This window comes from Salvia miltiorrhiza, chromosome 6, assembly GCF_028751815.1.
Source record: "Salvia miltiorrhiza cultivar Shanhuang (shh) chromosome 6, IMPLAD_Smil_shh, whole genome shotgun sequence".
Taxonomy (NCBI): domain Eukaryota; kingdom Viridiplantae; phylum Streptophyta; class Magnoliopsida; order Lamiales; family Lamiaceae; genus Salvia; species Salvia miltiorrhiza.
In genome coordinates this window covers 27,897,674-27,969,762 of record NC_080392.1, presented here as the reverse complement: position 1 = coordinate 27,969,762, position 72,089 = coordinate 27,897,674, and the positions used below count along the sequence as shown (strand labels likewise).

Below are 72,089 nucleotides of genomic sequence, written 5' to 3'. Positions count from 1 at the left end.
GATGTTTTCCTTCGTTATTAATGAAAAGTACGATCCTTCTCTATTTATTTATTTCCCTTTTCTACTCCCGCTTCTTATCTCCCTCCCTTAGTCATGGTTTCCGGTTTAATTATCCTTAATTAAGTCCGGTCGTGACAGAGTGGTATCAGAGCAGTTCATTTGCTCTGAACCCTAGAGTTAGCCATTTTTCTAGTATGATCACTAGTATATATGAGTCAGTCAGCCAAAGCTCATCACTTCATCACATCGTCATGCTCAGCAAGAAAGAAGGTGGTAATGATTTTAAAACATTGAGAAGTTCACGTTTTATATGAATGTACTGATGCTTACATTCAAGTTTTATGCTTTATTGATTGATTAGATATCTCAATGAACTTAGATGCGTTAAGAATGCATGATCACTGTTACGAGAAGAACAATAGAAGCTAGAAACTCAGTTATATTTCACTATAGCCATGGTGAAGAGCTAAGAAAGAGGAAGAGAATCCAATGAAAGCAGTGCAAGCGGAGTGCCACGCACGAATCACTGAAGCAGGCATAGTTCTTCATTCAGGTTGTTCACGAGTGACAGAACACCGAATCGACTATTGCCTTATTTGATGATAGATCACGTGAGTCATTGCTCGTAGCGACGAGTGTGACTTATGTAGTCAGCTAGCTATCGCATAATGAGCTAAGACTCATTACTAACTCTCGATTATCACCATTTATGGCATGAAGAGAACCTTCATGATTTATGTTTGAACTTCAGAGTCGGACTCATATGCAGTTATAACACTTTGTGTAGGATGTTATAGCATCGCGATTAGAACTGCCAGCTTACAGTTTCAGATATTCAGAACCTTTATGATTACAATTACCTATTATATTCCACGTGAGCATGATTTAGAATCCCTATTGATTACGATCACCTGCTACAAATCGAAAGGAGGATAGGTGCCATGGGTAACTAGAAGTTACCAACCATTATGATTGACTAGAAAAATCTATACAAGTGCGTAAGACGGGAGGAGTTCCTGAAGATGGTTTGGAGTTTAACAAGAGCTAGAAATATCGACAATGGTTCGATGTTAAAGTTAAGAGATTGAGATTATGATGAGAGACTAAGCAGGTTAAGTATGCATACCTTAGTCGATCAGAGACATTCCCCAGTTAGAACATTTTAGACCAAACATTCAGTTTAGTAGCCAGAATGCAAGCATTGACTAAGGTCATTCCATGACTTAGAATTACACATGGGGACACATACCCTATAAAGGTACTCAGATGAGCAAAAGCTATTTCCTTATTGAATGCGTGATGATTCAGAAGGTCTTTTGCAATAACACGGAAGAGTGCTTCAATATGGTTGCATTTCAAGAGCTATGTGAAGGAACACTAAGTACTAGAAGTACTACAGTAAGATCATATAGAGGAACATTGTTAAGTAAGGTCGAGCCTACCTTATTTCACCTATAGAAGATGTTTAACGATTGCATTAAACTAGGAGGCAGACTCCAAGTTTGAGAAGCTCTAGAATATTCTCAAGGACATGTTCTAGATGTTAAGAAGAAAGTGGTGATTTTAGACCAAATATACCTTTTGCAGCCAATGAACAAGAGTTACCAAGTTCGGAAAAGTATTTCCGAGTGATTGAGAAGTAGTTGTGTCGGACCTGGCCAGTCCACATGGCCAAAATCTCAGTGGTCGTCATATATGGGTCTTTAAACCTATATATTTTAAACCTTCATCTGAAAAGCCAAACGGGTTCAAACTATTAGGTCATTTCGTTTCGACCTTTCAGTCAATTCATTTCTACCCTATGGTTATTCATTTTCAATTGTTTGGCAAATTATTGAAACACTATGCCTAATTGCCATTTGTGATTTGAATAATTGCGATCTACTAGCTATTGGTAGATTTTCTGTGACCCAAGGACAAACAGATACTCATCAGATTAAATCAGTCAAGCACGTAATGCATACAGGCATTCTCTTGTGCATTTAGTAGCACGTTATTTGTGTATTTCAAAAACGATGATCATTTCGATGCTTTTGTATGCCCCTATGTTGGCTTAGTTATTTTGACAAGTATTAGTACGAAAACGCTGGTTCATAGGGCATTTCGGAACTGAGCTCTTTCATGATGACCTTGCTAGATAGCTAGTTCATCGTGTATAATGCTTGAATAGATCACCAGATCTATATTCAATTGTTGATGAAATAGTCCTCATTGATACTAATTTCCCATGTCTATGTAGCGACCCTATCAGTCTTTTGCGGCAAGTCACTTCCGCTATGTTATTTATATACTTTCATGAGGAAGAGTAAGAGCAAGATTTGAGAATCAAGAAAACAATTTACAGAATCGATGATATGCATCTGTGTATTACATTGGTGACTATATGTCGACTCATCGGAATGCCAACAAAGCAAAGGCGTCCGAGAGAAGTTGGATAGAACGATAAGAACGATAGTATGCCTTGTGATGTTGCATTAACAACTTGTGTTTTGACCTAATAGAATGCCGCTAAAACGAGGACAACCAAGAGGAGGGGGCAGGATTCCCCGAAATGAAGAAAGAGGCCCAGAAACAGGGCCAGAACCAGAAATAGTTCAACCATCTGTTCAGCCAGAACGGCGGATTGAGGAATTATTCTTACGACATAACCCACCTACCTTCAACGGGACAGGAGACCCGGTAGAAGCTGAAACTTGGGTTCGCGCTATTGAGCACATTTTCAACTTCCTGCGTTGCACCGACCAAGAGCGCCTGACTTGTATGTCCTTTCAGTTGACTGGGTCAGCTGATTTCTGGTGGGAAGCACGGATGAAAACGATGACAGCAGAGCAGTTAGAAAACCTGACTTGGGAACAATTCAAAGCCGGTATATATGACAAGTATATACCCAAGAGCTACCGCAAGAAGAAGGAAGCTGAATTTTACAATCTAAAGCAAGGAAAGATGTCGGTAACTCAATACGACAGGATGTTCTGCGATATGTCTAGATATGCGCCGGAACAAGTTGACACATATGAAAAGATGGCTGAAAAGTTTTGTGCCGGTCTGAGGCACGAAATTAGGATGGCTTTGGCAAGCCACGGAGGATTGTCTTACACTGAGTCGCTCAGCCGAGCGTTAGACATTGAGGCAGCCATGCCAGGAGAAAGACCTGCAACTGTACCTGCGTCAGCACCTCCACATGATCAAAGTTAGAATCAGAATTTCAAAGGAAAGAGGAGATGGGACAACAGTAACCCGAACCAAGGCGAGAAGAGGCCATGGCAGGGACGGGTCTTCCAGTCACAGGGCTATGGAAGCCAGGGCGCACCGAAACAGATGGGAAATAACCAACAGAGGGCCCCACATTACCCCAAATGTAACAAAAGTCATGTGGGAATCTGTAAGGCCGGCAGTGATAGTTGCTATATCTGCAACCAGAAGGGGCACTATGCAAACCGGTGCCCGAATAAGCAACATGGAACGGGTTCAAGACCAAACCCACCTATCCAGGCTCCGCATCTGCGAGCAATCCAAGCTTTGCCCCAACCATACCCAAGGCAGCAACCACAGTAACAGCAGCGACAACAGAAACAACATGAAAAGCCTCGTCATGCTAGAGCCTATGCTATGAGGCAGAAGCAGCCCGAGAACAACCAGGGAAACTTGGCAGGTATGGGCATGCTACTCAATACTCCTGTTGTAGTTCTATTTGATACGGGCGCATCGCATACTTTCATTTCAAGTACATGTGTCGACACATTAAAACTTAAAATGGAAAGAGCTGAACATGAGTTGAGTATATCATCACCTATAGGAGGGATGACGATAGTCAAACATGTGTGCTTGAACTTAGAATTGAACATAGGATCACTCAAGATGGTGGTGCACAACTCGTATGTTATACCGATGGGAGATGTGGACATAATCCTAGGAATGGACTGGCTAGCCGAGAACTATGCCACCATCATTTGTAACGAAAGACGGATATCGTTTCGACCCCCAGGAAGGGAGCCATCACATTTCCACGGAATTAGTATGGGAAGAAGAAAGATGATCATCTCCGCCCTGCAAGCAACGAAAATGATGAAGAAAGGATACTCAGCTTACCTCGTATACTTGCACGGAGAACTGGGTACTGAAAAGAGTATAGAAGATGTAGCAATTGTACGGGACTTTTCAGATGTATTTCCAGAGATTCTGCCAGGGCCACCACCGGACAGACCAATTGAGTTTACCATTGATTTGGAGCCCGGGGCAGCTCCCATTTCGAAGGCACCATACTGAATGGCTCCTAAAGAGTTGGAAGAACTCAAGATACAACTGCAAGAACTTTTGGAACTTGGATTCATTAGGCCAAGTGTATCACCTTGGGGTGCACCCGTACTTTTTGTGAAGAAAAAGGACGGCACATTGCGAATGTGCATAGACTATAGAGAACTGAACAAAGTGACACTCAAGAACAAATATCCTTTACCAAGGATAGATGACCTCTTCGATCAGCTCAAGGGAGCCAGCGTGTTCTCGAAGATTGATTTGCGATCTGGTTATCATCAGCTGAAGATTCGACCATAAGACGTACCTAAGACGACGTTTAGAACTAGGTATGGCCACTACGAATTTGTAGTTGTGCCATTCGGGCTAACCAACGCGCCAGCCGTATTCATGGACCTCATGAATCGAGTGTTCCATCCGTACTTAGACAAATTTGTCTTGGTATTCATAGATGACATCCTGATCTACTCGAAGAACGAGAAAGACCATGAGGAACATCTGAGAATTGTCCTAGAAACGTTGAGGACGGAGCGCCTTTATGCCAAATTCAGCAAGTGCGAGTTTTGGCTCAGCGAAGTCACTTTTTTTTAGGACATATTGTGTCATCAGAAGGGATTAAAGTAGACCCTGAGAAAGTGCAAGCGGTGCGCGAATGGAGATCGCCTACTAACCCTAATGAGATAAGAAGTTTATTAGGATTGGCAGGTTACTATCGGAGGTTTATGGAAGGATTTTCCAAAATTGCAAGGCCAATGACGCAACTACTCAGGAAGGGAATAAAATTTTCTTGGACAGAGGAGTGCGAAAAGAGCTTCCAAGAACTCAAGGAAAAGTTGACTACGGCACCAGTGTTAGCCGTCCCAACAGCTGATAAGGAATACGTGATTTACACAGACGCGTCCAAAAATGGACTTGGCTGCGTGCTGATGCAAGAAGGAAGAGTGATAGCATATGCGTCACGACAGCTTAGGCCACATGAACTGAATTACCCGACTCATGATCTGGAGTTAGCTGCAGTGGTGCAGGCACTAAAGATTTGGAGACACCACCTATATGGAGTTAGGTGCGAGATATACACAGACCACAAAAGCCTGAAATATTTTTTCGAGCAAAAGGACCTTAATATGAGACAAAGGAGATGGCTCGAACTAGTGAAAGATTATGACTGTGGTATTAACTACCACCCAGGCAAGGCCAACGTAGTGGCTGATGCATTGAGTCGTAAAACTCAATCTAAATTGGGAACTCTCATCACTCGAGAGACGGTGCTCATAAGGGAATTTAGCAAAATGAGCATAGAAGTGATTAAACCACCAGGGACGATAGCAAGCGTTGTGGCAACGGTACCTAACTTGAGGAAGACGATCGTAGAAGCACAAAGAAAAGATGGGAAGATGGAAAAAACTACGGGAAGCAGTAAGGAAAGGAGGCGTCAAGAATTATCAAGAAGCATCAGATAATGCTATCCTCTTTGAGGGAAGGATATGCATCCCCCATGATGATGAGCTTAAGGATAAAATCATGAGTGAGGCTCACGATACCCTTATACTGCCCACCCAGGCAGTACTAAGATGTATCAAGATCTAAAGAAGCATTTTTGGTGGGAAGGCATGAAAAGAGACATAGCATCCTTTGTAGAGAGATGCCTAGCTTGCCAACAAGTGAAGGCCCTACACCAAAGGCCATATGGAAAGCTACAACCATTGGAGATCCCAGAATGGAAGTGGGAGCACATAGCAATGGATTTTGTGACCAGTTTGCCCAAAACAAAGAGAGGAAACACTGCCATTTGGGTAATAGTGGATCGACTTACAAAATGTGCTCATTTTATACCAATACCGATCACACACGGGTCAGACAAGCTAGCTCAGTTGTATGTTCGAGAGATTGTACGCTTACACGGTGTACCCGTTTCAATTACTTCAGACCGAGACTCAAAATTTACTTCTAGATTTTGGATGAGCTTACAAAAGGAGTTAGGCACGAGGCTAAATTTCAGCACCGCCTTCCACCCGCAGACAGATGGGCAGTCTGAAAGGACAATTCAGACCCTCGAAGATATGTTGAGAACAGTGGTGTTAGACAGAGGTGGAAGTTGGGAAGTAGTGCTGCCGTTGATTGAATTTGCCTATAATAACAGTTACCAGTCAACTATCGATATGGCACCATATGAGGCATTATATGGAAGAAAATGTAGATCACCGCTTTATTGGGATGAAGTGGGTGAGAGAAAAGTTTTAGGACCAGACATGGTCAATGAGATGGTTGAGATAGTCCGCCAGATCAGAGGGCGAATAAAAGAGGCACAAGATAGACAGAAATCTTACGCTGATGCACGTCGAACTGAGTTATGTTTTGAAATAGGAGACAAGGTCTTCCTAAAGGTATCTCCTACCAAGGGGATAACTAGGTTTGGTGTCAAGGGAAAACTTAGGCCCCGATTCGTAGGACCTTATGAGATTTTGGAGAGAATAGGCCCAGTAGCCTATAGGTTGGCGTTACCGCCAAGCTTTGGAAACGTTCACAATGTTTTCCACGTATCACAACTCAGGAAATACGTTTTCGATCCAAAGCACATAATCCACCAAGAAGAGATGATCCTTTGTCCAGACTTGAGCTATGAAGAAAGACCAGAGGCCATTCTAGATCGAAAAGTACAACAACTCAGGAATAAGGCAATCACATCAGTGAAAGTCTTATGGAGACACCACGGACAAGAGGAAGCCACGTGGGAGCTTGAAGACAAAATGAAGGAGAAATACCCCGAACTGTTTTAGAAGAAATATGCAAATTTTGGGACGAAATTTTTGTTAAGAGGGGTAGTATGTAGTGACCCGCTCTTTTATATATTTTAAATCTAGTAATGAGTGTTTATTTTTGTTCATCAGTGAATGAAAACGGTTTTTATCCTAATATGAATTCAGCTTATGATCCTGAATTTATATTGTTAAAGCAGTTAATGATATTATTTCAGAGTTATAACTGACTTAGCAAAGTCACGTTATTTATTTAAGCAAGATGAAATTAGATTTTATCTTTATTCAAGTCGTGATTTATTTCTGACTCGTGAGTTAATTAAATCTGCGGATTTAATTTAAATATTAGAACAACAAACGAATTAAATCTACGGATTTAATTTAGATTCATTTTATAATTTATCGATTTAAGCGAGAAATCACATGTCGAAATACGAGATTTATTTAAATAAACAGTATCAAGCATATACGAGCACACGATCCATCTTACAGTTACAGAATCACCGAGACAGAGAAAATACATCAATAATTCTCCTCTACATTTTTTTTTCCTTTCTTTTTCTTCTCTTTTTCTTTCCATTAATTTTGTTCCCCACTCCATTTTACCACTAAATCTACTTTTTGACTTTCACCACCATTTTCCCCACCACTTTCACCACCAACTCAATTATGCAACAACACATATTGTTCCAGCCATCAAGTCTTTTCTTCCCTCACCAAAACGTGTAGAAGAAGTTGAGAAAGGGAGAGAGAGTTTCCTCCAACTCCAAATTGTAACTTGAAGAGGTATATACTAAGCTTCTTTATTTTGAATTCAGTTGCATATCATCCAAACGGTTCCCAAAAATTCTCAAATTAATTTTGTATCATCTTTCATACATTTTCTATATTTTGATAAAATTTCAGAATATTTAGAGCTCGCATGATTTATTTATGAATTTGTAAACATCACTGCCCATCTGGAATACATTTTTGGTAAACAATCTTTGGGAGATCATAAGTAAAGTTTCAATCGGTGAAAACCTTTGAAACTTGAATATGTCACTCTAGACTCCCGTATCTTTCTTTTGACATCGGCCTCACCATTTTTGAGTAAGGGAAACAACCGGTATAAATTCTTGAAATCTAGTTCTTATTCCATGTACCATCCAGTAGATTTTACAAACCTACGACTTTGAGGTGGAAAAGGCCGACTTAAATATTTGATTCTCAAGCCTATCTTTCTACTGAATATTCACTGACATGTTGGGAACTTACTTGTTCAGTTTTAGAATTTTTGGTGAAGCTTAAAGTGGTTTTTCCGATTTATGTTCTGAATCTGCCAAACTTGAACTCTTTTTGTGCACTGAACTTTAGATAGTCATATCTTCTAAACCATGAAGGTTCTTAGAGTAAATCCAACTGGAGAGTGTTATGATCTCTCCCTAGTTTCCAGATTGACCTTTGGGATTCCCAGTGGAGTTTTGTAAAGGGAGATATGAATTTTTAAAGAAAGCCCACTGACTTGGTTGTAATCTGGAAATATGAAATTTACAGATTTTTGCTTGTTAAATACCCATCTTTGAGAGGGCATATCTTGCTCGTTTGAATTGTTTTTCATTCGATTCAAATTGGAGAATGATCCTTGAAATGTCTAGTTTCCAGAATGTCTTTTGGAGCCTCATTTGGAGATCCGAGGTAGATTTGGTGTCTGTTGTAAAACAACCCTTAAGAGCTCAAGTTGTTGAATTATTTTCTATGTATCAAAGTTTTTTAAAGGATGTTTCGTGAAAGATTTAGTATATGTGCGTAACAAGTTTGGGACTATTTATTTTAAATGAGGTCCGTTCTTTATTTAAATTAGGATGGACTTTTAATGAATATTTTTGGGATTAAACTATTATTTCTTGATTTATATAAATTATTTTTAAGGACTTATAAATATGAATTTCGTAGGCCTACTGACCTACTGTGATCGACGGTTTGTCGATGTCTAACAGCTTTGAAAATTTTATAGCAAGTCCCTACATGAGTCTTGAGTACCCTGGTAAAATTGCAAGCCATTCCAACTTCGTATGATACTTCGTTAAAATGCAAAACCTAAACTGCACATTACTACTGAGAATTTCAGAGAACAGAGAAAAGAGTCATTTATTTCAGTAGCTTCCTGGGTGATCTAGCTTTCCAAATTTTTATGGTATTAACCTTATTGTGTTATTTAGATATCCACCAAAGTTGAGCCCAGTTTGACAACGTTTACTATTTTTCAAAAATACAAGTTTTCGGTTGTTCAAAACTGCCGAACATGGTAGATCGTGGTAAAAACGTCATATCTCTCAAACCACTTTGAGTTTTCGACTCTATTTTTTTTTATATGAAACTAGACTCGAAGATCTTTCTTTCGGTATGAGTCTCGAGTCCAGGAGATGTCGGAGTCAGAACAGATTAAATTTTGAAGTTGAGTCAGTGTAAAAGCAGAGCATGTTTTGATGATGTTTGATTGTGATTCTTATGTGCCTTATGTTGAGCCTTTTTATTTTATTTTATTTTTTTTAATTTTATAACATTACTTGTTCTTATTTATTAAGCCCGATTAATTATGAGATTATAAAGCGAATAAGTTGAAGTATTTATTTTCTATTGACTACGAGGAACGGGGTTTATTTAATTGACGGATTAGAACACCCGATGAGAACGGATTGATTATGATAATCTATCCGACCTCATGTGACGAGCCTTATTTAAATTATTTTATTTCGACAATTAGGATTTATAATAGAATTTCCCAGATTATTATCTCAGAATAATAATTATCGGAATATGAGTCATGCATAGTTAAATTACGCATTCTCATTAATTGAGGATTTTATTCGAGCAGTATCTTATTTATATTCTCATAATAAAGGTCAAACACGAGATTAATAATCAGTCAAGGAGCTACTGTACCACAGAAAATTTCTATCAGGTGGGCATTACTTTCATATATATCAAATGAGTTTAAATGTTACGTTCAAGCAAGTTATTTCATGACTAAATTAATTGAAGTTATTTCAAATATTGTCTTGCCATAAAATGTTTAAATTTCAGTATGATATCTATCTGATGTGACTTTAATCATGTAATCGAATTCGGGTCTTGAGCAGTTGATAGCTATCATGCCAGGGCTAGTGTACACCAGTGACCGTGAGTCATCTAGCGGGTTGGCCGGTCAAGTGACCGTGAGAGGTGGCCACCTCTCCGGCACAAAGTTCCAGATATGATAGATTACAAGAGAACTTAGTCTGCAGACGAACTTTAAGAATCACAAATGAATTTAGTAAGCTTGGGCCTTTAGCGAAAAACTCCCTTGCTGTACTGTTTATGATGGCATGACAATTTACAATTTTACGAAGCATGTTATATTTCATAGTAGGCATATGTGCCCACTGAGTACTTTTGTACTCAGCCCTGCATGTATTTTTAAATGTGCAGGTTGAGCTGTAGCCGATGGTGATGAAGTAACGAGCAGGAACTTCTTTTGTCTTAACATTATATATATATATTTTGAAAAACTCTTGGGTACATGTCTTCATACATGTAATCAGAAACCTTATTACTTCCGCTGCGTACTCAAAGAAGTCTTATGTTATTTTGGCTAAGTCGGAAATATCCGAACTTACTAGTTCAATCGAATCATTGCAACTAAACCTTCGTTATATATATTAGATGTTTTCCTTCGTTATTAATGAAAAGTACGATCCTTCTCTATTTATTTATTTCCCTTTTCTACTCCCGCTTCTTATCTCCCTCCCTTAGTCATGGTTTCCGGTTTAATTATCCTTAATTAAGTCCGGTCGTGACATTATATCCATATTCCAATCTAGACGAGGCGTGTGATGAGATCTTAGATTATATTGCAGAGCTGGAGGCCGTAGAGAGACATCCCATCGATCATGTGCCTTACATGGATATTCACAAACCTGTTGATGGGGGAAGCAAGTCGGTGGAAAAAGAAAAAGAAAAAGAATTCTCTGCGCCAGAGAAATCATCCAGGCCAGAGAAATCATCCAGGCCAGCGGAATCATCCAGGCCAGCGGAATCAGCCAGGCCAGCGGAGTCATCCAGAGCTGCAGCCGCACCCAAACTTGAGCTGAAACCGCTTCCTGATCACTTGAAGTATCAATTTTTGGGTGAAAATGAAACTTTTCCTGTTATTGTATCTGCCTATTTATCTCCGTTGGAGTTGGAGAAGTTGATACGAGTTTTAAGGAAATACAAGTCTGCTATAGGATGGTCTATTTCCGACATCAAAGGAATTAGTCCTTCTATTTGCATGCATCGTATCTTATTGGAGCAGGAATACAAGCCTAAGGTGCAGCCGCAGCGACGGTTGAATCCGGCGATGCAAGAACTTGTGAGAAATGAGGTGCTTAAGTGGTTGGATGCCGGCATTATTTATGTCATCTCTGATAGTGAGTGGGTGAGCCCAACTCAAGTTGTCTCTAAGAAGGGAGGCATGATTGTGGTTAAGGATGAGAGAGATGAGCTCATAGCTACGAGGTTGGTCACAGGATGGCGCGTGTGCATTGATTACCGAGCTTTGAATGCAGCCACACGTAAGGATCACTTTCCTTTGTCGTTTATTGATCAGATGCTTGACCGATTGGCAGGATACGAGTACTACTGCTTTCTGGATGGGTACTCGGGCTACAATCAAATCATGATAGCCCCGGAGGATCAGCATAAGACCGCGTTTACTTGTCCCTATGGCATCTTTGCTTTTAGGAGGATTTCTTTTGGTCTTTGCAATGCTCCTGCCACTTTCCAGCACTGCATGATGGCGATTTTCCATGGGATGATTGAAAATATCATGTAGGTATTTATGGACGATTTCTCTGTCTTTGGATCTTCTTTTGATAATTGCTTGGACAATTTGTCGAAAGTATTGCAGCGTTGTGAGGAGACGTCTCTAGTGCTTAATTGGGATAAGTGCCACTTCATGGTTCGTGAGGGCATTGTTTTGGGGCATAAGGTCTCTGCCCAAGGTTTGGAGGTGGATCGTGCTAAGATCGTGGCCATTGAAAAGTTGCCGCCGCCAACTTCTGTGAAATTAGTGCGGAGCTTTCTTGGGCATGCAGGATTTTATTTTATAGGCGCTTCATCAAAGATTTCTCCAAGCTGTCCAAGCCACTTTGTGCTTTACTAGAGAAGGATGTGAAGTTTGTCTTCACCGATGAATGCCGCGTCTCCTTTGAGAAGTTGAAAGCCGCGCTGATCTCTACGCCAGTGTTGATCACGCCGGATTGGACTGCTCCGTTTGAGTTGATGTGCGATGCTAGCGATTGGGCCGTGGGAGCTGTGTTGAGGCAAAAGCGAGATAAGTTATTCAAGGTAATTTACTACACTAGTAAAACTTTGGATTCTGCTCAGAGGAATTACACAACCACGGAGAAGGAGCTGCTAGCAGTGGTGTATGCCTTTGATAAGTTCCGTTCTTATTTGATTGGAACTCATTCAATTGTTTACACTGATCATGCCGCCATCCGCTACTTGTTCACGAAGAAGGACTCCAAACCCCGATTGATTCGTTGGATCTTATTGCTGCAAGAGTTTGATATGGAGATCCGTGATCGAAAGGGATGTGAGAATGTGGTAGCCGACCACTTGTCTCGATTGGAGAATCCGATCGAAGGAGATGATCCGAAGATGGCCATCAATGAGTCTTTTCCCGATGAGCAGATTTGGGCGGTGCTATTTAAGGATCCTTGGTATGCAAAGTATAGCAATTACTTGGTTATTGGAGCTCTTCCCGAGGGGTTGAACCACTATCAAAAGAAGAAATTCCTCCATGATGTCAAGTTTTATTATTGGGAGGATCCTTACCTATACCGGAGGTACGCCGATGGCTTCATTCGACGATGTATTAGAGAGCATGAATGGCCGAAGATCATTGAGGAGTTCCATAGCTCGCCTAGTGGAGGTCACTTTGCTGCCAACCGCACTGCCATGAAAGTAAATCATAGTGGATTCTATTGGCCCTCAATTTTTGTAGATTGCCATGCTTTCGTGAAGTCTTGTGATCGATGCCAGCGCATGGGCAACATTACCAAGCGGGATGAGATGCCGTAAAACATCATTGTCGAGGTAGAGCTATTTGATGTTTGGGGAATTGACTTCATGGGTCCTTTCCCTCCTTCATGTGGTTTTTCCTACATATTGCTTGTTGTGGAGTATGTGTCTCGATGGGTGGAGGCGATCCCAACTACCACAAATGATTCAAAGGTAGTCATTAAATTCTTGCAAAATAATATTTTGACTCGATTCGGAGCACCGAGAGCGTTGCTTAGTGATGGGGGTTCGCACTTCAACAACAAGCTACTAGCAAGCGTGTTGGCAAAGTATGGAGTAAAGCACAAGGTGACGACTCCATATCATCCTCAAGCTAATGGGCAAGCAGAGTTGGCAAATCGAGAGATCAAGCAGATCTTGGAGAAGAGCGTCGCCAATAAGAAAGATTGGGCAAAGCACTTAGATGATGCTCTTTGGGCGTATCGCACTGCCTACAAAACTCCGATTGGTATGTCTCCCTATCAACTTGTTTTTGGCAAATCCTGTCATTTACCTGTTGAGATTGAGCACAAGGCATATTGGGCGACGAGGAGAATCAATTTGGAGTTCAAGGAGGCCGGTCATACAAGGTGAGATATGTTGACAGAGCTGGATAAGTGGAGGAATGAAGCTTACGAGAGTTCTCGTATCTACAAAGAGAGGGCCAAGAAATTCCATGATTTGAGCATCCGCACCAAGGAAATCAAGCCAGGAGATGAGGTACTTTTATACAATTCGAAATTACGTTTGTTTCCTGGCAAGCTACAATCAAGATGGACAGGGCCATATGTGGTGCATAAGAGCAATTGGAATGGGACGTATGAGTTGTTTGCCGCTGATGGCACTACCTTTACTGTCAATGGTCATCGTCTCAAACCATACTTCAAGTCAAACGTGGATCGTTGTCTTGAAGTTGTCAAATTCAATGACCCATGAGTTTGAGGTATCGTCGAGCTCTAGACGTTAAATTAAGCACTTGTTGGGAGGTAACCCAACTGTTTGTTTTTGTTTTGTTTTTCTTTCAGTTTCATTTTGTTTTTCTTTGTTTCTTTGTTTTGTTTGGGTTTTTTTAGTGCGGTGTTTGGAAGTCGCGAGAACTCGCGCTTTACCACCGCCAGAGGAACAGGTGTTTCTCTGCCAGATTTCTGGAGGTCTTCCTGTCCAGAGAAGCCGCTCGCTTCGCTGCCCTGTCCAGCGCAGCCTTTTCTACTCTTCGCTGCCCTACCCAGCGCCGCCACTCTCCCACTGCAATAGACCGCAAATCCCCCTCTTCACCGCCTTTCACGATGATTCAGTTTGTCAATGCCAATAATCAGGGATGTTTTCTACACTCTTCTTATTTCTTTTATGCCGTGAGGACATGGCATGCTTTAAGTGTGGGGGGGTGTTTTGGAGCTTATATTTTTCAGAAATTGGGCGAAATTGATTTTTCTATGCTTAGTTTTTAGTCTCGAATCTGGCTAATTTTTATGAATTTGTGGAAGAGAAGATGGTTTTCAATGTGCATTTCGGGTTTGTGTTTGTTTGGTGGTTATTCTTATTTTACTTTTAATATATGTTTCTTGATTGTGCAAAGAATTATGAGTTTTGTTGCAACACTTTCGTAAGTAAGTAAAACGTGATTTGTCCGGTAGATGCTAGAAGGAGTGTTGTCATTGTGATTGCCTACGATCGTATCTTATCTGTGAAAATATTGGACGAATTGCCAACTTTAAAAATTGCCAGCTCTGAAACATCTGGCCTGTTCTGAAATGTGATAGCTCTGAGTCTCTGCTCCTCTAGTCTAACTATGAGCATGGAAAACCACGTGAAAAGACTTTGGATTACATCCAAATGGTTTTATTTCATGAATTGTGGCTCAACTGTCGAAATCTCAAGCACACAAAGTGTGAAAATTGGTGATATTGATTATAAAGGCGATCACATTAGGGAATTCACTTCTAGCGGAGAATTGGGTCTGATCGAATTACTTGCATTACTCTTTTGTTGCTTCTTAAACTTTGAGTTACTTGCATGACCGAGAGATGTATGTTGATTGTAAAGTGTTGAATTGACTTTGTGAATGTTTGGATGGAAATGAACATTGTTGAAATCAATCTCTTCCTAGGATTCATATAGATTTTGCTTGAGGACAAGCAAAAGGCTAAGTGTGGGGGAGTTGATTTATGCTTAATTTACTATATTTTTAAAGGTTTGTATGTGCATGTTTTAAGATAATCTTCTGGAAATTGGTGCGTTTATGGTGTATTTTATGCTTTGCAGGAGATTTAGGCTTTCGAGATGGAAGAATGCAGTTTTGGAGAATTTTGGATGAATTTGGCGTTTTCTAGGTGTTCTGGTCTCCAGAGCAGAGGAACCGAAGTCTCCAGAGCAGAGAAATCATCATTCCTCTGGAGTCAGAGAAATCACCATTTCTCTGGAGTCAGCGAAATCAAGAAGCCAGTGTAGCGAAGTCATCACCAGAGGAGTCAATAATCAGAGCAGCCAAGTGAGAGTCAGAGCAGAGAAATAAGTCAGAGCAGAGGGGAGAGAAGCCATTACAGCGGAATCGCAATGTCCATTACAGCAGAATCGAGAAGCCAGAGAAATCACCATTCCGCTGGCGACCCATTTCTCTGGCGCGATAGCCGTTTCCCTGACGATAGCCGTTCCTCTGGCGAGACCAGAGAAATCACAATTCCTCTGGCGAGAGCTGCGAATTCGGCGAGAGTAGGAGTATTTTTCGGAGCGCGCATCCAGCTGGAGAGTTGCCTTTTTTCACACGATTCTATTACCTTTAGAATTCTACTTTGCATGGCAACTTCCATGGTGATCCGAAGGAAATCTGAAAACTATAAATATGTCCTCTTTTGACCTATTCAGACAACCCGAAAACCCTAGCATTCATATTTCAGTTTTCTAGCTTTAGAATTTTATTGTTTTCCAGTTTTCAAGGCTTGGATCAAGATTGAAGATTCAAGTCGCTACAATCTTTTTCATTCGGTTTTTATATATTTCAGTTTTTGCAATTGCGTTATTTTTAATTATGTTGATGTTTTATTTTGCTATGTCTAGCTAGTTTCCTTTAGCTGATTCTAGGGTTTGTAAATAGTTGATTGAATTTATGTGATTTATTTATTAATACCTTTGTGCCTTCCAGTTTATGATTCATAATTCCTGGTGCTTGATTTCTTGTGAATTATTTGGCCAATAGTTTGCATGTTTAGCTATTCGGTTTGAGACCTAGCGGAGATAACTGTTTAGCGGATTCAGGAATGTATGATATGATTTTAACCTTGAGACCTAGCGGAGATAGGTGGATCATAGGGAGCTATTCTTAGGAGCAATTGGGAGTTAGTATATTTTCTTGAGACCTAACGGAGATAGAGAATTTACTAATCTACGATCGTTGCTGCTCTAGCGAGAGTAATTGATTAATTAAGTGATCTCTCATCATAACTGGATTAAACTGGTACATAGGATTAATAGGTTAATTATGTAGATTTAGTTAATGAATTTACTACCCTAGGATCAGTTGTCTTTTATATTTGATATTTCCTACGTGATTTTAATTATCGTTATTTGCGTTTTAGTTTAAGTAAATCAATCTCTACGTTCTGTTGCCTGTCTACTACTTAAGTTTGTTTAGGAGATAGCTAAAGTAGTTTTGTTGTGTCAGTCCCTGTGGATACGATACTTGGTTACCAATTTGTGCTACAATTGCACCGTGTTAGTTGCGGTAATTTGTTGCTAATAATTTAGTGATCACTCGGCTCGGCTCATTTACAGCCCTAACTGTGTAGCTAAGAACACCTTCATATCTCCCAGTTGTGTCCTCAAAATCAAGCATTTATTATATACTTTTCACACTCAATATGGTCTTAGACGTGAAAAAACTAAATTTTATCATTTCAAAACAACAAATCTCGATTTTGATTCCAATATAGTCTTAACTGTGTCATTTACTCAAAAGCTACTGTGTACTGAAATTTTTTCACCAAAATCAGAAAATAAAACATACAATTGATTCATTTGCTATGAATTTAACATACATACCTAAATACAATCAGAATGCCCAAAGAGTTTCATCCGACCCAAGCTTTTTCATATAAAAAATCGCTAATTTTTTTCAGAGTTTTCGTGGGTTTTCGTCGAAAGAAAAAAAAAAGATTTGAAGAATGAACAAGCACCCAAATATTCATAAATTTCTTCACCAACTTACCTTACATTTGCATTTACTATCACATTAATTACTTGTACAGTGAATTTGCAGGTGAATCCTTAACATTCGACGAAATTATCATGGTTGAGGAAGATAGCTTCATTTATGAGGAAGAAGCTCAAATTCGTAGAGAGAGAAAGAGAGTCAATTAGAGAAGAGAGAGAAAGAGTTGTTGGGTTGAAATGTTGAATTCCTTGGCTGAATTCGAAGAGAGAGAAAGATAGTCAATTAGAGAAGAGAGAGAAAGAGTTGTTGGGTTGAAAGTGTTGAATTTTATTTTTCTTTTATTTTTATTCTCTAATTAGTAAGGGTGTGTTTGTCATTTCAATGTCTTTTGACCCCCAAAGTCATGGTTTAAAAGTTGTGGCTATATAAGTCCTAAACTATCTCATTTTGGCTAAGGAAGGGAATTCTCACTTTTTTTATAATCTCATATGCAACAATCATTTTACAAATATTTTTCAACTACAATTTATTATTTTCATCATATATCATTCAAGTTCATTTTCCTTCGATATTCTCTCTCTAAAAAAATATTTTCTCTCTCTAGCAAAAAAGATCTCTCTCTGACTTATAAGTTCAATTATCCTAACACTTTGACAACTTATAAGCTCTTAAAAATTACATCTTATAAGCTCTTTAAACATCTTATAAGCTCCAAGAGCTTATAAGCTCTTTAAAATAAGCTTAGCCAAAGACCCTCATTGTATCACTTATATAGGGAGTTTCTATAATTATACAAATGAAATCATATTTATCTCATAAAATAAGTTGTGTAAAAGTTTGTTATGTATTATCATTATGAATTTGGTATGAAAAATAATGAATTAAAAAAATAAACTTATGAAATTTAAATTCTGGATCAAAAATTCATTCAGCAAAGCTATAATTTCACCAAAGATCTCCATAATTTAAGGGATAAAAATGGTTGCTATATATAAAGGATGAAAATGGTTGCTATTAAGCATATTGGTCCTTGTGTTAGTTGGTCCTTGGTCTGATTTTTGTGTTTCCATGTGATTTCTATTGGGCGTTGTCACTTTTGGACAACGTCATATATGAGATATTGGTTAATGCTTTATTTACAGGTTGAGGGTCTGCCTAACCCCTCACTCCTTGGGTGTTTTTTTTAAGCATATTGGTTCTTGATAAACCATATCTCACCACATATTTTTGAAATATTAATAAACACGTAAAGATATCCGAACTTAGTTTAATACATATCAAAGATAATTGTATGGATACAAAAAAAATACATACATTAATAAAAAATAAAGAAATTGTCATTGTAATGACCCGACTTTTAATTGAGGATTTAAAATCTTCTAATTACTGATTTAAGGATTGATTATGGTAATTAGGGATCAGCATCCATTAATAAAATACGAACTTATATGAATTTGATAATTTATATATGTGATGATTTATTTTTTTATTTTCAATAGATGATGCACTCAAAATATATTTTGAGTCCATTAATTTATTGTGGAGAATTTAACACTGAAGTGTTAAATATGAATCTTTTATCGATTGTTTACTTAAGCCCATGAGTAATTTAATTTATGTTAGAGGCAAGCTCAAGTGAATTTTATGCTTCAATGAGAATTAGGCTTATATATCTTAATGTGTTTATATGAGATTAAGCACATATGGTTCTCATTCATCCACATCCCTCTCATTCTTCTATTAAACCAATCACCAATACGTTCACAATTTTCTTCACCTACTACTTCACAATTTTCTTCACCAATACGTTCACAATTTTCTTCACCAATACGTTCACAATTTTCTTCACCTACTACTTCACAATTTTCTTCACCAATACGTTCACAATTTTCTTCACCAATACGTTCACAATTTTCTTCACCTACTACTTCACAATTTTCTTCACCTTTGAAGTCAATCTCCAAATAGAATTTTGCTTCTTTAAAACCTATTCCACTATCTCAACTCACTCATTCCCACCTCTGCAGCAAGTTTATTAAAGTAATAGAGTGAAGATTATTCATCTCATTCAATTCTTCTTCACAATTGGCTTCTAATCTATGCCATATATAAAATCTGCAGAGACTAATACCATACACCTATTCAAGGTATTCCCTGATTATTTCGATGCATTCCCGTTTCTATTATATTATGGGAAATTTCTGGGGTATAGATGGGAGTGTGGTGAATATTTGTACAAAGTTTCATGTTATTTGAACTTCGTTTACTACCCTTTTAAAATTTGAGAAGTCTACTGCCCGTATCTGTTGAAACTGTCGTGAGGCAGATGATTAAGTTAACTATTTCAGTAACCATATGTTGATATTTAGCTCTCAAATTTTTATGGTATAAATTTATATGCGTTATCTATCTGCATATAAAATTTGGGGTCATTCCGGAAACGTTTGCTATTTTTCAAAGATCTGGACTTTCAGTTGGCAGAAACTGCCGAATCTGGTAGGCGATGGGAAAATCGCTATATCTCTTAAACTACTTGGAGTTTTTCAACATACTTTTTTTTCAATTAAACTAGACTCAAAGAGGTTTCTATTGATATAAAATTCGACTCCATACGAGTTCGGAGTAAAAGCAGTTTATTAGTTGAAGTTGAATCTATACAGTTTTGTTGAGATGGAAATGATTCAAAATAATTCCTATTAAGGATTTTAAAGTTTTATTGTTGATAAAATATCACTTTTAGATTATAAATGAGCTATTGATGTGTATATATATATATTGGTGATTGGCATTATTAAATGGGGAAAAGGAAAACGTTTTATGTTTATAGAATTATTCTTTATTTATAATAGATAAATAAATGAATAATATAAAATGGAATTTCCTACATCCTCAAAGGTACATGAAATATTTTGATAAAGGAAGAACGATTGTATATGAGTTAGATATAGTCGTTTAAGGAAATATGGGTAGTTAGAGAAATGAGTGAATAGTGATTCACTGCATTTGTTGTTATCTTTTCTATTATTCACTCGAACACATGTTTTCGTGTTATCAAAGGTTCAAATAAACAAAAGCGTCTGAGTAACCTATCGCGCTAAGGAAAGAGAATCATTGTCTTAAGTAGCAAAACACTGCAATCAGGTGGGCATTACTTTTACTATACGTATATAGAGATCCCCTGCGTGTCGTAGGCCTCTTATACGAATGAATGCATGAGATGATTTAACTGTTAATTTCAGTTTTATATATCTATCAAATGAGTTTAATGTTACATTTGAGCAAGTTATTTCGTTACAAAATATTTGAGTTAAAGTTATTTCAAGTATTGTCTTGCCATAAAATGTTTAAATTTTAGTATGATATCTATCTGCTTTGGCTTTGCCAATGATGCAATCGAATTCGGGTCCTGAGCAGTTGATAGCTATCCTGCCAGGGCTAGTGTACACCAGTGACCGTGAGTCATCTAGCGGGTTGGCCGGTCAAGTGACCGTGAGAGGTGGCCACCTCTCCGGCACACAGTTCCAGATATGATAGATTACAAGAGAACTTAGTCTGCAGACGAACTTTAAGAATCACAAATGAACTTAGTAAGCTTGGGCCTTTTTAGCGAAAAACTCCCTTGCTGTACTGTTTATGATGGCATGACAATTTACAGTTTTGAAGCATGTATTTTTATACCTAGGCATACGTGCCCACTGAGTGCTTTTGTACTCAGCCCTGCATATGTTTTCTAAATGTGCAGGTTGAGCTGATGTGATGATGGTGCTGAAATGAGCGGAGTCTCCAGGGTTGTTAATAAATAGTTAACCTGTCTAGAATATGTCTTCATACATATGTCTAGCTACTTTCCGCTGCAAGATGTTGTTGATGTTATAGTATGTTATGTCATACTTTGAGTCTTAAGAGAATGGTTTCATATGATGTATAACTTGATTAATGATATTAATTAAGTTTTATGTTGTCTTTCATAGACTGTTCAAAAGAGTATTAATGAGTAAATACGATGGTTTTTCTTAAGTTAAGTAAGATTTACGGTTTCAAATGATGCCCCTTTTCTTCCCCTTCTTCTTTAACCCCATCCCTAGTCGTAGATCACTCGGCTTAACTATCCTTAGTTAGGGCGGGCTGTGACAAAGTGGTATCAGAGCTAAGGAAAGCTCTGAATTAGAAGTCTTGAGTTTAGTCTAGAATGAGTCGCTAGACTAATAGTTATTAACAACCGTGAGCTCAGCGCACCATCACACCAGGCTCAACGAGGTATGTAAAATTTCAAAGTTTATTTGACGTTAAATTTTGAAGAGCATGATGTTGAGGTTATATGATGAGTTATGATGTTACACTTTAAAGGTGCATAGTTTGAGTTTGAGGATGACAACATGATTAATAATGAGTTATTATGTTGTAAGAGCATATGTTGATGTTACATGATGAATCATGAGAGCGTTTATATCATATGATGTTATATGATTGAGGATGCATAATTATGAGTTATGATGTGATGTATTTGAGATGTTTTGTGATGAGAATTGTTTGAGCAGTTGTGATAAGTCACGATGATTTAGATGAAGGAATCTAATGTCATTGTTAAGAGAGATTTTTTTTTTTTTTTACTAAGTAGAAGGATGAAATGAGAACTTAGAGCTAAAGCTTGAGAGAATTAGCAATTGCTTTAAGTACTTGTTGGTTTGAGTTATGAGTTTGAGTTATGAGCTTGAGTATAATAGCATGATTAATGATGAGTTATTAGCATGCTGCAATGAGATATTGTACGATATGTTGAGTTATTTTGTGACGCGAGTTTTGCTCACGCAACCTTAATGGTACTTGAGGAGGTATCATGAGCCATAGTCTTTGGAGATGGCTTTGAGAGAGAATTGTTGAGTTGTCTTACTGAGTCACGATGATTTAGATTAAGGGATCTAATATCATTGTTTAGAGAGATTCCCTACTAAGTAAAGACGGGACGAGATGAGAATTTAGATGTTTTGAACTTGAGTTTTAAGATAACAGTACTACTTAATAGGAGTTTTGCTAAGTTATGTTTTGTTTATTTTTGTTGCTGGAGCCAAGTAGAGTTAGTTCCTAGAGTCACCTTTAAGTTCTCCTTATAGGTTAGCCAGGACTGTTGGCACTGCACGAAAGTGGACTGTTGTGAGATCGAACTCAGGAAAGATCGGATACGAGGACGAGGCGTACAGTATGTGGTACAGAGATACCCTAGCAGATTTTCAAACACATGTTCATAGACTATGAAAGGATGAAAGCCTTATGGTTGTTACTAGACTGGATGGCATCGTGCACCTAGTCCCCGTGCTACCAATCGAGTGGTAGGATTGAGCAAGGAAGAAAGCCACTCAATATGATGGGACATGTCGTCTTGAGCATTGGACCCACAGGAGATGGGATTTGTTACAGATACCCAGATTTTCTATGCGGATCTACTGACCGGATGCTTGTTTTCTACCAGGGACTCTAGAAGAGTGTAGTAGATATCGAGTCGATCCTTGAGTATCAGTTACCAAAGATGATAAAATGATAAACGATAATGAGGATGAGAAGTAGCCGAGGAGGGCTAGAGTTGATAAGGATGAGAAGAGAAGTCGATGTAGGCTAGAGCTAAGGATGATCTTGAGAGTATGCGCGGTACACCCTCGTTTTTGATTAGTTGCAATTACATTGCGATGTATATAACTTACTTAGGAGATACTGGTACTTGAGATTTTGACATGATGATAGATAAGCATGCGAATATAGTACCCTACTGATGTTAAATAGATGGATGTTCCTAGTGTGCTAAAGTAGCAACTAGATGAGTTAACTGGTAGCAATTACTGTAAGAGGTCCAGACCGAGACATAGTACTATTAAGAGTGTCGGTTTAGAAGGGACATTACGATAGATACTATGGTTTTGTAGGGTTTATATAACCCCTTTATGTAAGTCCTCTAAAAAGAGGCATTCTACTGATGGATATATTAGGTTGACCAGAGTGGTCTTTTTGTTAGTATTCCGTGAGTGCTTATTGCCTTACAGATGAATGTTAAGGTGACCGTGAGGGTTTCCTTAAAGTTGAGTTAGTAAATTGAACTTGAGTTTTGAGGATGCTTAGAGCGTTGGTCGAGTTGAGTTTTCCTTTTGTGATTTCAAAAATGCCTCAAAGATATCATCAAGAGTGTGATGTGAAGGATAGGCGGGATAATACTCCGCCACCACCACCGCAACATGAGAGGAGAGTAAAAAAAAAAAATATTGAACTTTTGAAACAAGAGTCTAGAACATAGGACCCTGAGTTTAAGCTTTTAGCTTGCTGGTGTGAACTTAAGTTTTGTTATGTATAGTATGTTGAGGGTTTAGAAGACACAGAATTTCCAAGTTCGGGATAGTATATCCCGTGTGACTGGGGAGTGATTATGTTGGACCTGGCCAGTCCGCATGATCCAAATCTCAGTAGACGTGTTTTGGGTTTATAAACCCATGTGTTTCAACTTTCGGTTGAAAAATCAGATGGGTTCTCACTCTAAGTCATTTTGTTCGACTTGGTAGTTACTCCTTTCTACCCTCTGGTTATTTATTTGAGTCTCTTGAACAAATTTTCTGCAACACTTTATTTTGATATCATTCGAGATTTGAGCCTTTGCAACTTTTGAGTTGTTCTAGTAGATTCTTTTGAAGTATACGACTAAGAAGTGTTAGTATATTGACTTAGTAAGTCACTCAAACTATAGCTTGGTTAACTGTCCATCAGTTTGTGTCTAAAATTAGTTGACGTTAGTTCTTCTCCTATGATTATTATCAACCATACATTTTGTTAGCAATTTATAGTACAAACCGTAAGGTTTGAGAATAAGGACTTGAGTTATTTTGTCTATGCTGATTTCACGATGGAATCATGGAAAAGTGTTACGCATGTGATATGAGAAAAGGAATGTATTGATGATCGTTTTTCTTTGAAAAATAGAATGTCTGGTAGATGAGAAGCTAGAAACGAGATGGGGACAAAAATGAACCATTACGAAAGATGGATGAACTTTTTCTCGAGTAAAGCTTCTTATAGCTATGAAACCAAGAATCCAGTTGAGGGTAAACTCTAGATTAAGACGATGAAGAAAACCTTTGATTTTCTTTGTACCGCACAAGAAAGACTTCATGTGTTGCGTTCCAGTTGACTAGATCTACAGATTTTGGTAGGAGGCCAAAAGAAAAGCAATGACTCAAGAATGTGGTTAGCAAACTTGTCTTAGAAAGACTTTAAGACGGACACATATTACATATATTTTTTTATATATCTGCGATAGGAGGAGAGAAACGAAAATGTTCAATCTAAAGCAAAACAGGATATCTATGACCTAGTATGACCACATTTGTTGTGGCATGTCCGTTATACCCCACAATAGGTGGACATCAATGAAAAGATCCCGAAGAAGTTTCGCCCTGGCCTAAAGTATGAGATAAGAATGGCACTCGCCAACCACGATGAGTTTACGTACTTTGAATTGCTCAGCAAAACTCTAGACGCTAAGGTAGTTATGCTCGAGGATCAACCGACACAAATTCAAACTGAACAAAGTGGTCAAGACATGAAAAACTTTTCACCCGTAGAAGGGACAACGATAGTAACGCGTAGTTATATGAACATGTAATTGAATGTAGGATCACTTAAGGTGGTAGCGAATAACTTGATGTTATACCAATATGGAACGTAGATGTAACCCTAAGAATGGACTGGTTAGCTGAGAACTATATGCTATGATTTATGCAATGAATGGGAAATCTCCTTCAAACCTCCAGGAATAGACGCTTTAAGATTTCACGAGATTAGTATAAGGAGCGGATACCAGTTATTTCATACATACAAGCCATAAAGGTGATAAATAAGAAACATTACCAAGCTTTCCTTGTATACCTACACGGATGAGCTAGAACCAAAAGGACAGTCGAGGACGTAAAAGTTATACGTGAATTCCATTATGATTATCCGAAAAACTTACCAAGACTGCCACCCAATAGACAAGTAGAATTTACCATCGACCTAGTACCAAGATCGACACGTGTATCAAAAGCATCGAGCAAGATGACTCCAAATGAGTTGGAGAGCCTAAAGATCCAATTGCAGAAAACGACTAGACCTAAGTTTGATCATGTCTAGTGCATTCCCATCAGGAGCGCATATTTTGTATGTTATGAAGAAGTATGGTACTTTAAAAAGGCGCACAGACAATAGAGCGTGGAACAAACTAATACTCAGGAATGAATATCCTTTACCGAGGGTAGATGAATTGTTCGACCAACTCAAGGATGCAAGTGTGTTTTCCAAGATCGAATTGAGGATCGAGTATCATCAGCTAAAAGTCATACAAGAAGGTATACTCAAGACAAATTTTAGAACGGGATATGACCACTACAAGTTTGTAGTTGTGCCATTCAGGCTAACAAAATGACCAGATATATTCATAGACATCATTGATAGAGTATTCTACCTTCACCTGGATAAGTTCGTCTTAGTGACTCCAAGAATGAAGATGAACATAAGGAACATTTAGGGACCATGTACACAAGTACTATTGGGTGAACGAATTTATGCCAAATCAGTAGGTGTGAGTTTTGCTCAAGAAAATGGCATTTTCTGGAACATATTGAATGATTTGAGTTTATATATGTGTTTATATTTATTAAATATTGCACGTATAATTTACTTAGATTAATTTGAACACCAAGGTTCAAATTTGATGAAGGCCGTGAGTCATAAGGCCAGAGACGAGCGATGCTCGATTTTAATTGAGTTATTTTGAGCATGCCAATGTGTTTAGAATAATTAAAAATATTTGTATTTAAATTTTGGAATTTATTTCCATTAAATACAAATTTTCTAACTATTCGATGATTTATTAAGTTGAGATATGTGGAGTATGTGAAGTCATGTAAGTGAACTAGCAGTGCATATGAGTTAATGCTATGTTAGTAAGACTATATGAATTATTTGAGTATTTATGAGATGAGCATGATTAGTAAGTTATTGAGCTTTTTGAATTGCATGAGAAATGCATATAAAATGGCTAAGTATGAGAAATTAGCATGGATTAGATTTATTAGTTTAAATGAGGTAAATAAATTAGAGAAGCATGTTAATTAATTATAGTTGGAATTTAGTATTTAATTACAAAGACCGAGATTTAATCGAGAATTATGAGCATGATAAATTGTTAAGATATAATTTATTATTTGAGTTTGATATCGATTATGTGTCTAAATGGAGTGAGTGTGAGAGTTATGAATAACGCACATAAATGTTGGTATCTGACACTCGAACAATTGGTGTCGAGTATAAATGATAGTTTACTGATAAAGAGTTTTGATGATTTTGAATTGTAGTGCTAGAGATTCTAAAACCTGATAAGGAATTTGTAGTAGCTGATGAGACAAAGAGGATGGGTTGAACCCGTAAAGGATTATGATTTTGGTATTAACCATCACATGGACAAGACCAATGTAGTAGATGATACAGTGAGCCGGAAGGCCTCGTCTAAGATATGATAAGATGATGATAGAAGTGATTAAACCACCCAGCTTGAGGAAAATTGTGGTAGGAGCACGAAGGAAGGATGAGAAGTTAAGAGTAAGAATAAGGATAAGAAATTTCAAGAATTACCACGAGGAATCAAATAATGCTATCTTCTTTGAAGGGAAGATATGCATCTCCATGACAATGAACTTAAGAATAAGATAAAGCCATGGCACCCATATACTGTCACCAGGAAGTACTAAGATATATTAAGATCTAGAAAAAAATTCTAGTTAGGAGAAATGAAACGAGATGTAACCTCATTTGTTGAAATATGTCTTGCGTGCTAGCAAGTGAAGGTTTTACAACATATCGTATCGTTACTTTGAGTCTTCGAGCTCATAAAGTCAAGCTTAATGTCGTGTTTGGGACAAACCGAGCCCTTAACGAACCAATGGATTTCTTTGTCGAGATGGATTTTTCGAACCCTTCAGACTTAAGCAAAGGTTGTCACGAAAGGGGGCAGTGAATGCCCACATGACTCGAGATTCCATCGATGAATGAATAAAAGTTTATAACGGCGTTTTAGGCTGACTGCCTACATGCTCGAAATGGTTGGTCTCCTTACAAACTGTTTAAGTTGCCTTAAGAATGCTTTAGAGATATTAGTCATTATAGTTCCGCTTAAACGACATAGAAATTACTAATAAGGTATGTTGAAGACGACCGAGCTAAACCGGGGTGAAAGCTGAGAACATGTTTTTGCCACTCTTTGTGAGACATATAATACCAGTTATCAATAGGTTAGCAAATGAGGCGTTATACGTGAGGAAATATAGATCACCACTTTGTTGGGATGAAATGACTAGATGATTGAAATCATCCGTCAAAATTTGATAGTGAATAAAATAGGGGCCATGATTGACAGAGTCACATGTTGACAAATGACAAATTGACCTATGATGTGAAAGTGGAGAGATAATTTCCATAAAAGTTTCTCCATCAAGAGAAATCATTGGACTCAATGTGAAGGGTAAACCTAAACCCCGTTTTATAGGCTCATACGAGATTATAGAAAGGATGAGCCCAATAACTTATTGGTTAGCGTTAGCGCTAAGCTTTGAGAATGTGCGTAATGTATCCCATGTGTCGCAAATAGAGAAGTATGTTTACGATTCAAAGTATATGATCCATAAGAACAACATTGTTATTAGTCAATATTTGAGTTACGAAGGAAGATCCGAATCTATCTTAGATCGGGAAGTTCAGGTACTAAGGACTAAGTCGATACCGATAGTAAGGGACCTATGAATATATCATGGTCAAGAATAGACTACGGTCTAACAGGAAAGTGAAGTACTCAGAGTTGTTTTCTGCGGTACAAATTTCGGGACGAAATTTCTTTTAAGGGGGATAGTATGTAATGACCCGACTTTTAATTGAGGATTTAAAATCTTCTAATTACTGATTTAAGGATTGATTATGGTAATTAGGGATCAGCATCCATTAATAAAATACGAACTTATATGAATTTGATAATTTATATATGTGATGATTTATTTTTTTATTTTCAATAGATGATGCACTCAAAATATATTTTGAGTCCATTAATTTATTGTGGAGAATTTAACACTGAAGTGTTAAATATGAATCTTTTATCGATTGTTTACTTAAGCCCATGAGTAATTTAATTTATGTTAGAGGCAAGCTCAAGTGAATTTTATGCTTCAATGAGAATTAGGCTTATATATCTTAATGTGTTTATATGAGATTAAGCACATATGGTTCTCATTCATCCACATCCCTCTCATTCTTCTATTAAACCAATCACCAATACGTTCACAATTTTCTTCACCTACTACTTCACAATTTTCTTCACCAATACGTTCACAATTTTCTTCACCAATACGTTCACAATTTTCTTCACCTACTACTTCACAATTTTCTTCACCAATACGTTCACAATTTTCTTCACCAATACGTTCACAATTTTCTTCACCTACTACTTCACAATTTTCTTCACCTTTGAAGTCAATCTCCAAATAGAATTTTGCTTCTTTAAAACCTATTCCACTATCTCAACTCACTCATTCCCACCTCTGCAGCAAGTTTATTAAAGTAATAGAGTGAAGATTATTCATCTCATTCAATTCTTCTTCACAATTGGCTTCTAATCTATGCCATATATAAAATCTGCAGAGACTAATACCATACACCTATTCAAGGTATTCCCTGATTATTTCGATGCATTCCCGTTTCTATTATATTATGGGAAATTTCTGGGGTATAGATGGGAGTGTGGTGAATATTTGTACAAAGTTTCATGTTATTTGAACTTCGTTTACTACCCTTTTAAAATTTGAGAAGTCTACTGCCCGTATCTGTTGAAACTGTCGTGAGGCAGATGATTAAGTTAACTATTTCAGTAACCATATGTTGATATTTAGCTCTCAAATTTTTATGGTATAAATTTATATGCGTTATCTATCTGCATATAAAATTTGGGGTCATTCCGGAAACGTTTGCTATTTTTCAAAGATCTGGACTTTCAGTTGGCAGAAACTGCCGAATCTGGTAGGCGATGGGAAAATCGCTATATCTCTTAAACTACTTGGAGTTTTTCAACATACTTTTTTTTCAATTAAACTAGACTCAAAGAGGTTTCTATTGATATAAAATTCGACTCCATACGAGTTCGGAGTAAAAGCAGTTTATTAGTTGAAGTTGAATCTATACAGTTTTGTTGAGATGGAAATGATTCAAAATAATTCCTATTAAGGATTTTAAAGTTTTATTGTTGATAAAATATCACTTTTAGATTATAAATGAGCTATTGATGTGTATATATATATATTGGTGATTGGCATTATTAAATGGGGAAAAGGAAAACGTTTTATGTTTATAGAATTATTCTTTATTTATAATAGATAAATAAATGAATAATATAAAATGGAATTTCCTACATCCTCAAAGGTACATGAAATATTTTGATAAAGGAAGAACGATTGTATATGAGTTAGATATAGTCGTTTAAGGAAATATGGGTAGTTAGAGAAATGAGTGAATAGTGATTCACTGCATTTGTTGTTATCTTTTCTATTATTCACTCGAACACATGTTTTCGTGTTATCAAAGGTTCAAATAAACAAAAGCGTCTGAGTAACCTATCGCGCTAAGGAAAGAGAATCATTGTCTTAAGTAGCAAAACACTGCAATCAGGTGGGCATTACTTTTACTATACGTATATAGAGATCCCCTGCGTGTCGTAGGCCTCTTATACGAATGAATGCATGAGATGATTTAACTGTTAATTTCAGTTTTATATATCTATCAAATGAGTTTAATGTTACATTTGAGCAAGTTATTTCGTTACAAAATATTTGAGTTAAAGTTATTTCAAGTATTGTCTTGCCATAAAATGTTTAAATTTTAGTATGATATCTATCTGCTTTGGCTTTGCCAATGATGCAATCGAATTCGGGTCCTGAGCAGTTGATAGCTATCCTGCCAGGGCTAGTGTACACCAGTGACCGTGAGTCATCTAGCGGGTTGGCCGGTCAAGTGACCGTGAGAGGTGGCCACCTCTCCGGCACACAGTTCCAGATATGATAGATTACAAGAGAACTTAGTCTGCAGACGAACTTTAAGAATCACAAATGAACTTAGTAAGCTTGGGCCTTTTTAGCGAAAAACTCCCTTGCTGTACTGTTTATGATGGCATGACAATTTACAGTTTTGAAGCATGTATTTTTATACCTAGGCATACGTGCCCACTGAGTGCTTTTGTACTCAGCCCTGCATATGTTTTCTAAATGTGCAGGTTGAGCTGATGTGATGATGGTGCTGAAATGAGCGGAGTCTCCAGGGTTGTTAATAAATAGTTAACCTGTCTAGAATATGTCTTCATACATATGTCTAGCTACTTTCCGCTGCAAGATGTTGTTGATGTTATAGTATGTTATGTCATACTTTGAGTCTTAAGAGAATGGTTTCATATGATGTATAACTTGATTAATGATATTAATTAAGTTTTATGTTGTCTTTCATAGACTGTTCAAAAGAGTATTAATGAGTAAATACGATGGTTTTTCTTAAGTTAAGTAAGATTTACGGTTTCAAATGATGCCCCTTTTCTTCCCCTTCTTCTTTAACCCCATCCCTAGTCGTAGATCACTCGGCTTAACTATCCTTAGTTAGGGCGGGCTGTGACAGTCATATTTAGAAAGCAACACTAATTTTAAATAAATTAATTAAAACATGTAAGCTTTTATTTATCTCTTATAACTTTTGATTCAATAAAAAATGAATTATTTAATCTTGAATTTAATTTTCATTTATTTGATGATGAAGCAAATATTGAAAATTAAAATTAAAATTAAGAAAATAATAATATCTGATAATATGTTTTTAAAATATTTTTTTATGTAAATAATTTACACATAATTTTAGACTGAAGTAATAAAGATTATTTAAATATTTAACATATTCAAATGGTTTAATAAAAAGATTATTTAATATTGAATGAGTTAGCTTATTCCGGGGAAAACAGTTAGCAGCACATTAAAAAAATTCAATTATTTAATATTTATATTTAATTTTATTTTTAAAATTGGCGATCATTTAATTTTTTGTTTCGGCACAAATCATTTAAAATTGTTTTTGCTAATATTGAACTCATTTGTCAGTCAACAATTTTCGACATTTTTGTAGGAGTATAACTAACGCCAGTTTTGTAGGAGATTTTTGCTAGTATAATTATTTTCTCAATTTCAATTATGTCCTTCAAATTGAATTAAATTACATAGTATAACTAACGCCAGTTTTGTAGGAGATTTTTGTTAGTATAATTATTTTCTCAATTCCAATTATGTCCTTCTAATTGAATTAAATTACATTTACTTTGCTTTTTATATATATAAAGATAAAGATACTTAAAAGTGTTTTCATGGTAATCCACCCATATATATATATATATATATAGGAAAGGGCTAAAATAAGAGCACTTCTTAAGATATAAAATAAGATTCATTTTCAGCCCTTAGATCATCAAGATCTACTGTTGATTCGTAATCCTGTTGGATGGATTTATGGTCCTGAGTTCGAATCCCAAAGGTAGCAAAAAACTATTTTTCACAATTCATACCTTTATACAACGAATTCATACGTGTTCTACATAAAATTCATACATAAAATATTGCTCTTATTTCTTATTTTAAGATGTGCTCTCACGGTAGCCCATATATATATATATATATATATATATATATATATATATATATATATATATATATTATTTCTTGTATGATGAATTTAATTAATTTAAATTATTTTAATATCATGTGTTCAAAAAAAATATTTATAGCTAAGAAAAATATTATTTGAGAAAATATATTTTCAATAATATATTTGTTTGAAACAAAAATAATTTAATTTTAAGTGAGTTAATTATATTAATCGAGAAATATTATATATCAAAATAATAATTATTGTATGAAAATTAATTTTCATTGTCATGTGAAAAAAAAAATCGGATAAATGAACCTCACCAAAAAAAAAATTACCGCCTAATTACCTAAATCTATAAGTAAATGGAGGGAATTAGATTAGAGATATACTTTGTAATTGTAATAATAAATTAATAAAGAGTACAATTTTGAAGTAGCCAAAATAAGGCATAAAACACAATTTATGGCCACACATTGAAAAAACACAAAATTTGGCCATTTTTATTGATTTGGACGTTTTTACCCTTAATGAGGCGGACCGGGTAGGATCAGGCAGTCGGGTCGCGTACCGGGTCGGGTTAGGCACTTATGACACTATTAGTGCCATAAGTGCCAAGATTTTACTTTGGTTTTATTTTGGATTTCTGTTGGCACTTATGGCACTAATAGTGCCATAGTGCCAATGAAATTTCAAAATAATACTAAGTAAAATTGTCATTTGGGCACTTATGGCACTAATAGTGCCATAAGTGCCACACGTGCAGCACAAATATAGAAACAACAACATCATTTAAACCCTAAATGGAACATCTAAACCCTAAATGGATAATCTAAACCCTAAATGGAACATCTAAACCTCAAATGGATAATCTAAACCCTAAATGGAATATCTAAACCTTAGGGGAAGTGTGCACTTATGGCACTAATAGTGCCATAAGTGCCATACGTGCAGCACAATTACAGATCAGATCAGATCTGTCGATGGCTAAAATCGAAGGAGGCGGAGATCAGATCTGTCGATGGAGGAGGCGGCGCAACGATCAGATCAGATCCACCACCTCCGCCTCATCAGATCAGATCCACCGCCGCCTCATCAGATCAGATCCGCTGCCGTCGCCGCCTCATCCTCCGCCACCTGACCAGTCCCTCCTCCACGCCGCCGATTTCAGAGGACCGGATCTCTTCCACCGTCGCCACCTCATCCTCTACTCCGACGAATTCTGCCCAAGCCGCGAGAGCTCCGACGATTTCTCCAAGCTCGGCGCCGCTGCCACGCAGCCGCTGGAGAGAGAGGGAGGGAGATGAGAAAGAGATAGGAGGGAGCGGGCCGCTGGAGAGAGAGAGAGAGAGAGGGAGATGAGAAAGAGAGAGGAGAGAGAGAAGGGTAGAAAAGTCATGACATACAAAAAATGGCCAAAATTTATGTTTTTTCAAATGGTGGACAAAATTTGATGTTGTATGTTGAATAGGGTCACTCGGCCCTATTGTTTCATTAATAAATCGGCCCAAATTAAAGATATGATTAGACCGATTTTAATCTCCAAAAAAATAAGATATAGTATAGACAATTCTTGTTCAATTATTATCATTTTTTTATTGATAAATTATATAAGTAAATAAATAAATTATCATCATCCTTCAATTTAGTAAATGAGTGGTTATGTGATAATTAACGAATCTATCAATTATATAATGGAATACATGTTTGAGAGCCCACAGCAATTCTCTATCCTATGTGGCCCTATCAAAAGTCTCCATTTCGATTTATCTCTATTCTGCATCTCACGCCTCAATCCTCAAAGTTGTCAAGAAAATCAAAATTATCATACTCAAACACCGTTACAAATTAGATTGGCAATTGATATGCAAATCCTTCAATCTATCTCCATTTGCCTGCAAATCTGATGCTCAATCAATCACCCGTTACATACATAGAGTAGCAATTGATCTGTGAACCCTTCTAAAATCCCCTCTCCCGTTGTATGCAAGTCCTTCTCAAATCTTTCCCCAGCCGCCTGCTAATCCTTCTCAAATCCCATCTCCCGTTGTCTGCAAATCCTTATCACAGCAATTGATCTGTTAATCTCCATCCATCGCGTCCCCCACCGCTTATACATCGAAATTGGAAATCGAGATTTGGTGCTCCACCTCCCCCGTCGCTGATACATCATATTATATTTTAATTTTTAAGGTATTGTGACAGGTGATATTTTGCTTCCTCCGAGTCTGAGGCGATGGAGGTTTGTGTATTGTTGAATTACAGGGAAAAAAGAGAGCATATCGTTATAGAGGGTTCTGAAGCATTTTTTTTCCATTTTTTTACTTTCGGAGACTAAAAATGAAAATTTGAAGAAGTGTTACAATTCACTTCCGGCATATTTCAATCCATGCCTATGAACTCTAATATTTTTTAGTTAGAAATTTATATTGGAGTCTAAGGGATAAAATTCTTGTGTCAACACATAGATATAATACTCTTGCACTGAATAGCCCATATTTTGATATTTACTCTAAATCTGTTGTTCTTTTTTAATGATAAACTTTTCAGTTAATCCATTTTAAAGTGGCCTGCATCTTTTATTTGATTTTTAGTTTTCTTGGTTTGGATGAAAATCTCGACACTGATAGGTCCTCTTCCACTTGATGAAATAGATTTCTCCAGAGACCTCAATATTTCTGGATATTTAGTTTTTCTGGTACACAATGAGTCCGAGACAAAAGATTGCTACTTCACTTGTCAATTTTTTGTTATTTCAAATTTGAAAAGATTTATGAGGATATGCATTGCACTACCAAAACTATATTCACTGCATGCATTTAATGTGATGCTTGTAGTTATGTGAACATGAAATAGTCGGGATTAGGTAGTCACTTTTTCCTGATCAAATCTTGTAATCAATAATTTAGCTTGCTCTTGGACTAGGAAAGAAATAAGAAAATGGTGAATTCGGGTCACAGAGTTTCATCATATTTCTCTTTTGGAATAAGCTAGCACACTACATAATAATTGTTGGATTTATGTTATGTACGTAGAACTTAATTTTATCTATCCATTCAAAGCAAAAAGGTAGTGGTGTTTATTCTGGAGTCAGTCCCATGGTTGCATTTTAAGATATGTTAATCTTCACAACAAATGATTTTGTGTAGTTGATCCTTTATATGGCCGATGACTGATTTTGAGAATAAAAGGGTAGAAACTTGTACATGATTGCTGGACAAGAATGATCTTTTCAAGTCTATTTATTCCAATGTTTATATTAGTTTTCATTCTTCGTTCCCATCCTGCTCATTTCGAAACCTATTTTTCAAGGTACGTGCTTGATTGTCATAATTTCATCTCAAGTTAATATATTTCTAAAACTACTCAAACACCTTCATCCTTTGCATAAATTGAAGGAATTAGGAAATGAACAATCTACGATGCCTAATCCATGCCAGTCACCGGCGTGAGGAAAACAGCCATTCGCCAACCCATTGGCTGACATTTTCAAGTTTTGGTTAGTATTTCTTATTCATTTCAGTTTGAATGTTGTTGCGGTGGTTATATATGTTGTCTTCATCAATAACGTGTCACTAACTTGTGGAGATTATATCATTATAGGACATCAGAAATTTTTTGTACTATACTCTTTTCTGCTATTTTACTTGGTAGGGCATCTTTAGCCCATTGATATTGTCTAGGATTAGACAATACAAGAATTAATTATGTGAAAGCATGGTTCAAAATATCAGTTACCCATTTTGAAATATTATTTTCTTTGCTAATTAGAAAAATGTGAATATAATTATTTAGCTCTGGCATTTTAGAAGTAAAGATAAGGGGGGGGGGGGAATCATTTGCAATGAAATGGAGCTAATTACATTTTCTATATAACTTGCTAGACATGTCTTCTTAAATTTGTGGTAGTGATTAGCATTATTTGAGTTGTCGATGAAATTATCGGATTCATGATTAGTCTTCTGTCTACAAAAGTATCGAGAGATTCATAGATAAGATCATTATAGGTAAAATATGTAGAAAGATAGATGTCATTGCATCATGATAAGTAGCGAAATCAAGAACTCAAAAAAACTCGAACACAGTGCGCCAAGCCTCCGGCTCCAAATTCAATAATATTCTCTTCCTCCAAAACAACCCTAATGCACTCTATTTATACTAATACCAGCAAACCCTAATACTAATAATAATAATTCCAAATATAAAACATAAACAAAGTAATAAATCTAATCCATAAATAAACAGGCCACGGATGTGGCCTACTCCCGTCCCCGCCTTCGATACACGAGCAGCGGCTTCGGCCCAACTTCCAACTCTTCACCAACATCATCTTGCCCCTCATCAACTCCATCACCCTTCGAAACAACCTTGTCCGCAAGGTTGAAATCCGGAAACTGAGATTGAAAGTCCACTGCATCGACCCATGTCGCTTCATCTTCCGCCTGTCCGACCCAACGAATCAACCACTGCTCGCACTGCTTTCCCATGTCCTCCACTGTCCATTTTTTCAACACCGCTTCTGGCTCAAAAATAGAGCCCCTCGGAATTTCGAAAGAATCAGGTAGCGACGCCTCCACAGCATGATCACCCACCACTCTCTTAAGCTGCGACACATGAAATACGGGGTGAATACGGCTCGACGAAGGAAGCGTCAGCCGATACGCCGCAGTCCCCACCTTCGCCTCCACACAAAAAGGCCCATAGAATTTCGCCGACAACTTATGATGCGATTGGCGATTAGCTGACAATTGCCGAAACGGCCTCACCTTCACGAACACCTTATCTCCCACAGCATAAACTACATCCCTCCGACTCTTATTTGCATGTCGTACCATGCGTTGCTGCGCTATATCCAAATTCCCTCGTAGGCGACGTAGCATCTCATCTCTACTTCCCAGCACGTCCGCCACTGCAGCTACATGACACTCGCCCGACAAAAATTGCCGAATAGTAGGCAGTGGCCGCCCGTAAACCACCTCAAATGGCGTCATCCGCGCCGCTGTTTGAAACGAGGTGTTGTACGAATATTCCGCCCACGCTAACCACCTCAGCCACTGCTTAGGATGCTCCCCTGCAAAACAGCGTAAGTAAGTCTCCACAACCCTATTTAATACCTCCGTCTACCCGTCGGTCTCGGGGTGATAAGCCGTACTGAACTTCAACTGCGTCCCCGACAACACAAATAGTTCTCGCCAAAAAGAACTTATGAATATCGAGTCACGATCACTCACAATCGACCTTGGTATCCCATGCAGTCGCACCACCTCTCGACAAAAAATCTCAGCCACAGAACGAGCCGATATGGGTGGCTTTAAAGCTATAAAGTGGCCGTACTTCGATAACCTATCCACCACCACCAAAATCGAAGAAAACCCCCTAGACTTCGGCAGACAAGTAATGAAGTCCATCGAAACATCCTCCCAAACTAAGTCCGAGATTGGAAGTGGCTGTAACAACCCCGCAGGCGAAAGTGCTTAGTATTTCGATTTCTGGCAGACTAGACACTCCGCCACATATTGCCGAACCCGCCAAAACATGCCGCGCCAATACACGTTCTCAGCCAACCTTCGATAAGTTCGCAGTGCACCGGCATGACCCCCAACTGGCGACGCGTGAAACTCCTCCAACAACTGCGGTATCCAAGTCGAATCAGCTGGCAATACCAATCGGCCTTTAAAAAATAGCCGGCCTCCGCTCAGCTCATATCCCGGTTTTGCTGCATCGTCCGACGCTAATGCCTCCATGATTCGGTGAAGGTTGTTGTCGCGGCGCTGCTCCTCTCCCACAGCCGCTAACCCAAGCCAGCCTGGTACCGATAGCGCCGCGAGCTCCCCAGCCTCGGCCCTCCTTGATAGCGCGTCAGCCGCCGTATTGGTAACGCCGGTCTTGTACTCGATCGAGAAATCATATCCCAACAATTTTGCTACCCAAACTTGTTGTGATGGAGTAGCAATTTTCTGCGTCAAAAGATGTTTTAAACTCCGATGATCCGTGCGCACTACAAATTGTCTCCCAATCAAGTAGGGCCGCCAATGTTGAATGGCCAACGCGAGTCCCATCATTTCCCGTTCATAGGCTGATTTAGTGAGGTTACGATCCGCCAAAGATTTACTGAAGTATGCAATGGGTCGGCGTTCCTGCATCAAAACTGCCCCAACTCCAGTCCCCGATGCGTCACACTCGACCACTAAAGGCTGATCAAATCTGGGCATGGCCAACACTGGTGCTTCTGTCAACGCCTTTTTTAACTGCTCAAAGGCGCGCTCCGCCTCAGCCGTCCACGTAAACTGCGACGACACTTCCTTCTTCAACAGCATCGTCAAAGGTCGAGCAATCATCCCATATGCTCTTACAAATCGGCGGTAGTATCTCGTCAGTCCCAAGAACCCTCGAACCTCCTTTACCGAATGCGGCCGGGGCCAATCCAGCACGGCACTCACCTTGCTCGGGTCCATCGCTACACCCTCCTTGGAAACTATGTGACCCAAATATTCAACCCGACGGCACCCAAATAAGCACTTCTTGTAGTTAGCCTTGAACTGATTCTCTCGCAACAATGACAACGTCTGCGCTAGGTGTGACTTGTGCTCCTCCAAGGTATGGCTATACACCAGAATGTCATCAAAAAATACCAGCACAAAACGCCGGAGAAAGGGTCGGAACAGATCATTCATGGTGGATTGGAATGTGGCCGGTGCGTTTGTCAATCCAAAGGGCATCACCAGAAACTCGTAATGTCCGCTATGAGTCCGAAAAGCCGTCTTGTGGATGTCTGATTCCTCCACTCGAATCTGATGGTAGCCTGAGCGTAAATCAATCTTCGAGAATATCACTGCACCTGCCAATTCGTCTAACAACTCTTGAATGACTGGTATAGGATATTTATCAGGCACCGTCACTTTGTTCAACTCTCGATAGTCCACACAGAAACGCCAGCTTCCATCCTTCTTCTTAACCAACAATACTGGACTCAAAAACGCACTCGAGCTCGGTCGAATGATGCCTGCCCGAAACATATCAGCGACTAACCTCTCGATTTCATCCTTCTGCAGGTGCCCATAACGGTAAGGCCGCACAGAAACTGGCCGAGCTCCGGGTAATAACTCAATGTGATGATCTGTGTCTCGGTTCGGGGGTAGGCCAGCCGGCTCTCCAAAAATCCCCGCGTACTGATCTAACACTTCTCGCACCTGATTCTCATCTTCCCCGGATAACCTTGCTGTCCCTGATTCGATAATAACCGCCCAGAACTCTGCCTTCCGAGTTCTATTCAAAGCACGTAGGCCCACTGATTGCCTACTATTTGTTGCATCGCCTCGCAGCACCACTCTCCTTCCCTTGTCCACGAATGACATCATCATCGTCTCCCAACTCACCCGAATTTCCCCCAACGTCGCTAGCCATGCTACTCCTAGAATCACATCCACTCCGCCCAATTCAAAAGAGAGGTAGTCAGCCACCACCTCGTAATCTGCCAAGGTCATCACTAAATCCTTGCACAATCCTCTCGTAGCTTGTCGCGTTCCATTGCCCAACTGGATGCCAACCCTCACGGAGGAATCCATCTCGGCCTGAATCAGCGGTACCAAGGTGGATGAGATGAAGTTGTGGCTGGCCCCACTGTCAATGAGGACGGTCACCGTCCTCCCACGCATGACCCCCTCGCAACCTCAACGTGCCCGGGCTCGTAATTCCCGCCATCGAGTACATGGGTAGTGCCCCCTCCATCGTCTCCACTGCCTCTGCTCCCTCCAACTCTTCGTCGAGCCCTGCTGCATCCACAAACTCGGCGTTCCGAAGCTCGATATCTTCTTCCGCTTCGGCCACCATCACCCTAAGCTCCCTCATTGGACAAACACGGAAGTGATTTGGCGAATACGGCTTTTTGCACTTGTAGCACAACCCTTTTGCGCGAAGATCCGCCAAGTCGTTGTTGGTGCGTCGCGTGAAGCGGGTTCGAGCCGTCGACTGCTCTGAATTTGCCAGTTGTGGAGTACTTCCCTTCGGCCCCGCTCGTGAAGTACTCCCAGCGCTACTGCTTACGCTGCCAACCGTGGTTGGAGTGGTTCCAAAGGGCCGCAAATACCCCCCAGTCCGCGCCCCTTGGCTCTGAGCATTTCGAAATGGTCGTCCCTCCTCCGAAATGGAAAGGTTGTCCTCCACGTCGCGGGCCAGTTCCATGGCTATCTCGAGATCCATCGGCCGCAGCAACCGTAGGGCTCCCCTCACTGAAGCTTTCAGCCCATTCATGAAGTTGCCGAGATAATGTTCGTCGCTCAGCCCCGGCACTTGACCAGCGAGTTGTATGAAAATCGAGATGTATTCATCCACCGTGCGCGTCTGTTTCACCGCCATCAACCTCTCGTAGGGGCTGCCCTTGAACCTCGTATCAAAACGGGAGACCAATGCACTTGAGAATTTCTCCCAAGTGATGTCGGAATGGCGCGCCTTCAACCACGTCACCCAGTGTAAGGCGTCGCCGTTCATGGCCACCACCGCTGCAGCAACTTTAAGTCCCGCCGCAGTGCCATGCAGTTCGAACTGTTGATTCGCGCGGGCCAGCCATCCAATGGGATCCTCCCCTTCAAACGTCGGTAATGGAACGACGCCGGGGGGGCGATGTTGTCCCGATTCCCCTCCTCCTTCTCCGTGCAATCCAAACGATCCATGCATACGATTGAAAACCGACTCCAGCGATGAATCTTCCTCTATCCGAAGGATGGCCTTCGAAAGTTGGGTTAGGGTGGCGGCGATATCCTCCAACTTCCGATCGGTGCCCCGTTGCGTGACCTGCATCTGTTCCAACTGCTCGCATGTCTTGTTCAGTCTGGACTTAATTTCCTCCTGATCGCCCTCCAGCTTTTCCACCCGCTCCGTTATTGCTCGTGTTGTCATCTCCGTGGGACGGGGATCCGCCAGGTCGGACCAATTGATAAGTAGCGAAATCAAGAACTCAAAAAAACTCGCACACAGTGCGCCAAGCCTCCGGCTCCAAATTCAATAATATTCTCTTCCTCCAAAACAACCCTAATGCACTCTATTTATACTAATACCAGCAAACCCTAATACTAATAATAATAATTCCAAATATAAAACATAAACAAAGTAATAAATCTAATCCATAAATAAACAGGCCACGGACGTGGCCTACTCCCGTCCCCACCTTCGATACACGAGCAGCAGCTTCGGCCCAACTTCCAACTCTTCACCAACATCATCTTGCCCCTCATCACATCCTGTGGGAATATGTTTGTATGCAAGGATAAACCTTGAGTTATTAACGGAATAAGACGGTATTATCTATCAATTTTTAGTATTGCAAATTTCAATTTATGTTTGGTAGCCATTTGCATGCTCTTTAACATTACCAGCCTTATTACAGATTTGAAAATGCATTATAATTTTACAGTCTACAGTAACTTTGTTGTTAAATGATATTGGATGAGTAGTTTTTTGTGGAGAAGTTTTGTATGAATCATTCTTTTCATATACTAGTATTTCAAGAATTCTTGTGCATGTTATTGTTATGCATGTGCTTAACTTATAGTCTCCTTATTCCTCCATTATGTGTTTGATGTGTCTTAACTTATTTCAGTCAAATGGGTATTTCAAAACTCATACACCTGTAAAAGTTCAGAGAACACTATGTCCTATATTTAAGAAAAAAGGTCTCAAAATTTTAATATGTGACGAGAATGGTGAGACAAACAACACGACGACTAACGTGGTATACAATGAAATTTTTGATAGATTTAAAGGTAGTTACGATATAACTTTGGTTATCTTTTTCATATATCTATATCTGATTAGCATTCATTAGAAATTTACAATTCAATTTACTTAGCATACTTTTATTAGTTTACTGTAGATTCCTTATGAAAAGACCCTTACTTTTAACAATACGATTTGTGTAGTTGGTCGTTTTGAGTGTCTTTGCTTTTGATTTTCTGTAGTAATATAGACTAATGGTTAATGAGTTAGGAGAATTCTTTATAGAGGATCAGATTTCATGTGACTGACATTGTTGTTCTAGGTGATGAATTGTTCTTGGCATTCTCTGTCCTGTAATTACTTATATATGACCTATCTTTCACTTGTAGAGGCTATGTGGGAATCCATAGTTCAGGATTCAGAGACTTCCTGTTGAAGCCTGAGCTTTAGAGGGGTATTGTCTTGAACAGGAAGCAAAAAGACGGCCTCTAGCAACGAGGTTTGACAGGAGAAGCAATTCTTGCTGCTGCAGCTACTAATTGAACCAAGTTGAACCCAGCATCACCATGATTATTTAATGCTAGGACTGTATTGTATGATTTGTTAGCTACAAAATCACTACCCTGATGCCGTCAGGGTTTTTATTAATTATTTTTCACGAAATTGGTTGTTTATTGTTATTAATTGATAAACTAAGAATGAATGCATGTATGTATACCACAAAAGATGAAAATGTATGATCATCTATTTGTAATTTGTTTATTCAATGAATCGGCCAATGCGGTTTTTAATCTTTGGAATAAATTTCCCTGATGTTGTATGTGTTTCGTGGTTCTACACACTGTAATGATCTGGAGGATTTTTTATTTAAATAAAATGATTTATAAACTTTATCATTTAAAAGTGTAAATAAAAAGATATTTAACTTTAAAAAAATAATAGAATTTTATTTAAATGTATTTGAATCTATTTATTATATAAAGAGCTACATATTGAAGTTTTCTTCACTATTCTCTATCCTGTGTGGCACTCTCATAATTTAGTATTTGTTTCACCCTCAAAATTCTACACTATGTGGCACTCTCATAATGTAGTATTTGCTTCACCCTCAATAGTCAATTCTACACTATATGTCATTTTACATTTGCAAAACCTCATTATTTCATAACCTAAATAATAGGCTCAATCCCCATGAATAAATTAACTCATCTATATTTCTCATATTGATATTTATTATATAAAGAGCTACATATTGAAGTTTTCTCCACTATTCTCTATCTTATGTGACACTCTCATAATTTAGTATTTGCTTCACCCTCAAAATTCTACACTATGTGGCACTCTCATAATTTAGTATTTGCTTCACCCTCAATAGTCAATTCTACACTATATGTCATTTTACATTTGCAAAACCTCATTATTTCATAACCTAAATAATAGGCTCAATCCCCATGAATAAATTAACTCATCTATATTTCTCATATTGATATTATATTAAATTTAATCATAGAAAAATCTAGATAAATAAATACTTGTAATATTTATTTCAAATAAATAGTTTTCCATATTTTTTATAGTTGCAATAGTTTTTCACAGTAAATTTATATTAAATTTCATAATTCAAAGTCCAAAAAAATTGTAATTAGATTTCAATATTTGCAAACTTAAATAAAAATATAGATGTTTTTTAAATAAATAGGTTCTTCAATTAAATTTGGTCATATAAAATAAATAAATTCTTCAATTTAATTTGGTCATGTAAAGTAATTTGAAATAAATCTTCATTCCCGCATTAATCTCATAATGATATATATAAATAAGAGTGTCACGCCCCGACTTTTAGAAAAAGAACGTATAAATGTCGAAGCATGACTAAAAGAGAACTCAATAACTAGAAGTGAATGTAAACCGAATTTAACTGAGTAGAGAATGGTCTGAACCCAAAGCGTAAGATAAGATCATTTTACATTAGTAAACTATACAAGAGTCGTCATGATATACAAAATAGGAAGCGGGTGGAGATACACAAAAGAGTTGTTCCATTAAAGGAACTAGTTATATACAATAGAAAAAAAGATCTTCATCTCAGCACCACACTCCACATCCGCCGCTCAACCTGCAAACATTTTAAAAAGATTTGGCTGAGCACTATTGTACTCAGTGTGCTATTGCCGTTTATAAAATATTTGGAAGAACCGTATAATAAAATGTTTCATGCTTAACAGTATGCATATGAAGTTTTTAAACATAAATCATACATCATAAGCATACAAAACTTTACTTTCTTTAACTGCCTCTACTATTGGTATAACATATAACTGTATGATCGTCGAGGAATTTTCTTCCACATACGATTCCCTTCATCAGAACTGAGGAACCTGGCCAAGTTCTACCCAGTTCTGACTTCCGTGCGCACTACACTCTGGCTAGTACTAGCTCAGAGCACGATCGTTAACTCCTTGTTAATTGGCAAAGCCAACTTCATGCCAGTTAATAGCAGATACCCAATAGAGAGTAAAACATTGAAGCATGAACATTCACATTTTGCTTTCATAAATATCAGAGCTTAATAACTCAAAAAGTACATTTGAACATAAATACACCTGATATACAAGATGGTTCGGGTCTTGCTATAGAGTGGTTCCCACTTAGATATCCTCTTCAGTTGGGCCTACAATATAAACCTTAGGTTTAGTAAAGACGAACTAAGTCTGTAAAATTCATCTTGTATAATCTATCCTTCATCATAAGTCCATACTTTAATCCTAGATTCGCAACACCAAATTAATAAATATAAAGTTTTAGTATATCATGAATATGCAAAGCACATAGTCAAACTTTAATCACTAAAACATATACTAATAAGTCAAATCACATTTACAAATTGTACATATTCATCTTAGCAAACTAAACCATACTTCAAAAACTTTATATATGCAATAGTACACAATATCTTCTACATTTCACTCAATTTCAAAAAAAATATTATCAATTCATTGAAAATGAATCAGAGAATATGACATATGGTTTAGAAAACCTCTAGATGTCTATTGTATTGTAGAAGAAACTATGAACTAAAATAATTACTAGATTATGATATGTGTACAATTTAGTATGATCTACCAAAAATAGACAGTTTCAGACCATATAATTAGAAATTACTTGAAAAATATTAAATCTCATCAAATACAGCTGAAATTCAAACCACAATACCACAAAACGTTATACTTAATATGGGAAAAGTTTCAGATTAATATAACTATATATGACCTTTCAAATAATTTGTGAAACATTAACTAAAATAACTGTCCAATAAAACATCACTGTAAACTAACTTATTTGGAAACTTTGTAAATTATTGTATAAAATGGATAAAAATATAATCCATATATTTCTAGAAACATATGAATGTCTAGTTTCATTAAAAATAAAGTGGGGCTCAAAAATACCAAACGAACAGAGAGTAATACACCTTGTACCATAACTTAGCAAAACTATTCGATTTTGACCAACATTTTTAAAACTAAGAGTAAACATATAAGATGAACTCCAATATCTATGAAATTTCACATGAAGGATAAAAACATAATCACGTGGATTCAGTAAAATTTTCAAATTAAAAGGACACTTAAAACATATCAAACCATTAGTTACAAATCACTGCTAAACAGGGGATTCTTTCCAGTTTTCGCAATAATTTTCTAATATTTTTCAAAAATACTAGCCCTTCACTAAAAATTATGAAATTTAACATGTTGACATTAAAATCACTGTAATAGACGTAGAAAAATTTAAAATTAAAATTACTTCATGTTAACTATACGAAATGAGCTCATCAAGTTGAATAAAATTCTTGGCCGAAACAGCGAATCATCAGCCCTTAATCATGTACGCAATTTTTTATACAAACCATAATTATCATGCCTCTAACATAAGTTTTTCACAAAAAAAAAAATCCTAGATGCACATATAAATTCATTGATTGAAAAGAAAGTATAAGCAAGCATGAACACCTTAATTCTTGTAAAAACCCTTTTTGTTCTTTCAAGACTACTATTATTTCGAAAGTATGGGGAAAAAATAAGTTAACTAGAAGAAGTCTTTGTACTTAGAGAAGAATTTGTGTAATAACTAAAAATATAAAATAAACGTGAATGGACACTTGTAACTCAAAGGTGAAAATTAAATTATAACATGACACCACATCATTTTCTAGAATCCTCATTTTTGCTAAACATGTAAGTTTATCTAATAATTGTAGTCCTATATGTATTTATATATACATATATAAACACACGCACACTACATAATCACACACCACACACACATTACATGCACACGCGCACACACATGCATATATAATATAGTAGAGAATTTAATATTATTAGATACATATTTGCATAAATTATAAGTAATAATAATGCATGATTTAACTATATTTTTTTTTCCGGGTGCGAATCCACTTATTCTAACCCTAAAGAATTTAATTTCTATACTTACTAAATAAATCTATTGACAATTTCTATAGGGATATTACATACTCTCCCCCTTAAAATAAATTTCGTCCTCGAAATTTACGTACCTCTAAAGGGCATATCGGGATATTGTGTTGTCCTCTTCTCTTCTAACTTCCATGTTGCTTCCTCGTGGTTTTGGTTTGGAGGGTCTCTTTGGTTAAATTTATTTGGTGCCTCTTGTTGACCCTTTGGGCACACCTTAGCAAAATGTCCCGCCTGTCCACACTTGTAACACACATTTGATCCAGCTCTGCAGATCCCAGAATGTTTCTTACGACAATTTGGACAAAACGGTTTTGGTTTCTGATTGTTGAAATTCCCTTCTTTGAAGTGTGGTCCTTGATGGGTTGTTCCTTGCCATTGATATTTCCCTTGATCATTTTCACCCTGGTTTTTATCTTCCCACTTACGTTTGAGATTTGCAGGTTGTGTAGGGATAGTTGTCGGTCCTTTCTTCTCTTTTGGCATCATCGACTCCATATTAAGTGCCCTTGTCAACATTTGCGAGTAAGTCAAATCTCCATGACTGGCTAACGGTATCCCAATCTCCGGTTTTAGTCCTTTTCTAAACTTTTCTGACTTTTTCCGATCGGTATCAACCATCCCCGGAGCAAAACGTGATAGCTGATTAAACACCCTGTCATACTCGGTAACAGATTTGCTTCCTTGTTGAAGATTCCAAAATTCAGATTCCTTCTGAAAACGGTAACATTGAGGAATATATTTGTCATAAAATTCTCTTTTGAAACCCCCCCAAGAAAACCTATCCAGCTCTTCTGGCGTCATTGTTCTTTGGACAGATTCCCACCAATAATCTGCCTCGTCCACTAATTGATACAAAGCACATGATAGTCGTTCCTTGTCTGCACATCCCATGAAATCGAAAGTTCGTTCTAAGGATCGAATCCACTTTTCAGCGTCAAGTGGCTCACCTATCCCAGAAAATGTTGGTGGTTTTTGTTTTCGAAACAAATCAATTCTTGGTTCAACGGCCTGATTGTCTGGGTGATTCGCATGTGCTCAGTTCGGATTTGCTTGATTAATAGGTTCTTGATTCATATTTGCTTGATTTCCTACTCCTTGATTTGCAGGAACATTGTACTGACGTCCTCTTGTCCGTGGCATCCTAAAATAATAGTATCGTCATTTGTTTCTTAGGGATAGTATTCATCTTCATCTAAATAAGAAAATTCTTTACTAGGACACTCTAACACATGAACAAGTTCTATGTTCCATCTAAGGCCTTACATAAATTCTAACTTCTAATTTAGGGATATTTCTAGACAAATCTGAACAACTTCACTTCTTTCTACCATTACATCCTTGGGTGACGACTAGATCAACCTTCATTCAAAAATCAAATCATCATAACATTTTAAGAAAATAATAAACTTCCATAACATGGGCCAAAATTCAAATAACATTCATTCATACATTTGGCCATCTGGTTTCATACTCCAGACATGACCATTTTTCTCATTACAAAACAACCCATTTTCTTTCAACATTTCATTTAAATACTTGTAATCTCATTAATACAACAACATACCTTTTTTTGATTGAGAGCGATGTGGCTGAGTGCTGAGATTCAATAACATTTAGGAGTCTAGCGAAGCTATTCTAGACTCATTTTAAGAAAAAGACTCTAGGTTCAGAGCAAACTCTTGCTCTGATACCATTCTGTCACGCCCCGACTTTTAGAAAAAGAACGTATAAATGTCGAAGCATGACTAAAAGAGAACTCAATAACTAGAAGTGAATGTAAACCGAATTTAACTGAGTAGAGAATGGTCTGAACCCAAAGCGTAAGATAAGATCATTTTACATTAGTAAACTGTACAAGAGTCGTCATGATATACAAAATAGGAAGCGGGTGGAGATACACAAAAGAGTTGTTCCATTAAAGGAACTAGTTATATACAATAGAAAAAAAGATCTTCATCTCAGCACCACACTCCACATCCGCCGCTCAACCTGCAAACATTTTAAAAAGATTTGGCTGAGCACTATTGTACTCAGTGTGCTATTGCCGTTTATAAAATATTTGGAAGAACCGTATAATAAAATGTTTCATGCTTAACAGTATGCATATGAAGTTTTTAAACATAAATCATACATCATAAGCATACAAAACTTTACTTTCTTTAACTGCCTCTACTATTGGTATAACATATAACTGTATGATCGTCGAGGAATTTTCTTCCACATACGATTCCCTTCATCAGAACTGAGGAACCTGGCCAAGTTCTACCCAGTTCTGACTTCCGTGCGCACTACACTCTGGCTAGTACTAGCTCAGAGCACGATCGTTAACTCCTTGTTAATTGGCAAAGCCAACTTCATGCCAGTTAATAGCACATACCCAATAGAGAGTAAAACATTGAAGCATGAACATTCACATTTTGCTTTCATAAATATCAGAGCTTAATAACTCAAAAAGTACATTTGAACATAAACACACCTGATATACAAGATGGTTCGGGTCTTGCTATAGAATGGTTCCCACTTAGATATCCTCTTCAGTTGGGCCTACAATATAAACCTTAGGTTTAGTAAAGACGAACTAAGTCTGTAAAATTCATCTTGTATAATCTATCCTTCATCATAAGTCCATACTTTAATCCTAGATTCGCAACACCAAATTAATAAATATAAAGTTTTAGTATATCATGAATATGCAAAGCACATAGTCAAACTTTAATCACTAAAACATATACTAATAAGTCAAATCACATTTACAAATTGTACATATTCATCTTAGCAAACTAAACCATACTTCAAAAACTTTATATATGCAATAGTACACAATATCTTCTACATTTCACTCAATTTCAAAAAAAATATTATCAATTCATTGAAAATGAATCAAAGAATATGACATATGGTTTAGAAAACCTCTAGATGTCTATTGTATTGTAGAAGAAACTATGAACTAAAATAATTACTAGATTATGATATGTGTACAATTTAGTATGATCTACCAAAAATAGACAGTTTCAGACCATATAATTAGAAATTACTTAAAAAATATTAAATCTCATCAAATACAGCTGAAATTCAAACCACAATACCACAAAACGTTATACTTAATATGGGAAAAGTTTCAGATTAATATAACTATATATGACCTTTCAAATAATTTGTGAAACATTAACTAAAATAACTGTCCAATAAAACATCACTGTAAACAAACGTATTTGGAAACTTAGTAAATTATTGTATAAAATGGATAAAAATATAATCCATATATTTATAGAAACATATGAATGTCTAATTTCATTAAAAATAAAGTGGGGCTCAAAAATACCAAACAAACAGAGAGTAATACACCTTGTACCATAACTTAGCAAAACTATTCGATTTTGACCAACATTTTTAAAACTAAGAGTAAACATATAAGATGAACTCCAATATCTATGAAATTTCACATGAAGGATAAAAACATAATCACGTGGATTCAGTAAAATTTTCAAATCAAAAGGACACTTAAAACATATCTAACCATTAGTTACAAATCACTGCTAAACAGGGGATTCTTTCCAGTTTTCGCAATAATTTTTTAATATTTTTCAAAAATACTAGCCCTTCACTAAAAATTATGAAATTTAACATGTTGACATTAAAATCACTGTAATAGACGTAGAAAAATTTAAAATTAAAATTACTTCATGTTAACTATACGAAATGAGCTCATCAAGTTGAATAAAATTCTTGGCCGAAACAGCGAATCATCAGCCCTTAATCATGTACGCAATTTTTTATACAAACCATAATTATCATGCCTCTAACATAAGTTTTTCACAAAAAAAATAATCCTAGATGCACATATAAATTCATTGATTGAAAAGAAAGTATAAGCAAGCATGAACACCTTAATTCTTGTAAAAACCCTTTTTGTTCTTTCAAGACTACTATTATTTCGAAAGTATGGGGAAAAAATAAGTTAACTAGAAGAAGTCTTTGTACTTAGAGAAGAATTTGTGTAATAACTAAAAATATAAAATGAACGTGAATGGACACTTGTAACTAGGGATGTCAATGCAACCCGAAATTCGTGGGCCGACCCGAATAACCCGACAAAATTAGAGGGTTAGGGTTGAAAAATCGCAACCCGAAAAAATCTCCAGCCTGATTAGCCCGCACCCGACTAACCCGGAACCCGATAGGGCTAGCCCGAAAACCCGATGGGCTGGCCCGGTGGGCTGATGGAATTGTGACTGATGCATCCAGTTACAACTTCTGTTATGTTTAGATCTATGGTATTTGCTTAAATATATATATGTAGCCTCATTAAAAAAAGTAAAATTAATTAGTTAGAATATATATATATATGTGTGTGTGTGTGTGTGTGTGCAATCTTATTAAAAAAAGTGAAATTAATTACGGATTTTTTTGTAGAAATTGATTATTAGTATCTCATTAGTTAGAAATTAATTATTAGTATTTCATTTTAAAGTGATACCAATTTTTTTTTCCTTTCAATAAGACGTGCATGTCAAATTCACTAATTATTCAGTAATAATCCAGATTGATTCTAGTGCATTGATACATGTTAAATTTTACTATCTCATTTTAATATAATTTTGTTTATGTAATCTTGAATATCTTATATTTTTGCATTTCATGCTTTGCTATATAATTCATATCTTTAATATCTATGTATATTTTATACATTATACATTAGATCATTAGGAATAATAAAATACAAGTGATAATTTTATTTTTACGCCTTTAACCTGATTAGCCCGATGGGCTAGCCCGAAACCCGAAAGTTTAGGGTTAGGGTTGAAGATTTACAACCCGAAAAAATCTCCAACCCGATTAGCCCGCACCCGACTAACCCGGAACTCGATAGGGCTAGCCCGAAAACCCGGTGGGCTAGCCCGATTGACATCCCTACTTGTAACTCAAAGGTGAAAATTAAATTATAACATGACACCACATCATTTTCTAGAATCCTCATTTTTGCTAAACATGTAAGTTTATCTAATAATTGTAGTCCTATATGTATTTATATATACATATATAAACACACGCACACTACATAATCACACACCACACACACATTACATGCACACGCACACACACACACACATGCATATATAATATAGTAGAGAATTTAATATTATTAGATACATATTTGCATAAATTATAAGTAATAATAATGCATGATTTAACTATATTTTTTTTTCCGGGTGCGAATCCACTTATTCTAACCTTAAAGAATTTAATTTCTATACTTACTAAATAAATCTATTGACAATTTCTATAGGGATATTACAAAGAGGCTTAATCTTCATTCATATATTAGCTTATCATCATTTCCACATTGATATTTTATCATTCCTGCATTGATCTTAAATTTAACTTCACCGTGAAAAAAATATAAATAAATGGATACTTTTGAGATGCATTTAAAATAAATAGATTATTCGATTTAATTTGATCATGAAAAATAATTCTCAAATTGATCTAACACATTCTCATATATATTGAATCTATGTTAAATCTCCAATCCAAAATTTAGATAAAATGATTATTAAACTTTGCCATTTAAAAATCTAAATAAAAAGATACTTTAAATTTTAAAAAATAATAAAAATATATTTAAATGTATTTGAAATAAATAGGTTCTTATTGTTTGAAATTTTATCGAGATTATTAATCAATTATTGATTTATATTTTATTTATTTATATACATATTTTATAAATTTAAACAAATATCAAGAAATTAGTTGGTATTATTATACGCGGTTGGGACGAAAATAATGTTAGGTCCTGAGGGTCTCGAATAGGTGTATGGGGGGGGGGAATACACCTATAGGCTATTTTTAACATAATCTACTGACCTCAATCAGAGGGATCTCAGTTAGAGATCAAAACGAAACTTTTGCACGCAAACAAGGACTTCTGTTTTACTGAAATCAGTTTTGACCAACAGGGTTGACGACTGATACTGAAGGCTCTTCAGTAATGAGTTATCAGTTAAATTGCTGGAACTTAACTGATGCAAGTAAAGGCTTCAGTCGTGTTTGCTAAAATAGAGATGATATCACTCTTCCTAACTATCAGAGGATAGTTCAGTCAGATCAATATCATACGCAGCGGAAATGAAACTTAGTTTCGTAATAGCCTCGGTGGAGCAAGTTGTTGGTTAAGGTTTCTCTTTGCTGTTAGTCAGTGTTCAGTTTTATCAATTGAAATAGCACAAGTAAGAATGTAAAACTGAAAGCTGTAAACAACACAGAGACTTTTACGTGGTTCGGAAAAACCCTTTCCTACATCCACGGTTGGTTGATCAGACCAACAATCCACTCCGCAAGTGCTTCACTGGTGCACTGCAAACCGTACCCGTGTGCTTGCCTGGTGCACACAACCGTAAACTGAAGAAAACCCTTCTTCAGCACCCACACAACCTCGCGTAGGATTTCCCTGCTAAGCACACCTCGTGCTCAGACTTTTCACCCAGAGTTCAGAGTACCTTCCTGAACTCCGAACCACTCAAACACTCTTATGGAAGGGAGGTTTGAACGAGTGCCAACTATACTTACAAAGAACAAGTTCTTTGAAGCAAGTTTGACCTTTGGCTTCTGGGTAAACAGATATATGCCTAGGATCTAAGATAATGTATGTAATCAGTAGTGACTGATTTTGGCTTTGGAATTCTCTTCTTCGATTCAAGCTTTGGGGAGGTTAAGCTTTAGGCTGAGTAGCAATTTTGGCAGAGCTTCAGCTTATGTCGTTGAATCGGTGAAGGTTGAAGTGATCCTCGAGCGCTATTTGTAGGAGAACTCTTGAATAAATCCGTTGGCGTAAATCATCCTCAAGATTTCTTCCGTTGGAGAGCAATTCGAATTTGGGCTGAGGCTTCAATCTTCGAGGTTCCTTGTCTGTGTGGAAACGGCTCTCTTTGATGGACAGGAGATGTGACGTCTCTAAAAAGTAACCACCAGATAGGAATGACCTCTGCAGAGATAAGATATTCTGAGATCTCTGCATTTAATGTGGCTGTACTTGTGCGTACGTGGCTTCCTCTGAACGTTGGAAGATCAGTCCTAGGAGGAATGTTCAACTGATACTTGACTTTAGTATCAGCCATTTTGCGCGCATTAAATAATCAGTCTTCAACTGATTCTTCAACTGATACTTCAGTTGGTATCTGCAGTCTTCAGTCTTCAGTCTTCGTTCTTCAGTCTTCAGTCTTCGTTCATTCAGTCTTCAGTCTTCGACACCGCAAACTAAACTAGAAACGAACTCTAACACTTGAGTTCAAAGCGATTCTAGTCTATTACAGTTAAGTTCTATGAATTTTGGTATCATCAAAACAAGGGTTAGGATATTCCACAAGGTTCCCAACAAATAAATATTAATATAATCACATATATAATAAAAAATGAAATACTCTTATGTTGCATCACCATATTTTTGCATTTTTATTTATGCTAATTCTCCAAAGATTTTCATATTTATCTAAATCTTCTCATCTCACATTGTTTTTTTATGAGATTTCATCAAAATAAAATCTATATAAAAGGGTGCTCTTACTCTCTAAACCAAAAACTCACATTTAATTGATAAAACTAGTACGACCATCGGTGCGATGCACGACGAAATCGAAATTAAATGATATGTTTAAATAAATAAGTATAAATACTAAATAGAAACAAAATATAATAAATGCAAAATATGATTCAAAAATAAAATACTAATTACTCAATAAAATTCCAAATTTAAAAACGTAATTTTCAATTATGTATAAAGTGTAATGCTAATTATAGTTATTAAATTATTTTAAATTATTTAATAATGAAAATTAATATTACACATCATTATTAAATATAAAGTTGTAAAATTTTAACAAATAGAAAGAAAAATAATAATATTTTAAAATTTTAATAACCTATTCGTTTTAAATTCATTTTTGATTATTTTTATACCATATTAAATATCTTCTGACGAACTTAAACTTAAGATGCACATTGAATATTTTTTTAAAAAATATGTTTAGAAAAGAATTAAAATTATAACAAGAAAAGAGAAAAAAAATAGTAAAAAAATTGATGAGAGAAGACAGAGAAAAAATGGAGGGGTAAAATGGAAGGAGAAAACTCCTCTTTTATATAGTATTATATAGATGATTGAGATTAATTCAATTTGAATTGCTTTGTCGATTTAAATTGATCAAATTTATATGGTTAAATAAAAAATTATTTAATTTATTTTTTTAAAAATAAATAGTACTTGTGATTAAATAAATTATTTCTTCATTTTAATTTGTCATAAATAATACTCCCTCCGTCCCCAAAATAAGTTCCTCTTTGGGGACGGCACGAGTTTTAAGGAAAATGGTAAAGTGTATTGATAGTGGAAAAAAATACTCCATCCGTCCCAATAATGAAGACACACTTTCCTTAATGGGTTGTCCCAATAATGAAGACACATTTCTATATATAGAAATAATTAGGGCTTACCAATCATTAATTAATTTATCACTAATTAGGGTATAAAGTCTAATAAAACCCTAAATCATTTCTCCCTCTCTTCAATATTCTCACTCATCCTCTCTCTCGGCTCTCTTGGCGCCGCCGCCGCCCTGCCGGCGGTTTCCACCCTCATCGCGCCCTCTCTCCCTCATCACCGCCGCTGCCTTGCCGAGCCCTAGCCCCTCCCTCTTTCTCTCCGATTCTCCCTCAAACGGCGCCCCTTCCCACGCCCTTCCTCTGCCAGATCTGCCACCACCGCCCTTCTTCTCATTCTCCCAAAAACCCAGATCCGCCAAACCACCACCCTCAATTTCTAGGTTCGATTTGAGAGAGGAAGATAGTGGTGGATCTGGTTCTGGGGAGGCGGAGGCATCGCTCGAGATACGTCGGGTTTGAAACCGCCGCACATCTCCCTCTCTTCTCCTTCTCCGGCCGCCGCAGCGGTGTGAGGCCACCACCGTCCTTCTGAAACCCTCCATCTCCGCCGCCATTCTCATGGTTCAAATTTGGGTATCACAGAGAACAAAATTGGCAGATTTTCATGGATTCGAAATTTCTAGCTGTGTTAGTTTCGATTTCTGGATTTGATTTCTGGTTGTGTTGTTTCGATTTCATAATTCAATTTTTTGTGTTGTTTCGATTTCTGGATTCGATTTTCTGCATTTCGGCGGTGTTGTTGCTGTTTCGGCGGTATTGTTGCTGTTTCGATTTTCATAATTCAATTTCTGGTTGTTGCTGTTTCGATTTCTGGTTCTGGATTCGATTTTCTGCATTTCTGGATTCGATTTTCTGAACAAAATGGGAATGGCAGATTTTGATTTTGCTCTTGCTGTTTCGGCGGTGTTGTTGGAGGTGGTCGGCGGTGGTGGTGGTCGACGGTGTAGTGGTGGGCGGCGACATTAGATACTTAAAATAAAGTAAAAAGAAATCAATAATCATTTACTAATCAAATACACTAATAAAGTTGGGCACTCTACTTTATTCCCTAATCTACCTCACCTTAACCTCCGTGCCCAAATGAAGTGTGTCTTCATTATTGGGACGGAGGGAGTATGTTATAATTAGTATTGGGAGTAGTGAAAAGGTGAAAAAGTGTTATAATTAGTATTGAGAGTGGTGAAAAAGTGAAAAGTAAGAATAAATAAAGTATTATTAGTGGTGGGTAGTTGTCCAAAAATAGAAAGAAAGAAAGATGAACTTATTTGGGGGACGTCCCAAAATGGAAAAAGAGGAACTTATTTCAGGGACGGAGGGAGTATATTTTGCGCAATTTTTTTTTCTCTAAAAAATTGGATTACACATTGATTGTTTATGAAAATTTATCAATTGAAATACTAAATAAATTGATATGATATAATTGGAATCTCATATCAATTTTTTTAAGCCTTAGACGAGATGATTCTCAAAACTTAGTTATGGTCTTTCAAACTTCAAACAAGATGATACTTACTAGCCATTTTTATTCTTTCGAACCTCAAACGAAATAATGCTTAAAACTCAGTTATTGTATTTTTAACTCCAAATGAGATGATGCACATAACCCTGTTATGGTTTTTCAAGCTCCACACAAGATGATATTTAGAAGTTAGTTATGATCTTATAAGCTTCAGATTGTATAATCTCACAAGTCAGTCCTGGTATTTCAAGCTCCTAATGAAAATAATATTTAGAACTGAGTTATGATATTTAAAGCACCAGATAGTAATGTTCAAACGATTGACACATAAAAGTCGGATATAGTGTTTCAGAGTTTAGACGAGATAATGCTCAATAGTTTGGCGTTAAAAAGTCAAATATTGTCTTTCGAGTTCTTGATGATACCGTGGTCTTATAAAGTTGAGATGAGATGATACTTATATGACATATGAAATCTTAAATTAATTTTTATCCGTTAATATAGAAATAATGTATAAAATTTATATAAAAGGGTATTTTTATTATCCTAGCAAAAAATTAACATTTGATTGATTAATATAATTGAGATTAATATAATGTAAACTTTATACATCAAGTTAAATTAATTAAAAATAATTATATTATATAAAAATAATATAAATAATTTAAAGTCCCGTCGAAATTCGACGGGTCATACACTAGTTATTACTATTTGAATTTGAAACCAAAATTGGTTTAGTCGGTTGATACGTTCGTGTGAAGGGTAAAAAGCGGCCATCGCCGCAAAAATATCTTAATACACAGTTTCCTATTATGAGATGTAGCAGCAGCCGGAGCGGATAATAGAAGAGAAGAGAAGAGAAGAGAAGAAAGAAGAAAATGGTGGCGCCCACTTTCATTCAACCTCGCCTAATCTCCACCTTCCTTGGGGACTGCCGCTTTCTTCCCTCCCATTCCGCTCATTCAATCCATCATCTCTTCCGTTTCAATCCAGGTTCCCCAATTTCACCTCTAATTTCTAACTTGTTGGAACCCGATATTCGTTTAATCCCATAAGTTTATTTATTTATTTTAGACCGGATTGGTATTTGCTAATCCTGCAATAGCTTTGGAAAACTTTGGTGAATTATCTTATGTCACAACGATACTGTTGGATGTGGAAAGTTTGAAAAATACGTCATGGGTTTACAGGGTGTTTGGCTAAGCTTATTTTAGAGAACTCTTCAACAACTTATAAGATGTAATGTCTCAAGAGTTTATAAGTTGTCCAAATATTTTGGATAATTGAATTTATAAGCTAAAGAGAGAATTGTGATTTAGAGGGACAAAATCCTAATTAGAATGAGAAAACCAAAAAGGGATCAAATTGAAAGGGCATATGTTGAAAATGATGTAATGTCTCAAGAGTTTATAAGTTGTCCAAATATTTTGGATAATTGAATTTATAAGCGAAAGAGAGAATTGTGATTTAGAGGGACAAAATCCTAATTAGAATGAGAAAACCAAAAAGAGATCAAATTGAAAGGGCATATGTTGAAAATAATAAACCGTAGTAGAGCTGTTTTTGTAAATTGATTGTTGAGAAACTTATTTTTGGGGAGCTTATAAGTTGCTTAGGAGTTTTTTGGCCAAACTCTTCTCAAGAGCTTATTTTAAGTAGCTAATAAGCTCAGACAAACACCCTCTTTATACTGACTTGAGAGATTTTATTCTGCTTGGGAAGGTCCAAACATGAAGAATGGGAGATGTATGGTTTATCATGCGTAGAAAGTTCACTTTTTCATGTTACAGCCTCGTAAGGATTTTCTGATTTTTTTTTCTTCTTTTTTTTGGCGTAGTCTAGTTTCATGCTAGCCTCGAATCTTTCTCTTCATATAGGTCATTACCTATATGCTTCTTTTTAATGTACATTTACAATTAACTCTTACTTGAGCAACCAAATGTACCTGGGTAAGTGATGTGTGCCATAAATTTGATGATTATCAGTCATTAATATTTTATGTTCCTTATTTTCATGCTCTGTAAGACTCTTAAATCATAAAATGTTGCTATCCTTGTCGTAGTTGATTGTTTCAGATTTTGGTTATTTAGTTTCACAGAAGAAAATTTTCGGAAGAGAAGTATATTTTTTGATAGATCGCCATTAACATTAGTTTCCTATTGTATTTCTGAGCAGGAAGAGACCACGTGTCAATGAAAATGTCAAGGAAGTTCTCTGGATTAACCAATTTATTATTTAACAGAAGGTATGCTTTCCTGTCTCCTACAAAATTCGGAGTTTTGAGCACACATTAACTGGAAGTCTGGAACTACATGTGCATTTCATTATATAGACTGGAATTAGCTCCTTTTTGAGTATTTGTTTAATTTCTTGAAGCTGATATATTGTCCCGTTTTTTTGAAATTTACTTTAATCTAATTCGTGCTTTGCCATTTCATGCTTTGCTGTTTTGCTGTTATGCTATTTTTTACTTCCTGGCAGAAGTACTGAAGAAGTCGCTGATAGCAAGAGGCAACGTTTAAAACCTGGTAAAGTATCTCCCATTCGGCTAGTTCCCAGTCACATAATAAAACCTCCTTATGTGAAATCTAGAAAACCGCCTGGCATTGCTAGTGGGCCTGAAATTCACGACGAGAAAGGGATAGCATGCATGAGAGCTTCAGGGAGGCTTGCTGCACAAGTTCTTCTGCATGCTGGAACTTTAGTGAAGGTTCATTTCTGCTCATTTCCTTTATGCATATGACCTGTCTTGCTAGGCCCATCGAGACTTCAATTGGAATTAGATCCATGCATTGATCTAGCTTTCGCACGAGACTTCATTTACAACTTATTTTCTTCTCTTGGCAGCCAGGCATCACAACAGATGAAATTGACCAAGCAGTTCATCAAATGATCATTGACAATGGAGCATATCCATCTCCTCTTGGTTATGGTGGGTTTCCAAAGAGTGTATGCACATCGGTGAATGAGTGCATTTGCCATGGGATTCCAGATTCACGGGCCCTTGAGGTTTGCAGTACCGAACCTTTGGCATCAAAATAGTAGTTCTTTTTATGTTTGTCAAATTTGCAACTTTAAGTTACTGGCATGTGGCTTTGCAGGATGGTGACATTATCAACATTGATGTTACAGTTTATCTAAATGTAAGCAATTTCATTTTTTCCGCAATTTCTCCTTTACTAAAGCCGCTAGTTTTCTGTGCAATACTCTCTCATGAGCCATTAATTCCTCCAAGTTTCTTGATGGAGTCTTTCTGCATTTAATTTGATTGACTGTGACATGCAGGGTTATCATGGTGATACATCTGCAACATTTTTTGTTGGAGCAGTCAATGAGGAGGCCAAAAGCTTAGTTAAGGTAGGGTTACCTGGTAGGTGCAATCTTTATCCTATTTAGTTCCAAGAACATGTTTGATTTCTAATAGGTGACATATAATGATTCCTATATAAGCCAGTTAGTAGTTTTGTTTATTCTGTTCAAGTCATTGTGTTTTATGATTCAAAGCTCATTATATTATTATTTGCCATTGAGAGTATCAATCATCTCACTTTCTGAGTGATAATTGTGCTTTGTCATAGGTAACCAAAGAATGCCTCGACAAAGCAATATCAATATGTGCACCAGGAGTCGAATTTAAACAAATTGGCAAGACAATACAGTAAGACATCTGTTATATCTTATTTGCCTTTTGACTGTATTATACTCCTACAATATAATCATGCCTATACTTGTGCTTGTGCATGTGTACTTAATATAGGGTTGATTGCCTAAGCAAAACATGATCTTTGATCGGTTTTGCAATAGCAACACCAATTTGAAATTGTAGTAAGGGCAATACTGACTTCGAAACTTTTGTAAATCAAACATCGACCAAATTTCCGGTAATATGAATTCAACTTGTCCGGAAAACTTGGTTAAAATAATGTTATTTTCTTGTAATAAAACTTAGCCCAAACAATGCTGTTCTGCTGGAAGTGAATTGATGTTTTAAATGAAAAAAATTGAAAGACATTGTTGTAATAGCAACAGTTTAAAAGTCATGTTGTAGTTGCAAAATATACCCATGTTCGTGAGTTTTAAGATATTTTTCCTGCTAATGTATAGTATAATATATTTACATATGATATTACTTGTCCGTGGTTTACCTTTATGCTTAATATGTTTACAGTCTACGATATATTCACCATATGAACTGTACCTAAAATTAAACCCACTAAACTGGGTGATTTTTTATGTTCCTTTACTAATTACAAGTAAGAATAGTACATATATAGGATCTTGAACGTGATTTGATCTTATGTCCTCGAACTTTGTTTGGTCCAATTAGGTGATAGAGTAAAGGTGTTGGCAAAGAGAAGAATAACGATAGAATATAAAAGAGAACTCCTCAATAAGGCCTACAGCGATAGCTGTCCCAAAACAATGTATTTTCCAGAATGACTCAAACATAACACCTAAACCCTACTTTTAAAGGAAAGTAGAATAAACCCTAGTTTAAAAGCCCATGCACACGTTGGGCCCTAACTAAACCAAAGCAACAAATAACAATAATCACTAAAGCAAAATAATAATAGTAATAATAAATGAAGTAAAATAACGATAAGACACTTTAGGAATGCTTGGCCACAGCTCTCTGCCCACGAACATAGACTCGGAACTTCAGGCTCATGCTAACATTAGGTCCTTGAACATTGCACCATATTATAATGTTTTAAAAAATGAAAAAAAAAAACGCTGCTTAAACGCCGCTTCAAGGCGGTTCGGCAGAATCCCATTCCTCATGCGCCGTTTACCCCCCTCCCCCGTGAACGTACGCCTCCGCCTTGCTGAGGCGGTGAGGTGGTGTGAGGCGCTGCGAGGTCAAAAGATTTTAAAATTTGAAAAACCTAGCGGCAACTAGCAGCAACTCTCTGCGCTCCTCTCTTTTTCATCTATGCGCTCCTCTCGTCTTCATCTATTCTACTTTAATTTAAGATTTTAAACACTTAATAGCAGTTATGAACTTATGTGTTTTGAATTATTTGCTATGTTTTTATGTAGTTTGGAATATTTGCTGTCTTTATGTGTTTTATGACATTAGGTATAATTTATGTGTTTTTTTACGAATTCCGCCTCACTCCGTTTCAAAACTTACGCCTCGTGAGGCGGAAGAAAAACGTTTCGCCTTACAAAACGCACTTTAAAACACCCCCTCAACTTTCATATGATTCAATTGGACTCCTTAGATTTTGTGTTATTTTATGACTATGTCCTCAAATGATCACCGATAATTGGATCCATCATAGAACTCAATACAGAATTTAAGGTCTCAATTGAACTTTGAAACAAATAAAAGTTTAAAACCCAATTATAGCATAATGCAAATCAAGGGACCAAATCACAGATAAACATGAAAGTTCAGTGCTTATCTTTGCATTACTCCTTACAAGTACCTGAACATCAATTGTCTAATCACTTCAGCAATCTGAAACATAGAAGGAACAACACATCTAATGCCTACTAGAGAAAATGATAATTCATGTTCGTAATTTCTGCTTTGCAATGATTTCTTCTTAAAGTGACCATGCAGATGAACACCGTTATGGAGTTGTCCAGCAGTTCGTTGGCCATGGAGTTGGAAGGGTTTTCCACAGTGCTCCAGTGGTTCTTCATTACAGTACATTCTTCTGCCCTTTTTCCAAATTATCTAAAGCTTGTTATTAGTGCTTCTGGTTTGGTCACTCAATAATTTATTTGCTTTCATGTCCTAAACATCTATTTTCCTACTACAGTTTATGTGGATTGCAACAGGACTTGAAAAATATTTTATAAGGATGTCATTATGCTTTGCAACGAATGGACTATGTTGATATTTTGTTGCATTTGGTCGCATTCTTCTCAGTCCAGCTTGTATGATGCTTGGGTCTACTAGTGAACATTAAGGAACATATGAAAGGGTAATTACTCCGAAATCTATCCATCCAGTTTCTAGAATTTTTCTGATTAAGTAACATATGAATAGGTAATTAACGGCTCTCCGACAAAATTGGGTGATCAGTTGTTAAAAGAGATATATGAACCGTCTGGGACGGATAGATTTCGGAGTGATACACGCCATGTCTCAAGAGTTCAGAGAAAATGTGGCATTGTAATATTTTTGCGCTTTCCTAGCTCCATCCTTGTTCATGTACTCCGAAGATATTTCCTGGCACATCAATGTCTTATGTTTTAATTTCTGATTGATTTGGGTTTATACAGGAAATAATGATCGTGGACGTATGGTTCTCAACCAAACTTTCACCATCGGTAATAGCCAAAGTCACCTTGTATCTCAATTATGAAAAGATCAATTGTTGTGATGTAGAGCATTTAACAGCAACCCGGTAATCTTGAAGGGTCAAGAATCAATCATAGTTTTGTCTCTTCATCTTCATGTGTTTGCAGAACCAATGTTGACACTGGGCAGCATCAACCCGATAATGTGGGACGACGACTGGACAGTTGTGACGGAGGATGGGAGCCTCTCTGCTCAGTTCGAGCACACCATCTTAATAACCAAGGATGGTGCGGAGATACTAACTCAATGTTGATCCTGGCGCTGCAGGAAATGGAGCCGTACCATTGCTGGTATCTGCTACAGAACATTCATTCTTATTCGAATATTGTTTCTTATGATTTAAATGGTACTATGTAATTATACGTTCAAAAAATGGGAATCATTTCCCTTATATTAGCTTTTGGTTTCATCGTCAGTATTTTTAGTGAGATTTATGGGTTATGGGTTGATTGGCTTAAAGCATCCCAAAGTTGTGTGGTGTGCGCGTGTGTTCATGGAATCTGACCGCAGCTATTTTGATTTTTGAGCGTGCATTGTGTAAATTCATGTTCTTATGCGATAGCTTGTAAATTTTATCGGATGACCAAATCACATTTGAAAAATTATGTGTGACAAATTCAGATTTATAGATACTTTAGTTGGTTTCGAACGTAGGTAGTAAAATTTATAGCCTATTAAATTATGTAATGTAGAAATTATAAATTAAGTATATTAAATTATACATTTTATTTTATATTTTAAAGGGTTAATTGCCTCTAAAGTCTTAAAATATAGTCAATTTCATTTTTTCCCTCAATCTTTGAACTTCCTATTAAAATTCACCAACTATCGATTTTTTCCAATTTTCCCATGACGGCAATTTTCGGCCAAATTCGATATTGAAATTATCCTATGTGGCGATATTCACTTAAAACATGGCAAAACGTGGCGTCGGGTGTGCAGTGTATGCCACATAACCCTATACAGATTCCACGCACGCATGCACGCACCCCCCTTCCCAATCTGCTTTGATTTTAATTGAACGGCAGCCAGAGGATCGCCTCGCTGCCGCGGCAGCAGTAACGCCGCCCCAACTGCCTTCCTCCTCCATCGACCGACTGAGAAGCAGCAGCCCACAAGGACCATCGCCCAACCCCATATACTCTCTCTATCTCTCGACAGACAGCTGTACAGGTCGCCACCGCCGCTGTCGACCATTTGCTCCCCCTCAGGCTCATCTTTCTTTCTTAATTTCTAGCCGAGAAGTACATCGCACACACCGTCGCGTCGTTGTGACAATAGCAGTGCCGCTGCACCTCTGACGGTCCGACGTTTCCCTTAATTCCTCTGTTCGACGCCTAACAACAAAATCCACTGGTGTCGCCGTCTCTCTTTCTGCCGAACAACATCGGCCACAAGGCCACCGCCACCGCCGCGGCGCATCTCAGCCCCCGACGAGTCTAATTGAGGGTTTCAGCGAGAACCCTAATTTTATTTGAACAAGAACGCGCAAAACGGCGTCGTTTAGGTAGAATACTCAACTACGTCGTTTTATTAAGTATCGGCGTGTCCACGTCGGATAATTCCGATTTCACGTGTGTACGGATTTGGCCGAAAATTGCCATCATGGAAAAATTGGAAAAAATCGATAGTTGGTGGATTTTAATAAGAAGTTCAAAGATTGGGGGAAAAACGGAAAATGACTATAGTTTAAAATTTAGAGGGAATTAACCCTATTTTAAAATTAAATTAAATATAATTTTAAGATTAAATAAATATATAATTAATATTTAATTATGTGGATTTATTGGCTAATTAGAAGTTGCATGTGTTAAAGTCTACATAAAATTAAGTAAATTAAGAGGGTTCGATAAGATCACAATAAATATATAATTAATATTTAATTATGTGGATTTACGGGCTCGAGCTTAAAAGTCCAACATAAAATTCCTTAATTAGCTTTTCTACAACTACAAATATGAGATGTAGCAAGCCCATACAGACACAAATAAATTATTTTAAGAGCTCAAGAATTGAAGGAGAAAATCACTACAACGAAATCATCTCCAATAATCAAGATGTTGTACAAGGAAATTAATTCGTTGCACATCAAAATCATCAAAGTCAATGTTTGATTCATAAATAAGATGAAAGCCCTCTGGATTGACGTCATCAAATTCAAAGTAAAGTCATTGATCAAATACAAATCCAAGGAAATTAAGAAGCCTTCCAAAGAATTCAAGAAACTTTTGAAGATGATAATCAGATGATCAAATAGAGAATCGCAACTCACATACAAATACATCTCAATCCATATATTTCGGATCTGTACACATTTTTGTATTTCATATTGTCTAATACATTAAAATTTGTAAACTTGGCACGCCCAGTAGGACATCTCTACCTCTCATCACTCCTCTTCACCAAAGATAACTCAAGCAAATTCAAATGGAGAACAAAACTTCAAGTGTTTCGAAGAATATTGGTGTTATTGCAATAGAAAATGAGTCAAACTATGTTAACATGAATATAAAGGATGCAAACAAAGACCATTCAACTACAAGCTACTCTCTCGAAGTTCCTGTCATGGTAACAACGCATCTATTATGAGGAACAAGTTGCTAACATAGCTAAGCTACTTGAAAGTATGAACAATCATATAAAGGAGCAAGATGTTAAAATTATAAAGCTTATTCTAGAGACGAGAGAGGGAAGTACAGTGAAAAACGAAAAAAGCGATAAATCATAGTCATTCGAGAAGCACCATGAAGAAATAACACCTCAAAAGAACATACAAATCTCTTCTGATGGTTTCGTTCAAATCAACCAACTTAATGAATTCATAGAATGAACTATGAGGGCTAGTGGCAATCCAAGTCATCCTTGATATACTCTTGATGAGGACTAAATTGTGCACCAACGTTGTGCTTAACAGTGTTGGAATATTTCTCTCAGTTATTATTATTATTATTATTATTATTATTATTATTATTATTATTATTATTATTATTATTATTATTATTATTATTATTATTATTATTATTATTATTATTAATGTTATTTCGAATATTTGGTGCAGCGCTGACTTGACAGGGCTGACTTTGTCGATCGAGAATTATCTTAGCGACTTAACCTTGTTTTTGCCCTGACAGCTCAGCTTTACCTTAACCCCGACGTTTTGACTACGTCGGGCTCCAGCGCTGACGATTTAGCTCAAAGATAAGAACTAATGTAATAGATGCTTAAGGCCCAACTACTTGAATTATTAGGCTTTAGGGTCAAATGGGCCCAAAAGCCTTAGGTTTATTCTAATGCATATAATGGAAGTTTCATTATTAGATTATTAGGGACTTTTGTATTCATTCTTCTACACCATCTAAAATGTAAACACACAAAATATAGTGGAACCCCCCCCCCCCCCCCAAAAAAAAAACCCCCATCCGTGGATGTAGATCTTCATGATCGAACCACATAAATTCTCGAGTCATTTATCGTTTTATTGCGTGTGTTAAATCTTGCTTCACCAACTCTAAACCTTACACTCAAATGATTGATAATTTAAAGATGCCTTTTGACTATCAACCTCCTAAGTTTCAACAATTTGATAGAATTGGAAATTTTATACAACATGTAGCCCATTTTGTTGAAACGTGCAACAACTTTAGTACCTATTGAGATCAATTGGTGTTGGGAACTTAATGAAATATCCTAATCCTAGTTTTGATGATACCAAAATCAATAGGTCTCAATTGTAATAGACTAGAACTGTTCGAACTCAAGTGTTAGAGTTCTTTTTCTAGTTTAGTTGTTGTTCTGAAGACTGAAGACTGAAGAACGAAGGACTGAAGACTCAAGACTGAAGGTACCGACTGAAGTAACGAATAAGGCAAAGTCAAATATTGATATTTGACTTATCATTCGAAGAATCAGTTTCGACTGATTACTTAATGCGTGCCACGTGGATTCAGCGGACTGATACTAAAGTCAAGTATCAGTTAAACATTCTTCCTCGGACTGAACCTTCAACGTTCAAAGGAAGCCACGCACTCCAGAAGTACAGCCGCATTAAATGCAGAGATCTCAGGATCGTCCTTTCTCTGCAGAGGCCATTCCTTTTGGTGATTACCTTTTCAGAGATGTCGCATCTCTTGCTCTTCAAAGTAGCCGTTCTCACCAAACAAGGAACCTCGAAGATTGAAGCCTCAGCCCAAGTTCAAATTACTCTCTAACGGAAGAAATCTTGAAGACCATCTCCGCCAACGGATCTATTCAAGACGTCTCCAATAAATAGCACTCGAAGATCACTTCAATCTTCACCGATTGAACAACATAAGCTGAAACTCTGCCAAATTTGTTACTCAGCTAAACCAAACTTCTCTAAAGTTTAAATCGAAGAAGAGAATCACAAAGCCAAAAATCAGTCACTGCTGATTACATATATTCTCTTACACCTTAGGCAAATATTATTTATCCAAAGCCTAGGTAAAACTAACTGCAAAGAACTTGTTCTTTGTAGTCTAGTTGGCAAGTTTTCAAACCTCTATTCAATCAACCCAATTGAGTGTTTGTGTCGAAAAGAAGTTCAGTAAGGTGTTCTGTCTCCGTGAGGTCCTAGTGCCCAGTGTGTACTAGGAGTGAGAAATCCATCAAGGTGTGTTGATACTGAAGATTGGATCTTCAGTCCTCTCAGTTGTGTGCACCCGCAAGCACACGTTCAGGTTTGCTGTGCACCCGTAAGCACGAGCATCGGTTTGCAGTGCACCCGTAAGCACTTGCCCAGTTAAGTTGTTGGTCTGATCAACCGACCGTGGATGTACGTAGGAAGTATTTTCCGAACCACGTAAAAATCTGTGTGTTATTTACAGCTTTCAGTATTTACATTCTTACTTGTGTACTTACCTTCTTAAACTGAAAACTGATTAATAGCAAAAGAGAAACCTAAAGACTGACAACTTGCTTAACTCACAAGCTATTACGAAACAAAAGTTTTCCACTGCGTGTGTTATCAGTCTAACTGATCTATCCTCTGATAGTCAGTAAGATTCATAACATATCTTTGTTTATCAAACTCGACTGAAGCTTTACGTGTATCAGTTAAGTCATTTGACTTAACTGATAACTCCTTATTGAAGAGTATTCAGTATCAGTCGTCAACCCTGTTTTGATCAAAACTCTTTTCAGTTAACAGGTTGAGTTAGTTTGTGTGTAAAGTTTCATTTTGGTTCTTCGAACAAAAATCTCCCTCCATACACCTATTCGAGACCCTCCGGACCTAACAATTGGTATCAGAGCAGGTTGTTCGCAAGAACAATTTTGCTTTTATTAGGTTCTACAGAACTAGATCCTTTTCCTTAAAGGTCTTGAAAAACTTTCTCTTTCCAAAAAGGGTGCTTACTGCTTTTCTTATTTGTTGTATCTTGTTTTATCTTTTTCAATGGAAACTAACCACAGCAGAGTATCCTCACTACCTATGTTTACTATTGAAAAATACGACATATGAAAGTTTCGACTTGAAAGCTTCCTCACCGCCCAACATTGTCGAATGTGGGAAGTCATCACCAGAGGACCCATCATCATCACGAAGGTAATCAAAAGGGTTCCTCTAGACCCATCTAGAGATCATTTTGATGAAGTCCAGTTCAAATCAAAGGCTGACTTCACCACAGAAGAAAGGAAGCAAGATGAGCTCGACAACCTCGCCAAAAACATCATCTCCTGCACAGTTTCAGACAAACATGTCACCAAGATCATCAAGTGCAGAACTGCAAATGAGATGTGGGACATTCTTGAAGGAATGTGCATCGGATCCGAGCAGATAAAGGAGAACAAGTTATCTATAGCTTGTCAAAAATTTGACTCATTCCTCATGCTCAAAAATGAATCTGTCGACGAGATGGAACTCAGATTCAACCAGATTCTAAACGAAGTTCAATCCATCTTAAAGGACAAGTACACTCAACGAGAAATCAACCTAAAGATTCTACGAGCACTTCCGCGAGGAGATTGACAGATCTACTCAGTCGCTCATCAGAATAAGCCAGGATTCAATAGGCTCCCAACAAACAAGCTTTTCTTTGACCTCATGGTGAATGAGTTCGACATTCAGAGAAATCTTGAAACAAAGAAAGCTGGAGGATTACACGAAGATGGTCCATCAACCTCAAAATGAGCAGCGCTGAAGGTCTCAGCGAAAGAAAACAAGAAGCAGTCGAAGGAACCAGCATAACTCAAGCCTGAAGACTTCTTTAGTCAATATGCTCTGTTGACTGAAAGATTCAACAAGATGGAGTCTAAGTTCCGCAAGTACAGGAAGTTCCACAAGCAGCACTACAAAGGAAAATAAAGAGAAAGCAAGTCCAGATATTCCACTGATAGAAGCGGTGAAAGAAAGTCGACCGCTATTGATCTAAACGATGTGGAATGCTATGGATGCAAGAAGAAAGGGCACTATCAATCTCAATGCCCTGAATTGACGCAGTCTGAGCGCAAGGAGATGAAAGCCAAAAGAGAACGCAAATATGCGAAGAAGGAATCGATGTTTGCTGACGATGCAGGTGTTGGATTTGTATACTGAAAGCAAGAACTTTATGCTTGTATACAATGATTCCTGTTATTCACTATTCTTATCTCCTATCTGTTTGGTGTTCATGATTGCATATGTATGTTCTTTATCTCTGTATAAGTAGATTATATGGTGTGTTGTAGATCACAGAAGACCATATAATTAGAATAACCTTAAGAGATATAATATGATCACAGCCGAAATAACTCTAGGACAAGTTATTGGTTTAGGCTGCAGTATTGATGGAAGTAGTTTGTCTTGGCTACTTGTCTATACTGGTACATCATTACGTATTGATAGGACCACAGTTTGAGATGTATTCTTCTATCTGACTCAAGTGAAGAATCAAGATCTCGGTGACTCATAAATCTTAATACTAATAAGTATTCAGATATATATGTTAACTCGTATATCACTTTGACTTACTATGGGTGAAAGTTATATACTAACTCGAGTACTCTGTATCTTGGGTGATAGCGGTTAATATATGATATTTGATTATCTGTATTAGTACCCGTATCCGGTATAGGATAATGACATCCCCTTAAGGAGCTCAATAAGGTTTATTACGCTAAACCCTGCAGGTTGATTAAGTTCAGGCGTAATAATAAAGTTTGAGTGGTACTGCTTAAGGAATTATTAAGAGATTAATTAATTTAAGCTGTCAGAGCTCTAATTAATTAATGGATGTTGGATATTTTAAATACGGAGATTTAATAAGTCTAAATACAAGCCCCGACTCATCACCGGCAATAAAGGGGTAAGTCAGTATCGGTTCTCTAGTGGAATGAACTGATATTTATAAATTAATTATGGTCTGGGCTGACCATGGATAAATTAATTTATTTGAGGCCCATCTTTATTCCTTGTATCTGGTCCCTGGGCTGGTCCAATGTCTCCAAGCCCTAGAAGACAGTAAAATCGGCCCTCTCACCAAAAGTGGCGCCTCCTCCTTCTTTGTGTATTATTAAATACAGCTGTCAGCTCTCAGGAAAATACACTGATAAAAATTAGGGTTTTGAGAGCAGAGGGAGGCGCAGGAACGTGATTGGCTTTCTATCTTGGGAGTTCTCATAGTTCGTTGTCCATCCAACGTTGGGAATTGAGCGGGATACAGTCGAGAAGATCAGAGCTGGAGTCTGAATCATTCGACGCGATCATCAATCATCTGTGCATCCAATTCTCAAGTAAGTATTTCCTAACACCTATGTGCAGCTGTTAAATTCATAGGAGCATGTTAGGAATTAATCGTTGTATGATGAATTAATAATAATCCAAGAAACGATCATCGGGCAATCGAGTATTAATTCAATTTAATATTCCTTCAATTGGTATCAGAGCCCAGGATTAATTTCTTGGCTCTATTATTAATTTGTGTACGATTAATAATATGCGTTGTTTTTAAACTGCTGTTGTTCTTCGTGGTCTGTTGATTCGTGGAATACGTCGTTTGACGTTGTAATCGTTTTTCACCATGAGAAAATCCGTGGTTAGATTAGGTTTTCAATTGTATTTGTTTTTCCGTTGTAAATCTGTAAAACCGAGGAACGAGACGAGGATGACGACAAATCAATAAACGAAGAACGGTGTCAGGAGTGCGGCACGGGCTGCAGGATCATGGTGAGGCGCGGGTGACCGAGAGCGAGGGGCCGCGGGCGCCGAGGGGCAGCGCGCGCGTGGGTGCGTGCACACCGCGCGCAGCGCGGCCAGGCAGGCGACCGCGCGGCCGCTGCTGCTCCCTGGTCTGGACACGCGTTTATGGCGAGGTGGGCTCGGCTAGGGCTGGGCGGACGGCTGGAAGCAGCGGGCAGGGGCGGTGCGCGCCCGGGGCTGCGTCTGCGCGCTCTGCGCGCTGTGCGCCCGGCGGGCGGCGCGCTGCCGCTGCTGCCGTTGCTGTTGTCGTCCGTTAGAGCTGCTCCTGCCGAGCGCCGATTGCTGCTGTTGCTGGAGGCTGCCGAGCGGGTGCTGGTGGCTGCGCGCGCCTGCTGCCGCTGTGCGAGAGGGCTGCCGGAAGCACCGAGGTCCGGACGGTGCTGATGCAGCGCCGGGCTGCTGCCAGCGCCGGGACGCTGCGCGCGCCTTGGCTGCTGCAGCACCGGCGGGCTGCTAGGCGGCGCCGAGGGCTGCTGGGCGGCGGTGGAGGATGCCAAGGGCGGTGGCGGCTAGGGTTTCCAAACCCTAGCTGCGTCTCAAACCCTAGGGGGCCCAAACCCTAATTCCAACGACGGGCTTGAAGTTTTCGGGCCGTTTTAGTTTTTGGGCTTGTTTTTTTCTCTATTTTATTTTGTAATAGAATAGATGTTGGGTTTCCACGAATGGATCACGAAGAATTTTTAATTCTTTAATTATTGTTCTTTGCATGTCGTGGTTGTTAATCCCTTATGCTCTTTACCTGCTTTTGCACGTCTTTGCTTGTTAATATTTGTTTATTAATTGCGCTTAGACGAGCATGATAGTAGGTTTGCCGTTTTCTTAAGCATGTTTTAGAATTCTGCGAGCATGATTTACATGTTGCATTCTAGAGAAGCATGTTTAGGTTTATGTGCTTGAGCATGAACAAACCTTTTGAAAGAAAAAGACTAAGTTGTTTAATGATTTTTATAGTAATTAAAAATTATTTTAGACCTCCACATGCGGTCTCTAGACAAAGTGATTAGCAATATGAGTAAACGTCCACCCAACGTGGCTTACTTCATATTTGTTTTTCATAGGTTTGTCAGAAGAGGTTTCTATAAAAAATATTTAAACCATTAAAGTAGTGGGAGTTATGCAGTAAACGTCCATCCAACGTGGCTTACTTGTGTAATTTTCACAAGTACTTTGGAGAATGGAATTAAATAAGATAACCAAGAAAATTAAATTGAAAGCGGCATGGTCCGAGTGAGTATGCTAATTTCGAGAATTTAATTTCAAGGTTAAAATGTGGTCATTGCTTAGATATCATATCAAGTACAATGTACAACTCCCAAAGGAGTCCCTTCTTGATGATGATATGGTCTAGTTAAGGTGCCAACTATTAATTTCCTTTGTCAAAAGGTTAAGTTGACATGGATGGAAATTAAATGACTAGGTAAATAGTCTGGTTGAGGAGTTCATGTGTAAACGTCCACCCAACGTGGCTTGCATATGGGATTCTTTGAGCCGTTGGAGGTTTCATTAATATTGTTTTATCAAAAGGTT

The 72,089-nt window shown here is 37.3% G+C and overlaps 1 protein-coding gene and 3 long non-coding RNA genes across 8 annotated transcripts; all 4 read left to right on the top strand.

The window, feature by feature from the left end:
* Positions 1 to 19,082: 19,082 nt before the first annotated feature.
* LOC130988996 (uncharacterized) lies at positions 19,083 to 21,240 on the top strand. Its single transcript, XR_009090362.1, has 3 exons — positions 19,083 to 19,370; positions 20,281 to 20,364; positions 20,966 to 21,240. It is a non-coding gene; the product is annotated as an uncharacterized LOC130988996 (long non-coding RNA).
* A 7,418-nt stretch (positions 21,241 to 28,658) lies between these two features.
* LOC130988997 (uncharacterized) lies at positions 28,659 to 30,816 on the top strand. Of its 2 annotated transcripts, XR_009090364.1 has the most exons (3): positions 28,659 to 28,946; positions 29,857 to 29,940; positions 30,542 to 30,816. It is a non-coding gene; the product is annotated as an uncharacterized LOC130988997 (long non-coding RNA). The 2 variants fall into 2 exon arrangements; XR_009090363.1 differs by having other exon boundaries at positions 29,857 to 30,816.
* A 10,398-nt stretch (positions 30,817 to 41,214) lies between these two features.
* LOC130988995 (uncharacterized) lies at positions 41,215 to 42,459 on the top strand. The gene is made up of 2 exons (XR_009090361.1): positions 41,215 to 41,702; positions 42,045 to 42,459. It is a non-coding gene; the product is annotated as an uncharacterized LOC130988995 (long non-coding RNA).
* Positions 42,460 to 56,755: 14,296 nt separating this feature from the next.
* On the top strand, positions 56,756 to 62,783 carry LOC130988985 (methionine aminopeptidase 1D, chloroplastic/mitochondrial). Of its 4 annotated transcripts, XR_009090352.1 has the most exons (11): positions 56,793 to 57,045; positions 58,228 to 58,297; positions 58,534 to 58,762; positions 58,900 to 59,061; positions 59,154 to 59,195; positions 59,338 to 59,409; positions 59,631 to 59,710; positions 61,611 to 61,708; positions 61,824 to 61,988; positions 62,054 to 62,179; positions 62,290 to 62,337. XR_009090352.1 is itself a non-coding variant. In XM_057912975.1 (10 exons), the coding sequence occupies exons 1-10, from the start codon at positions 56,931 to 56,933 to the stop codon at positions 62,619 to 62,621; spliced, it is 1,062 nt and encodes a 353-aa protein (XP_057768958.1). In that variant the 5' UTR covers positions 56,756 to 56,930; the 3' UTR covers positions 62,622 to 62,783. The 4 variants fall into 4 exon arrangements, 2 of the variants coding, with proteins under 2 accessions (XP_057768958.1, XP_057768959.1); XM_057912975.1 differs by lacking the exons at positions 61,824 to 61,988; positions 62,054 to 62,179 and adding an exon at positions 62,476 to 62,783 and having other exon boundaries at positions 56,756 to 57,045; XR_009090351.1 differs by having other exon boundaries at positions 61,824 to 62,179.
* The last annotated feature ends 9,306 nt before the right edge of the window (positions 62,784 to 72,089 follow it).

Bases quoted from the DNA above. Each gene is read 5' to 3' on its own strand.
- LOC130988985 (XM_057912975.1), top strand. From the start codon at position 56,931: ATGGTGGCGCCCACTTTCATTCAACCTCGCCTAATCTCCACCTTCCTT. The intron at 61,709-62,289 runs GTACATTCTTCT...GGGTTTATACAG, and splicing joins TCCAGTGGTTCTTCATTACA to GAAATAATGATCGTGGACGT. The intron at 62,338-62,475 runs GTAATAGCCAAA...ATGTGTTTGCAG, and splicing joins CAACCAAACTTTCACCATCG to AACCAATGTTGACACTGGGC.